The following is a 57,368-nucleotide window of genomic DNA, read 5'->3' as shown; positions in this document are numbered from 1 at the left end:
TTCAGCAATTAATTAATTTGTTTGGTTTGGTTTGAGCATGTGCACTGCTGCCTCACTCCTTGTGGCTAGACACCTAAGCCCCAGTCTGATTTATGAACTGGGGGAAGATAGGAGTGTTAGAGGGCTTTCCCTTTATCTCTTTCCCTGGTTCTTGTCACAGACAGAAAGCATAAGTCCGAAGTACAGGCAATGCAATGTTTATTGAAGTTAGTTCCAAGCAAGCAGATCTATAGCTCTACACGCCGGCAGAGTCTGTTCCCCAGTGTTTGGTTCCGAGCTCTGACACCGCAGAGCATTTACCCCATGTCCCTCTTCTCAGCTCTGATGCCACAGAGCATTGCATGTGTCCCCGTTCCCCATTCCCTATTCCCCATTCCCACCACCTCCTTCTTAGCAGGCCCAAATATACCTGCAATGCACACCTACAGTCCCACTCCTTTTGTACCCCATGAGAAGGGTAACGTGTGAGGTTGTGCTATGGCCAGAGACAGGTATTTTTTGGAAATAGCGAATGGGGAACGGGGCCATAAATGTTGGAGGGCTTTCCCTTCACCCCTCCCCTGGTTCTTGTCACACAGACAGAAAGCAGTGTTTATGTCTATTTTAAAATATGTACATGCATACATATAATTGGGGAGGCGGGGAGAAACAACAAAATGCCTCCAACTGAATAACTCAAACCCACCACTCTCTTCAGCACAAAGCTTCCAATATGTAAAGTGAGGCATTGGAGTCAAACTTAATGGATGTTTGTCACTTATTAAGTCCTCTGCTGAGTCAGTGCTGACTTCATTTCCCCAACATGCTACTAAGGGATGAGTGTGTTCTGATTCAGAGCAAAACCCCCACCAAATGTGAAATTTACCGTAAAACATTTTGTTTTTAAATTAAATTAGTTGTGGGTCAAACAACACACACACACACGCATATATATATAATAAAATAAATTGATATATACACAATAAAATAAAAAATCTAAAATAAAATTCTAAAATAATATAGTATACACTGAAGAAATATAAAGTTAAAATAATATAAAATGTAACATTTATAATTAAACAATAAAAATTAAAATATAAATTATATATATATGAATTTTTTTTAAATAAAAGATGTTTTAAAATGAAATATCTAAAGATTATTCTCCTATAAGGATGGCCTTAAAGAATTTTTTTTCTGTCAATATTATTCCAATACACAAATAAATAAATAAATTAAATTAAATTAGTTGAAATCATTCCCACATAATAATTTCAATGTTTATGAATCAACATTTTCCACAGGAAAAAATTTCTCTCAGAAAATATTTGTACAGCATTGTTTCACTTTTTAAAAAGCACTTAACACTAAGCTATCTGTCATCATAGTTTATTCATCCACTATATTTCATTTGATTTTGATTTTTAAATTCCTTTTATCTTTTTGCTTTTAATTTTCATTTTTTTATTTTATATTACTTCACATTATTGTATACTATAATGTGATATAAAATAAAAATATAAATGGAAATAATATAAAATGGAATTAAAATCATATAAAAAGATAAATGAAATTAGACATATAAAACAATGTAAAAATAATCTAAAATAAAATAATAAAATTAAAATATAAAATTAAAATAATATAAAATGTAAACATAAGCAAAATAGCACAAAACATATTATAACATAAAAATATTTTATAAATGTAACATAAATGGAATTTCAAACAAAAATATGGTTTCCAATGAAAAATTGAAATATTCCTGCCCAATAAAGGCCAGCTATGCTGAAACCCTTTGGTTCATTTTCTTCAGTTGACACTTTTCTGCAGAATGTTTCAATTTTGAAGAATCCTCATTTTTCCAGCAGAAAAACTTTCCATTGGAAAAGTGTTGACCAGTTCTAGTCTACCATAATTAACTTTTCTTCAAGCACCTAATGCTATTGTATGTACACATCTCAGTTTCTTCACCCACCACTGGATGCAAATGACTCCCATTGACTTCCCAAAACCTATGGGGATCTTCCTGGAAGAGATGACGGTGGCAAATTGGGGTGCGGAAAGTGGTGCCCCTGAAACTCCACCAACAGTGCCCTCCCTTTAGACTCACTGTTGACCCCAGCATGGTGCTGCCAGGAGAGGGATGATGATGTCAAGAGGAGGTATCCCATTGGAGTCAGAAATGACCCTAAAGCTGAAAGCACTGCTATTGGGGTGCTGTATTGCAGAGAATGGGGTGGGTAGGTCAGTCCTGTCTTAGTGTTGTCCCCAGCGACCCAGTGTGATGCTGCATGGAGAAGAGTGGGGTCTCAATAGGGGTGCAATTCTCCCCTCTGAGTTAGAGCTGATTTCAGAAGTTCCAGTGATTTCTCTTTCAAGAGTGTACTCCTTTTCTTTTTGCGAATACAGACTAACACGGCTGCTACTCTGAAACCTGTCATAATGGGAGCTAGGAACCTAACCCACTTAGGTACTTTTGAAAATCCTACTTTGCATCTTTGAGTTCCTAAATAACTTTGGAAATCTAGCCTATTGTGTCCATCTAGGTCATGTTGGTTAACACACTCGTTTATCACACATCGGGTTAAGGAATTCTTAAAGGATTTAGAAACATGGGCGTTGCCATAATGGATCAGACCTGCGGTCCATCTAATCCAGTGTGCTGTCTCTCTGAATTTAATACTGCTTATAACATCCTTTAGGGATCCTTATCTAGTCTCTTGCTCTAGATGTCCTCATAGATATTGGAAGGAATAGCAAATACTGACGGTGCTCAGAAATATATGCAATATTGTTGCATCTCTGTTGGTCCCAGGATATTATAGAGAGACAAGGTGGGTGAGATAATATCTTTTATTGGACTGACTTCTGTTGTTGAGAGAGACAAGCTTTGGAGCACAGAGCTCTTCTTCAGGTCTGGGGAATGTACTCAGAGCATCACAGCTAAATACAAGGTCCAATAAAAGATATCACCACTACCCACTTTGTCTCTCTAATATCTTGGGAGGGACACAGCTACAACAACACTGCATAACAATAATGGAAGATGTCAAATTTTGCCATCCAAAATGGAAACTCCAGAACATGCAGAAAAAGAAGCAAAACTTAACAGTGACATCTGCTTCCCGAGCAAATGCAAGAAATAAACCATCATCCCCAGAGATGTCACCCATCTATAATGCTCTGACCACTCACCTTGAATGGGCCCTTGAAATATGTGTTAGCTACTTATGCTAAACTGTCTGTTTCACCTTGTATTTACATACCATGCCCAAAGTAACCTTAACTGCCTTCTTTGAGCAATGACCCAATAATATATATATCCATAACACACATAACACTCACAGATTCTGCTTTTTCTATGTAATGCGCAGGCTCTACCTGCCTGCGGGGGCTGGCCAGAGTGGGGGTCAAGTTGGGCCCATTTGAAGGGTTGTCTGGGGGCGGGATTCAAGGGTCTTCCAGCTGCTTGATTTCCACTAAAACATCAGGCCCATAGGAAGAACTCCACTACCCCAGTCAGATGAAGTCCTCTTTCATCCTAAAACCCTAAATCCCCCCTCCCTAACCCCCAAGATGTCACTGCCCCACCCCGTATCCAGAGGCTATGTAATCAGACTGATTAAATTAATGGAAATTAGAACTGGTCATTTTTTTGCCCCAACAGTACACTTTTCCATCAGAAAATTGCATCCAAATGATCATGTCAATTTCAGGGAAATTTCATTTTGAAATTGAAATTACAAAATAAAGTAAAACAAATGTATAATACAGTAAAATAATATAAAGGAAACTAAAATGAAAATTATACAAAAAAGTATAAAATAAAATGAGTATAAAAAGAAAAATGTTATAAATGAAAAAAATAAAAATGTAAAATAAAAATAACGTGTTCAAAAAAATTAAAAATGAATGTTGAAATTGAAACCACAGATCTGACTTTTGCTCTCTGTCAACACTTCTGGGAATACTCCTAAGATTAGCACAGGATATTTTGTCTTAGAAAAACAAAGAATTTGAATCCATGCTTTACAGGAAAAACGGATCTCAGACTTAATGATCGACCTCAGTCAGGGCCTCCATAGATAGATAGACAGATAGAGGGGGTGGATAGGGAGAAAGAGAGAGGGGTGTATGGGGATAGATAGATAGTAGGGCTGTTGATTAATCACAGTTAACTCACGTGATTAACTAAAAAAAATTAATCGCTATTAAAAAAATAATAGTGATTAACTGCAGTTTTAATCACATTGTTAAACAATAGAAAATCAACTGAAATTTATTAAATATTTTGCATGTTTTTCTACATTTTCATATATATCATGTATTCTGTGTTGTAATTGAAATCAAAGTGTATATTTCAATTGCAAATATTTGCACTGTAAAAATGATAAACAAAAGAAATGGTATTTTTCAATTCACCTCATACTGTAGTGCAATCTCTTTATCATGAAATTGCAACTTACAAAGGTAGATTTTTTTTGTTACATATCTGCACTCAAAAACATAACAACGTAAAACTTCAGAGTCTACAAGTCCACTCAGTCCTAGTTGTTCAGCCAATTGCTAAGACAAACAAGTTTGTTTACATTTATGGGAGATAATGCTGCATGCTTCTTATTTACAGTGTGACCAGAAAGTGAGAACAGGCATTTGCATGGCACTTTTATAGCCAGCATTGCAAGGTATTTACGTGCCAGATATGTTAAACATTCGTATGCCCCTTCATGCTTCAGCCACTATTCCAGTGGACATGTTTCCATGCTCATGACACTCGTTAAAAAAAATGTGCTAATTAAATTTGTGATTGAACCCCTTGGGGGAGAATTGTATGTCCCATGCTCTGTTTTACCCACCTTTGGCCATATATTTCATGTTATAACAGCCTCATATGATGACCCAGCACATGTTGTTCATTTTAAGAACACTTTCACTGCAGATTTGACAAAATGGAAAAAAGGTACCAATGTGAGATTTCTAAAGATAGCTATAGCATTCGACCCAAGGTTTAAGAATCTGAAGAGGGACGAGGTAAGACGCCTTCCAAAATCTGAGAGGGACGAGGTAAGATGCATGCTTTCAGAAGTCTTAAAAGAACTCTGATGCAGAATCTACAGAACCCAAACCACCAAAAAAGAAAATCAACCTTCTGCTAAGGACATCTGACTCATATGATGAAAATGAACATGCGTCCATCAGCATTGCTTTGGATGGTTATCAAGCAGAACCCGTCATTAGCATGGACGCATGTCCCATGGAATGGTGGTTGAAGCATGCCGGGAAATATGAATCTTTAGCGCATCTGGCACGTAAATATCTTGCAACACCAATTACAATAGTGCCACGAGAAGGCCTGTTCTCACTTTCAGGTGACATTGTAAACAAGAAGCAAGCAGCTTTATCTCCTGCAAAGGTAAACAAACTTGTTTGTCTGAGCAATTGGCTGAACAAGAAGTAGGACTGAGTGGAGTTGCAAGCTCTAAAATTTTACATTGTTTTACTTTTGAATGCAGGGTTTTTTTTATACATTATCCTGAAAGTTAAACTTACAAATATAGAATTTATAGAGATTCAAGTCTCTACGGTGCTACAAGTACTCCTTTTCTTTTTGCGAATACAGACTAACACGGCTGCTACTCTGAAATAAAATTAATATAAAGTGAGCACTGTACACTTTTTATTCTGTGTTGTAATTGAAATCAATATATTTGAAAATTTAGAAAACATCCAAAAATATTTAAATAAATGGTATTCTATTATTGTTTAACATTGTGATTAATTATGATTTTTTTTTAATCTCTTGACAGCCCTAATAGATAGATAGATAGATACATAGGGGCAGATGAATGTTAAAACCATTAGACAGGTGGACAGAGAGATGATTAGACAGATGAACAGATGACATGGCAGATTGATAAAAGTGTAGATGGGGAATTGGAAATACAGACAACATTTTAGGGCCAGTTTTCCTGATATCATCTGGTTGTTTTGGGTGGGTCCTGTGTGGTATAAAGAAGCAAGAGCAGAATTCCCAATTAAACTGGGATAACATTGAATGTAAAATCATCTTTCTGTTCCTTGTATGATATCTAGAACAATGGGTTCCCTGTCCATGGGGTCCCTAAGGTGCTATAACAATAATAACTATAATAATTAATAATAATGGATAATAAATACTTCATAATTAATACTTAGTAATTAATAATAATTAATAAAATAGAAGAAGGAGGAGGTTTTTCACTGCCAGAGAAGTACCTAGAGTGTACTCTTTGATCTGTTTCTTCCTTTGCAGGTGACTGACTGATTTAGTTATCTAGGTTACTGTGTATTGGAAATATGGCTCCTTGGGATTCCACAGCCAGATCCCATGATAGACTATGAAGTGGATAAGTACAATATACCACCCACGTCCTCTGAGTCATAGCTGACAGGCACTTTTGAAAATTCTCTAGGTGCTTTCTGTATCTTCAGACACCTAAATACCTTTAAAACAGGCACTAAATTCCAAATCACTTTTTAAGATGGGACTTGGATGCTTTTGAAAATTTACCTTAAAAACTTTAAAAGGACTTCTTTTTAATGTTTATTTGTCTACCCTTTCCCTCTCTCCTTCTAGCAGCCCAGAGAAACCACATTTCATTCATGCATGTAATGCAGTTAATTATATAAATACAATTCTGAGACTGGTTTCTGTAATAGAGAACTAGCCACCGTGATAACTGCTTTAGACAACTGTTTTACTACATAAAGAAAAGGAGGACTTGTGGCACCTTAAAGACAAACAAATTTTTTTGAGCATAAGCTTTTGTGAGCTACAGCTCACTTCATCGAATGCATGCAGTGGAAAATATAGTAGGGAGATTTTATATACACAGAGAACATGAAACAATGGGTGTTACCATACACACTGTAAGGAGAGTGATCAGGTAAGGTGAGCTATTACCAGCAGGAGAGAGAAAAAAACCCCAACCTTTTGTAGTGATAATCAAGGTGGGACATTTCCAGCAGTTGACAAGAACATCTGAGGAACAGTGAAGGGGGGGGAATAAACATGGGGAATTAGTTTTACTTTGTGTAATGACACATCCACTCCCAGTCTTTATTCAAGCCAAAGTTAACTGTATCCAGTTTGCAAATTAATTCCAATTCAGCAATCTCTCGTTGGAGTCTGTTTTTAAAGTTTTTTTTTGAAGAATAGCCACTCTTACGTCTGTAATCGAGTGACCAGAGAGATTGAAGTGTTCTCCTACTGGTTTTTGAATGTTATAGTTCTTGACGTCTGATTTGTGTGCATTTATTCTTTTACGTAGAGACTGTCCAGTTTGACCAATGTACATGGCAGAGGGGCATTACTGGCACATGATGGCATATATCACATTGCTAGATGTGCAGGTGAACGAGCCTCTGATAATGTGGATGATGTGATTAGGCCCTATGATGGTGTCCCCTGAATAGATATGTGGACAGAGTTGGCAATGGACTTTGTTGCAAGGATAGGTTCCTGAGTTAGTGGTTCTGTTGTGTGATGTGTGGTTGCTGGTGAGTATTTGCTTCAGGTTGTGGAGCTGTCTGTAAGCAAGGACTGGTCTGTCTCCCAAGATCTGTGAGAGTAATGGGTTGTCCTTCAGGATAGGTTGTAGATCCTTGACGATGCGTTGGAGAGGTTTTAGTTGGGGACTGAAGGTGATGGCTAGCGGCGTTCTGTTATTTTCTTTGTTGGGCCTGTCCTGTAGTAGGTAACTTCTGGGTACTCCTCTGGCTCTGTCAATCTGTTTCTTCACTTCAGCAGGTGGGTACTGTAGTTGTAAGAATGCTTCATAGAGATCTTGTAGGTGTTTGTCTCTGTCTGAGGGGTTGGAGAAAATGTGGTTGTATTGTAGAGCTTGGCTGTAGACAATGGATCGTGTGGTGTGATCTGGGTGAAAGCTAGAGGCATGCAGGTAGGAATAGCGGTCAGTAGGTTTCTGGTATAGGGTGGTGTTTATGTGACCATGACTTATTAGCACCATAGTGTCCAGGAAGTGGATCTCTTGTGTGGACTGGTCCAGGCTGAGGTTGATGGTGGGATGGAAATTGTTGAAATCATGGTGGAATTCCTCAAGGGCTTCTTTTCCATGGATCCAGATGATGAAGATGTCATCAGTGTAGCGCAAGTAGAGTAGGAGCATTAGGGGACGAGAGCTGAGGAAGCGCTGTTCTAAGTCAGCCATAAAAATGTTGGCATACCGTGGGGCCATGCAGGTACCCATCGCATTGTCGCTGATTTGAAGGTATACATTGTCCCCAAATGTGAAATAGTGATGGGTGAGGACAAAGTCACAAAGTTCAGCCACCAGGTTTGCTGTGACATTATCGAGGATACTGTTCCTGACGGCTTGTAGTCCATCTTTGTGTGGAACGTCGGTGATCTTCCTGAAAACACCATCCTGGCTACTATGGATGTAGAAGCCCTCTACACCAACATTCCACACAAAGATGGACTACAAGTGTGTATGTAAACAGGTGTGTATATATAAATAAAAGGGGGGATAGTCAAAAAGCCTACCCTCTTTGCTAAATTGGTAGTGAAACAATGCCTGTGCCCATGGAAAGAAATAATGCAAAAAAAAAAAAAAAGGATCAGGCCCAGACAAGCATGCAACTGTAGTTTCAGCAAGTTAAAAGAAAGAAAGTGAGAGGTTAACTCTGTAGTTACTGGAGGAAATTAAGCAGTGAAATTTTGTAAAAATGTTAAAAGAAGGTGTTATGAAAAGAAAATTCTTGGTTTCTTTGCAGCCATTCCTTTGGAGAAAGGGCACATTTCTCTGGAGGAATTTCTGTAAATAATCCAGGCAAAAGGTTATTTAAGTGAAATCATTTAGCTATGAACAAGTTAGTTAAATTTGCTAAAAAACACTCCTGGTGTGTACAATCTTTATTTTATAAGTTTAAGATAAATTGGTGTTGTTTTAAAATTTGTAAAACCGAAAAATACTTTTGCCAGACAAAAGAAACTAGCGTTGTTTAATTTTGGTATTTAGCATTTAATCCTTAAGGTGATTTAATGCTTTACAAAATTTAAAATGTTTTTAAATAAAGACCAGAGTTGTGGCTGCAGCAGGGCAGTCAAAGCCAGGAAAATGGGAAAAGATTTTAAATCTGTTTTATTAACAAATAGCAGATAAAAGCTGTAGTCAGTGCCCCACACGAAGTCTTAAGGTGGCTCTGTGTAATCAACGGTCACTTTGCCAAATGGAAGCCAAAATGGGTTGTGTTTTCCTTTTCAAATCAATGTGTGTTTAAAAGCAGAAGTTAAAAGTTAGAAGTTAATTGTGTCCTTTTGAGACAAAGTCTCTTAAGTGGCTGATAACGTTGAATCCAAAAGCAAGCCAAGAATGTCTGTGTTAATGCAAATCACCTAAATAATAAAGATAGAAGCCATTGAAATCTGACTTGCCTATAAAACAAATACAGGAAAATATGGGGAGTAATTCCTCAGTTTTGTCTGCAATCAGCAAGGGTATTTGTAAAGAAAGGAATATTTTAAGCAATACTGAAACTGTGTGTAATCTGCCAGCAACATAGTGTTGGTAAAGCTGTCAAGGTTTGGCAGGCAGCACATCCCCCTTCCTGGGGACCTTTTATAAATATTCAGATTGATTTTATTTAAATGTCTAAATGTTGTAATTATAAGTGTGTTAGTTTTAGTTGATGTATTTTCCAACTGGGTTGAGGCCTTTCCCTGTAAAAAGACAGATGCCAAAACTATTGTAAAACTTTGTTTAAGGATTTTGTACCACAATTTGGCATACCTGTGAGTAGCAACAGTGATAGTGGACCTAATGTTATTGGACAAATTATAAAAAGTTATGTGCAGCTTTACAAATCCAACACAATCTCCACTGCCCCCACCACCCGCAGTCTGCCAGGACAGTAAAACATCAAAATGGGATTTTAAAAAATAAACTGGCTAAGATCTGTGCTAAAATAAATTTAAAGTAGCCAAATGCCCTTCCATTAGCATTAAAGACTGGACTCAGCCCTCATGAAATTCTAACAGGGCACCCGATGCAACTACTGGCTGCACCCCACTGGCCCTGGCTCAGATGGACAGTCATTTAATGGATGACACAATGCTTAATTATTGTCAGGCGCTAACAAAATGTGTTAGGTCTTTTTATATACAGCAGCCCTGCCACTCACTGAAACCAGGAGACTGGATCTACATAGAGGTCCATCAGCAAGGAACCGCCCTGGTCCCATGCTGAAAGACCCTTATCAAGTCCTGTTAATTATTAACACCACTGTGAAGTGCCAAGAATTGACTACTTGCCCATGTTTCTCACTGTAATGGCTCCCCAACTGATGATCGGTCTATCTTTCCTTCTGGGGTGGTTGCCCTTTCTGGGCAGCAGGAGTAAAGAACAAGGTGAAAAGCCGGTAACCTCTCCCTTATCCACTGACAGAACTACTGTGCATTTGGACTTTGCTAGAAGAACCAAACCATTACAGGGTGATGTGCTAGTAACCTCTCCCCTGCATAATGCTAAACCACAGCTGTTCCAAGAAAGAAGAAGGAACACTCGCTCTGCTGAAACAACCAAAGTCCAGGGATTCCTGACTACAAAAGATATTAAGAATTGGTCCTGGTATTGTTAATTAGCAGGGAGGGGATTGTGGGGATTGTGGGGATCGCACTTGGAAATGTGGAGATGAGTGGTGAGGTGTTTTTTTTTTCCAGGGGCTGGGCTCTGTCCTTACTGACAAGTACCATCAAAATGCACTACCCTCCCCAATTGTCTTCCGGAGAATGAATAACAAAAACACCTTGCTGCCACAGATATTGCTCCCACCATTCCCTCCACCTCTGTCACCACCCCTAAAATTTACCCGAATACAAATAATACTGTATATTCTAATGAAACCCAATGGCCCACGCCTTCACATTTTAGTGATTTACTAAAATTTTGTTAAGAAAAAATATTTTTTTAAAGTTCAAAATAGTTCATATGTGTTAGGTTTTTTTTTTACTTTGAACTTTAGGGTACAGATGTGGGGACCCGCATGAAAGACCCCTTACGCTTATTTTTACCAGCTTAGGTTAAAACTTTTTTAAGGCACAAAGTTTTTGCCCTTGGATTAAGTAAAATGCTGCCACCACCAAGTGTTTTAGACAAAGAACAGAGAAAGGACCACTTGGAGGTTTGTTTTTTTTTTAATTTTTTTTAAACCCTACACCCCTTTTTTTGGAGAAGGCTTGATAATAATATTTTTATTAATTGGTACAGGTGAACACAGACCCAAACCCTTGGATTTTAAGAACAATGAAAAATTAATTAGGTTTTTAAAAGAAGAATTTATTAGAAGAACAAAAAAAAAAGATAAGAGAACAACTTTGTAAGATTAGAATGGGAGATAATTTACAGGCAGTTAGATTTAAAACACAGAGAATTTTTTTAGGCAAAACCTTAAGTTACAAAAAGACACAAAAACAGGAATACACATTTTTTTGAGCACAGAGAATTTACAAGCCAAAAAACAAAGAAAACCTCATGCATTTTTTAGCTAGATTACTTACTAACTTTACAGGAGTTGGAGAGCTTGCATCTTTGATCTGTTCCCAGCAAAGGTATCACACAGACAGACAGACAAAAACTTTTTTTTTTTAGATTTGAAAGTATTTTGTTTTTTTATTGGTTATTTTGGGTTAAGTGCCAGTGAGATTACCTTAGCTTTTTAACCCTTTACAGGTGAAAGGATTTTGCCTTTGGCCAGGAGGGATTTTATAGCACTGTATACAGAACGGTGATTACCCTTTTTTTATATTTATGACATGCCCCCCAAATTACAGATAGGGTGAAATACTGGCTGTGATTTTTTTTTTTGGAGCTTTAGGAGCAAACAGAGTTAATAAGACACATTCATTTTTAAAGATACTACTAAATGTATAAAGACTAACAATATTTTTTACATTTTAAGGACAATTTTAACCAGTTGATTTTGGGAAATTTTTACGGGAGAGTTCATTAGCCACTTTGTTAGAAGCTTTTGAAATATGTTGTATGTTGAAATTAAAATTTTGGAGAGCTAAACTTTACCAAAGAAGTTTTTTCTTATTTTTTTTTGGTGGTATGCAGCCACTGTAGCACAGCACGGTTGGTTTGCAGGTGGAAACGCTGTTTCCAAACGTATGGGCGTAGCTTTTTTAGAGCGTAGACAACGGCGTAACATTCTTTTTACTGTTTGACCAGTGGTGGGGGGTTTTTTGGACAGCTTTTTGCTGAGAAATACGACAGGATGGAATTTTTTATTTGTTTTTGGGTTTTTTTGCATTAAGACTGCTTTTACACCACGCTTGGACGCATTTGTGGTTACTAGGAATGGTTTGTTAAAGTTTGGGGCCCTTAGCACAGGATTAGACATGAGTGTTGCTTTAAGCTGGTTAAAGGCCTTTTGACACTTTTTAGTTTAGTGAACTGCATTTGGCTGTTGTTCATTTTTTTTGTTAGGTTTGTTAGTGGGTCGGCGATTTGGCTGTATTGCAATAAAAATCCCCTGTAATATTTGGCCAAGCATAAGAAGGATTGGATCTGTTTTTTTTTTACTTTGGGACAGGCCACTTTTTGATATCATTTACTTTGGCCTGTAGGGGATTGTTAGTTTTTTGACCCACGTGGTGTTTAAGGTAAGTTACTTTGTTTAGGCCTATTTGACACTTTTTAGCCTTAACAGTTAGTTGCTTCTTCTATGCGCTTGAAGATTTTTTTTAGATGTTTTAGGTGTTTTGCCAGGAATTTGAAAATATGGCCACATCATCAAGGTAGGCGACTGCATATTCTCCCAATCCTGCTAGGAGACTGCATATTTTTTAAATTTTGCTAGGAGACCATTTACAAGTTTTTGGAAGGTGGCAGGTGCATTTTGCAGCCCGAAAGGGAGCACATTAAATTTATACAGGAGTTGGAGAGCTTGTATTCTTGATTTGTTTTTGGCAAAGGTTTTACACAAACAGACAGACAAAAAACTTTCCCCCCCTCCAGATTTGAAAGTATCTTGTCCCCTTATTGGTTATTTTGGGTTAGGTGCCAGGGAGATTACCTTAGCTTCTTATCCCTTTACAGGTGAAAGGATTTTGCCTTTGGCCAAGAGGGATTTTATAGCACTCTATACAGAAAGGTGGTTACCTTTCCCTTTATATTTATGACAATATGAGCGAAAAATTAAGTGAAAAACAAATGGGTTGGAAAAAATAGAAATATATAATATTACTACAAATGAGCCCCAGGAATTAAAAATTGAGATTAATGGGTTCTATGATGGGGTAAATATGACAGCCACTCCTGAACTCCGCAGTGTATTGGATAAAGTAGGCCCTTACTGTTATTTGATCACCGAATTGGTAAATAATCAAACAAATACCCAAAAAGTTTGTTCTGCTGCTGAAAAAAATTACCTGTACTGAAAATGTCCCAATAACTAATCATTTAAACTGTACCATATTGCAGTACACCCCATCCTATGATATTGATGCTGAGGCCTCTCAAGAGTATATAAGGATATTCAGCCATCAAATGAGGTATAATACTTCATCAAAGAGAGATGGGTTGGAGTTTCAATGGACTGTAATTAATGCTACACTAGGGACTGTAAAATTTACACTACCCTTATCTAGTTTTCAGATTACCTCCATATATCCTAATTGTTCAAAAGGAGCTGCCATTAGGTTGGCACAGCAACGGACCTGGGTTTCCACTAGAAAAAACGGGACTTGGCTGGACACCTATGGGATGGTGCAAATAGCGTAGCTGCAATCTGGAATATCCATAAAGGTCAGCAACATGAGGAAAAATTGGGACAGTTGGAAAAAGCCACAGGCCTTATTACTGGAGCACAGCTAGCCCAGGCTCAGGCTGGTGTTGATAAATTATACGTTATCTCCGCCCTTAGCTCAATGACCCAAAAGCTGTTAACAGAAATGGTACTGGGTATTACCAACACTGGAAAGGCATTGCAGTGGGATCAGGCTTGTTCAGAGGTTCAGGATTTTCTGAATGACCAGCTCACGGCCATTCGGAGGAATCTTGAACATCAGACATGGCCTTCTGCCCTTACAGTCACCTCGGGAGTACCAGCTGATCTGTGGCCATGGAGACATACTTGGAGATTTTCTAAGTGAAAATGCAGATGCTCTCTTTGCTCCTTCCAAGCATATGGGCTGGTTGGAGAGGTGTGGGCTCCCACCTACCAAATCCTGCCGGGTCCGTGGGGAGGATGCATGTGGGATTGGATAATTCACCGAGACATTTGGGAACTTAAACTATCTGGTATGCCCAATCGAGTTGTAGTCAGTGCTCTTGGAATAACGCCTGGCATTTGGGTAGGGATTGGAAGCCAAAGGACACTTTAGCCGTTAGAACCCCCTCAACTTCAGTGTGTACATAAACTAAAACCAGGAGAGGTTGTTACTATTCGTGACAACATTTGTTGGGAGAGTATGGGACACGGGACTACCCTGACAGGACGCCTACTTTTCTAAGCTAATAATAGCTGTGTGCATGTTGAGACCACCACCTTGAATGACGTTACATTTTAATCTCACCACAGCCGCAGGCAATCATATCATTTATTGGCCTGAGAATAAAACTCTACAATTAGCCCTTAGGTTCCAGATACCCTTTAACTGGACTGCTTTACTACCTGACTGATTCCAAAATTTGCTTTTAATCCTACCAGAGGTTCAGAAAATTTCTAAATTATAGGGACAAATTCACATGCTCCAAAATATATATCAAGCCGAAAAGAATGCCTTTTATACTTCCTATAGAATGTCTACTTTGTGTACTCAGACTAAATTATTGTGTTTTCAAGTAGCAGCCATGTTAGTCTGTATTCGCAAAAAGAAAAGGAGTACTTGTGGCACCTTAGAGACTAACAAATTTATTTGAGCATAAGCTTTTGTGAGCTACAGCTCACTTCATCGGATGCATTCGGATGCATTTCGTGAGCTGTAGCTCACGAAAGCTTATGCTCAAATAAATTTGTTAGTCTCTAAGGTGCCACAAGTACTCCTTTTCTTATTGTGTTTTGTGACTAAAGCTATACAACAATCCCAACAGCATCATATTATCACCATGGGAATGCTGTTGCTTTTACTGCTGTTTAGCATAGGGTTATGTTATTGTTGCTGTAAAAAATGTATTTATCATTTCCTATCCAGCCCTAGATCTGCCAACCTCAGCACAAAGAAGCAGGTGGCACTAATGATTGTAAATGAAATGTGTGACACAGTTTGGGCAGAAAGACAGGAGGATGAAAAGGAGGAAAGTAACAGGCTCATGGCTATAGAAGTTTAGGCCCAATTAGTGGTGCCGAAAAGGCACCAAAAGGGGGGAATGTGAAGGAAAAATCCAATAGGCCTAAACTAATAGGCCTAAAACTTTGGTCAAGCTAACTGTGTATATGAAGCCTAAGAAGAGAGTAAGGAAAATTTCATTGTGGGGCAATTGAAACAGCACAGCTTAAGAAATGTAACTATAACCGCTAGAAGTTAAAAAAAACATTAACCGTAAAGGAAACACCTGTCAATAATAGGAAAAGCTTGTTTTTGCTAAACTCCAAATAAGGCAAAGCTACTGTTGAAGCTTGCACTATATGCCAAATAAGGAAAATGGTATTGAAGGAAGTGGGTTTGGCAAATTGTGGTTTTCAGCAATATAAACTCCTGTATTTCTGCTCCGGCTGACTCTTCCTGTATGTGCATGCTTGAATAAAGGAGCCTTAGGTTTGTTCTGATCCAAACACAGAAAATTTAATTTTCCACCACAGTATAAATAGATATAACACAAATGGAGTCAAGAAGCCTGATCCCTAGCTTTTCTATATCAGTATAACTCCACTGAAAGCAATGGGCCAGATCTACAGCTGGTTTTACTTGGTATAGCTCTACTGAAAGCAATGTGCCAGGTTGACAGCTCACATAAATCCATGTAGCCCAACTGGAGTCAATGGATCTTTCCCAAGTTACACCAGCTGAGGATCTTGCCCTGACAAACAGACATATCACACATTACCAATACACTTGCAGATACTTCTATTTCACTGCTAATAGTCGTCATGTCTTATGACTGATATTTTCAAAAGTGGTTAAGGGATTTGATTTCAATGTGTGTTAAACACCTAAATGCTTTTGAAAATCCCATAGGCCCCACATATCTTTAAAAATCTGACCTTACGGTAGTTTTAAAAATCTCAGCCTCAGACACCAGGTTCACATTAATCTCTTCCTATTTGCAATTTCTGAGCGCTTTCCACATACTACTTTTCACTTCATTATTCTTCAGGCTGTAGATGATGGGGTTGAACATGGGAGTTAAGACACTACTGGATGGACACCACCTTTTCCAGAGTGAGAGAGTAGCTAGAGTCAGTTTTATGTAGTTTATAAGCCCAGTCCCATAGAACAAACCAACCATGATGAGATGGGAGGTGCATGTGGAGAAAGCTTTACATCTTCCCTCCTTGGAGGGTATCCTCAGGATGGTGGAGATGATGAACATGTAAGAGATCAGGCTTATCAGGAGGGAGAGCATCCCTAAAATCATAGTGAAGGCAAACAGTACCATTTCATTGATGAACATGTCAGTGCAAGAAAGTGGTAATAGGACCGTAAGCTCACAGCAGAAACGGCTAATTTCCTTTTGCCCACAGAAGCGTAAGTCAATTACAAGCAGAATGTTGACAAGGGAATTTAGCAAGCCAGCTATCCATGCACCACCTGCCATCCACATACCCACCGGTTCACTCATCTTTTTCAAGTAATGCAGTGGCTCACAAATGGCAGTGTATCTGTCATAATCCATCACAGCCAGGAGGTAGCACTCCATGGTAGCTAGAAAAAAGAAAAAGAACAGCTAAGCAATGAATCTATGGAGATAAATTGTCTTCTTCTCTTAACCCTTTACAGGTGAAAGGGTTTTTCCTCTGGCCAGGAGGGATTTTAAAGGTGTTTACCCTTCCCTTTATATTTATGACACCTTTAAAATCCCTCCAGGGCACAGGAAGAACCTTTTCACCTGTAAAGGGTTAACAAGCTAGGACAACCTCACTAGCACCTGACCAAAATGACCAATGAGGAGACAAGATACTTTCAAAGCTGGAGGAGGGGAGAAACAAAGGCTCTCTCTGTCTGTGTGATGCTTTTGCCGGGAACAGAAAAGGAATGGAGTCTTAGAACTTAGTAAGTAATCTAGCTAGATATGCATTTGTCATAAATATAAAGGGAAGGGAAAACACCTTTAAAATCCCTCCTCCCCTTTCACCTGTAAAGGGTTAAGAAGGTAGGATAACCTCGCTGGCACCTGACCAAAATGACCAATGAGCAGACAAGATACTTTCAAAAGCTGGGGGGAGGGAGAAAACAAAGCCTCTCTCTCTCTGTGATGCTTTTGCCAGGCACAGAACAGGAATGTAGTCTTAGAATTAGTAAGTAATCTAGCTAGAGTTGCATTAGCTTCTGATTTCTTTAAATGGCTGAGAAAATAAGTTGTGCTGAATAGAATGTATATTCCTGTTTTTGTGTCTTTTTGTAACTTAAGGTTTTTCCTAGAGGGATTCTCTGTGTTTTGAATCTGATTACCCTGTAAGGTATTTACCATCCTGATTTTACGAGGAGATTCTTTTTACTTTTTCTTCTATTAAAATTCTTCTTTTAAGAAATTGAATGCTTTTTCATTGTCCTTAAGATCCAAGGGTTTGGGTCTGTGTTCACCTATGCAAATTGATGAGGACTTTTATCAAACCTTCCCCAGGAAAAGAGGTGTAAGATTTGGGAGGATTTTTGGGGGAAAGACGTGTACAAACGGACTCGCTCCCAGTAAGCGGTGTTAGACATTTGGTGGTGGCAGCAAAAGTCCAAGGGCAAAAGGTAAAATAGTTTGTACCTTGGGGAAGTTTTAACCTAAGCTGTTAAAAGTAAGCTTAGGAGGTTTTCATGCAGGTCCCCACATCTGTACCCTAGAATTCAGAGTGGGGAAGGAACCATGACAGCATTAGATTCTGTTTTGTTTAAATGGCTGAGAAAATAAGCTGTGCTGAATGGAATGTAGATTCCTGTTTTTGTGTCTTTTTGTAACTTAAGGTTTTGCCTAGAGGGATTCTCTATGTTTTGAATCTAATTACCCTGTAAGGTATTTACCATCCTGATTTTACGAGGTGATTCTTTTTACTTTTTCTTCTATTAAAATTCTTCTTTTAAGAAATTGAATGCTTTTTCATTGTTCTTAAGATCCAAGGGTTTGGGTCTGTGTTCACTTATGCAAATTGGTGAGGATTTTTATCAAGCCTTCCCCAGGAAAGGGGGTGTAGGGTTTGGGAGAATTTGGGGGGAACGACATTTCCAAGCGGACTCCTTCCCTGTTATATATTTGTTAGACGCTTGGTGGTGGCAGAAATAAAGTCCAAGGGCAAAAGGTAAAATAGTTGTACCTTGGGGAAGTTTTAACCTAAGCTGGTAAAAATAAGCTTAGGGGAGTTTTCATGCAGGTCCCCACATCTGTACCCTAGAGTTCAGAGTGGGGAAGGAACCTTGACACCTCTGAAAACATGGGAATATACTGCTCTGTGCCAACAAGAGAACCTAAAGCTGCAGGAATAATCAAAGGCTTTGCCATTATTTCTAACAATTCTGTGATGCTCTCCCAACCTTCCAAACACCCTTCCAAGGGAAAGTGAGATGTTCAAGATATAATTAACCTCTGTGGGTGACTAACACAAAAAAGCATGACCATCATGAGAGGCTTACAAACCCAAAGCTGCATGGGCTTTAATTAGATTTTAATTTACCATCTAATGTCATTTTGTGTAGCCCCCCCTTGAATTCAACAGAATTTGACCAGACTGTAGGGCTGACGATTTGGAGAATGAAATAAAATACAACAACAATCTCCACCACAGTGTGACATCACAGCCTCTCTTTGACCATGCTTTATCCTCTGCTGCCACCTGGTGTCGATTATGGAGCACAGCAGTTCCTTTATCGTCCCTTAAGTGTCCTAATGCCCATTATCCAGTAAAATATTTCCCACTCCTCACCCTCTGCTGCTCCTAGTGCCCATTATACAGTATAGCTGCCCCTTCCCTAGACCCACCCTCTGCTGATCCTAGTGCCCATTATATATCAATTGACACTAGCTGGAGATTTCTCTTTAAGGATTAAAAAACCCCTCTTGTCTAGTTTTTTGTCTCTGTTTCCAAAGGAACCTATGGACTGCTGCTTTTTCAACGTGTGTCATCAGTAACACCTGGGCTCAGTGATTAAAGGATGAGTGTAAACTGCTGCCAATGGCTGAGTGAGTGTCAGGAAGCATGTTCTAGTGGCTTGGATGCTATATGGAAACTTGAGCCATTCTGTAGTCAATCAATGACTTACTGTGTGACCCTGAGTAAGTTATTTAAGCTCAGATTTCCCAAGGAGCTTACTTATGTCGCCTCATTAATTGTATAGGGATCCAAGATGATTCATTCAGGGTTTGTGGATTCCACTGGGTGAGCAGCTGCCTAAAGGTTAGGTGCTGTAATGTTGACCATTGCAACACCTAAGTCCTTTTGTTAATGTGACCCAAGTTGTGGAAAGTGTTATTTATTGTGTTCAACATCTCTGAAAATTGGGCCAATGGTTTGCTCTGTATTAGGGCTCCTTGAAAATTTTTGGTTGAGAAGTTTTTTCTGTTGGCAAATGGTGTTTGGTCAACACTAAAATGCTTAACAGGGAAATTTCATTTTTCATTAAACTTTTCAATTTTTTTGAAAAAATAAAAATCTGAATGGAAAATTCTGGGAACACAACTCTGAATTTTCCACACTTTCTGATGGTTTCCTGACTTTTACCAGTCAAATTGTTGAATGTGTGACTTCCTGAGAGAAAATTACCCTTTTAAAAAGGAATAGTTTCAAAACTGAACTGGGCATCACACTGTTATGAGTTGGGAAACAGTGACAAAGATTGGGAAAATGGGGGAAAAAAGCACTTTTGCACTTTTTAAAACTTTCCCACAGGAAAACTGAAATTATCAGGTGGAAACATTTCAAAATGGGATGTTTCATGGGAAAAAAATCCTGGTTTTCAGAAAATGTCTATGTGACGCTGACGGACCATGGCGGGCGAGAGTCAGGCCAATTCACTTGTGTGTGAATATCAAAGGAGATAAATGTATTAATATTAATTCAGGCCAATTCACTTGTGTGTTAATAGAGATCAAAGGAGATATTAACTGTATTTTTTTGCATCTCTATATCCTGTTGTTTTCTATTGCATTACATTTACATTATGCATGTCCTGTAATAAAATAACCCTAGATCAAAGGTGAGAGTGTATTCAGGTGTTGGAATTTCATGAATACTAATGGAATATTACTTGTATTGTTTTCACTTATCTGTTCCTATTATAATTACATTATGTATATCCCTATAATAAATACCTCACTGAATGCAAATGAAGAAACATGCTAAATGTAAAGCAATTGGCCATTGTTTGGATACAGACAATTGTCAGAGTGTTGTTTGTTAAAAGAAGCTATAAGTACTGATTCAAAGAGAGATCCTTTATCTCTGGACTGTTTGGATTCTAACAGGGCAAAATAACTTAATAAGAAGAGGGAGATCCCCAGAGTTTCTCTGGGAATCCCTGAAGAGATTTTTGGGAAACTGGCAGACTACTATATCTCTGCTATCATTTGGGTCTTACAAATGTTGACTCACCTGTTTATGTATTTTACCTGTTTTAACCCCTCAATATCTCTCATTTCTTTTTCTTTGGCTAATAAACCTGTAGTTAGTTTACTAGAGAATTGATTGCCAGAGTTGTTTTTGGTGTGGGATCTGGAGTACCAGTTCACCTGGGGTAAGTAACTAGTCCTTTCGGATTGGGAGTAACCTGATGTGGTGTGATTTTTGCTCTGTGTGACCATTATCACTGATTCCAGTTTGTCTGGGTGATGAGATAGGCTGGAGAGCCCAAGGGGGCTGTCTATGACTCCATGGTAAGGCCAATATAGTGATCCAGGAGTTCATGTTTGTTACTGGCTTGGTGAAATTTAATTATAGAATATGCCACCAGTTTGGGGTATCTGCCCTATTTTCTGACAGCCTGCCCTGGGATGGGCAGTCACAGTGGTGAGCCACTCCAGACAGCAGGACTGTCTACTATAACATCTGTCAGCAGGAAGAAGAACAGGAGTACTTGTGGCACCTTAGAAACTAACATATTTATTTGAGCATAAGCTTTCGTGGGCTACAGCCCGCTTCATCGGATGCATAGAATGGAACATATAGTAAGAAGATATAGATAGATATAGATATAGATATATGGAGAACATGAAAAGGTGGAGTAAGAGGCTAATTAATTAATGAGCTATTATCAGCAGGAGAAAAAAAAATTTTGTAGTGATAATCAAGATGGCCCATTTAGATAGTTGACAAGAGGGTGTGAGGATACTTAATACGGGGAAATAGATTTAATATGTGTAATGACCCAGCCACTCCCAGTCTCTGTTCAAACCCAAGTTAATGGTATCTCGTTTGCATATTAATTCAAGCTCAACAGTTTCTCGTTGGAGTCTGTTTTTGAAGTTTTTCTGTTGAAAATTACCACCTTTAAATCTGTTACTGAGTGGCCAGAGAGGTTGAAGTGTTCTCCTACCGGTTTTTGAATGTTATGATTCCTTTGACGAGTCCCATCCTTTCATCTGAGGCTCACTCGAATGCAGAACCCTCTGAACTTCACACCTGTTGCAGCCTTTAGCTGCCCCAACTCATTCTGGAACATGACTGATGAAGAGTGAGATGAATAAATGAAATAAAGCCAACAGCAGATGGTTCCCCAGCTGCACATGAGGAACAACTTAAAATGGTTTCATCCTTTGAAGATCTTACCCTGGGCTGAGGTTCACTACTTGAGTCCAATTCCCACACATATGGTCCAATAAAAGATATTACCTCACCCACCTGATCTCTCTTATATGAACTCCTATCCATTTTCACTGCCCTTCTCTTGACCTCACCTGTTACTGCCATGTCCTATTTTGAGAAGTAGCAATGAAAACTACACATGTTATTCAAGTTGAAGGTGAGCCATCAACTGATAATGGATCCATGGGTGCCTAAATCCCTTAGTCTCCTTTGAAATTTCCGGCCTATACAGTTAAATTAAAGTAGGAAAAGAGAAATCCATTTTCTGCACCAATAAATATACTAAGGTGACCAGCAATTCATAGGCTCCTAGAGGACCGAGTACGGTTGGGATTTTCACATGTGCCAAGAGAATTAGGTACTCCACTCTAATTGGATTTCATTACCTAACTCCCTTGGCTATTTGAAAATCCAGCCAAAGAGTGGGATTTCCAAAGCACTCAGGAGACAAATGGGTATTAGGCACCCAAATCCCATTGGATGTCTTTGGGCATTGGGCACCTAACTGCTGCTTGCCCCTTTGAGAATCTTCCCCTTAGCATTGCTTTAAGTCTCCTCCCCTTGAAATCAATGGGACACCCTTTAACCATGTAGAAATAGCACTGAACACCCTTTAACCATATAAAAATATATTCACCTGGGAAGTGGCAGATCCCTGTGCAAAACACTTCACCTCCTCAAGGGAAGGGGGGACATGAGCTGGGAATGTTCCCACATCTCAAGTGAGGCTCTAACCATTGGGCTAAACGTTCTACCCCTCCAGCCCCAGTCTGCTTCATGTGGCATTAGATAGATACCAAAGCTACTCTTGTAAGAAATGGTTTAGGCATCTAAGCTGCATGACACCAGGAGAGGGGTCCCATTCATGGATCACAAGCAGAGATAAGTACCTCCCTGCAACCTGTGCTTAGGTACCAAACTCTGTGAGAAGTGGGTGGGGCTAAGAACACACTCCTCCCCCTTGGAGTTCCCACTGGCTAGTTTAGGTAGGGAGCCACCTAGTGTTCTGGCTTTTGGGGATCCCATTCCATGCTGCCTCTCTATTATCATTTACTGCACAGCAAGCTTAGGCAACTAACTCAGGCTTTGCGAAGTCCAGAGATTTTCGAGGTGAAAAAAAGTTAGGTGTTGCTGTGCTGACTGTTCTTAATCACTTTGTGGATCTGGGCCTCAGTGTGGAGGATCAGAGTGAAAACTAAACACAGTACCCAAGCTGTTCCCTGTCATAGTGGAACCATGGATCCTCAAGATGGTGGAGATGATATGTATACAAGAGTGTATAGTGAAGGAGAATTAGATGAGCCCTATGACCATAGCAGAAGTGAAAAACACCACTTGACTGGTAAAAGTCTCAGTATGGGAGAGATCTAATATGGAAGGGAGCTCACAGATGAAATGGCTGATTTCATTGAGCCCACAGAATTGCATCTTTGACAGAGGAAGAGTGTTTATCAGCACATATAAGAGACTCATTGTCCATGCCCCACCCACTAGCTGACAGCAGACCTATTTATTCATGGTCACCATGTAATGCAATGGATCACAGATGGCAGCATATTGGTCATAAGCCATGGCGGCAAGAATTAAAACTTCAGTACAGGATGAAATAAAAATAAAGAATATCTGGGCAATGCAGCCATTTATGGAAATTGTTTTTTCCTCTTTCAGGAAATCTACCAGCATCTTAGGGACAGAGATAGAGGAATAACAGATGTCAAGGAATGATAAATTACTCAGGAAAAAGTACATGGGGGTGTGGAGTTGAAGATCAGCCTTTATCACTAGAATGATCAGCATGTTCCCCAACAGAGTGATTAGATAAATAACTAAAAACACCACTGTCAAGGTTCCTTCTCCACTCTGAACTCTAGGGTACAGATGTGGGGACCTGCATGAAAGACCCCCTAAGCTTATTCTTACCAACTGTAGTTAAAAACTTCCTCAAGGTACAAACTTTGCCTCGTCCTTGAACCCTATGCTGCCACCACCAAGCATCTTAAACAAAGAACAGGGAAAGAGCCCACTTGGAGACGTCTTCAAAATATCTTCCCAAGCCCTACACCACCATTTCTGGGGAAGGCTTGATAAAAATACTCACCAATTTGTACAGGTGAACACAGACCCAAACCCTTGGATCTTAAAAACAATGAAAAACAATCAGGTTCTTAAAAGAAGAATTTTAGTGAAAGAAAAAGTAAAAGAATCACCTCTGTAAAATCAGGATGGTAAATACCTTACAGGGTAATCAGATTCAAAACATAGAGAATCCCTCTAGGCAAAACCTTAAGATACAAAAAGACACAAAAACAGGAATATATTTTCCATTCAGCAAAGCTTATTTTACCAGCCATTAAACAACTTTCTAGCTAGATTACTTAGGGTATGTCTACACTATGAAATTAGGTTGAATTTATAGAAGTCGGTGTTGTGGAAAGTGGTTTTATACAGTCGAGTGTGTGTAGTCGGCGGACTCTGTCCACAGTACCGAGGCAAGAGTCAACTTCTGGAGCTTTGCACTGTGCGTAGCTATCCCACAGTTCCCGCAGTCGCCACCACCCATTTGAATTCTGGGTAGAAATCCCAGTGCCTGATGGGGCTAAAACATTGTCGCGGGTGGTTCTGGGTACATATCGTCAGGCCCCTGTTCCCTCCCTCCCTCCGTAAAAGCAAAGGCAGACAATCGTTTTGCACCTTTTTTCTTGAGTTACATGTACAGACGCCATACCACAGCAAGCATGGAGACCACTCAGCTAACCGTCACCGTATGTCTCCTGGGTGCTGGCGGACATGGTACTGCATTGCTACACAGCAGCAGTTTATTACCTTTTGGCAGCAGATTTGTTTTGTATTCATTTTCTCCTCCCTCTCTCTGTGAAATTGACAGCCTGCTTAACCCAGTTTTGAGTTCTATCCTTGAGGTTTTGAGTTCTATCCTTGAGGGGGCCATTCAGTTTCTCGCAAAGCCACCCCCTTTGTTGATTTTAATTCTCTGTAAGCCAACCCTGTAAGCCATGTCGTCAGTCGCCCCTCCCTCCGTCAGGGCAACTGCAGACAATCGTTCCACACCTTTTTTCTGTGCAGACACCATACCACAGCAAGCATGGAGCCCGCTCAGATCACTTTGGCAATTAGGAGCACATTAAACACCACACGCATTATCCAGCAGTATATGCAGCACCAGAACCTGGCAAAGCGAAACCGGGCAAGTAGGCGACATCAGCACGGTGACAAGAGTGATGAGTACATGGACACAGACTTCTCTCAAAGCACGGGCCCTGGCTATGTGGGCATCATGGTGCTAATGGGGCAGGTTCATGAGGTGGAATGCTGATTCTGGCCTTGGGAAACAAGCACAGACTGGTGGGACCGCATAGTGTTGCAGGTCTGGGACGATTCCCAGTGGCTGCAAACCTTTCGCATGCGTAAGGGCACTTTCATGGAAGTTTGTGACTTGCTTTCCCCTGCCCTGAGGTGTAAGAATACCAAGATGAGAGCAGCCCTCACAGTTGAGAAACGAGTGGCAATAGCTCTGTGGAAGCTTGCAATGCCAGACAGCTACTGGTCAGTCAGGAATCAATTTGGAGTGGGCAAATCTACTGTGGGGGCTGCTGTGATGCAAGTAGTCAACACAATCAAAGATCTGCTGATATCAAGGGTAGTGACCCTGGGAAATGTGCAGGTCATAGTAGATGGCTTTGCTGCAATGGGATTCCGTAACTGTGGTGGGGCCATATCCCTATCTTGGCACTGGAGCACCAAGCCAGCGAGTACATAAACCGCAAGGGGTACTTTTCAATAGTGCTGCAAGCACTGGTGGATCACAAGGGACGTTTCACCAACATCAGTGTGGGATGGCCGGGAAAGGTACATGACGCTTGCATCTTCAGGAACTCTGGTCTGTTTCAAAAGCTGCAGGAAGGGACTTTCTTCCCAGACCAGAAAATAACTGTTGGGGATGTTGAAATGCCTATAGTTATCCTTGGGGACCCAGCCTACCCCTTGATGCCATGGCTCATGAAGCCATACATAGGCAGCCTGGACAGTAGTCAGGAGCTGTTCAACTACAGGCTGAGCAAGTGCAGAATGGTGGTAGAATGTGCATTTGGACATTTAAAAGTGTGCTGGCGCAGTTTACTGACTTGGTTAGACCTCAGCGAAACCAATATTCCCACTGTTATTACTGCTTGCTGTGCGCTCCACAATATCTGTGAGAGTAAGGGGGAGACGTTTATGGTGGGGTGGGAGGTTGAGGCAAATCGCCTGGCTGCTGGTAACGCACAGCCAGACACCAGGGCGGTTAGAAGAGCACAGGAGGGTGTGGTGCGCATCAGAGAAGCTTTAAAAACCAGTTTCATGACTGGTCAGGCTACGGTGTGAAAGTTCTGTTTGTTTCTCCTTGATGAAATCCCCTGCCCCTTGGTTCACTCTACTTCCCTGTAAGCTAACCAACCTCCCCACCTCCCTTCGATCACCACTTGCAGAGGCAATAAAGTCATTGTTGCTTCACATTCATGCATTCTTTATTAATTCATCACACAAATAGGGGGATAATTACCAAGGTAGCCCAGGAGGGGTGGTGGAAGAGGGAAGGACAAGGCCACACAGCACTTTAAAAATTTAAAACTTATTGAATGCCAGCCTTCTGTTACTTGGGCAATCTTCTGGGGTGGAGTGGCTGGGTGGCCGGAGGCCCCCCCAACGCGTTCTTGGGCGTCTGGGTGAGGAGACTATGGAACTTGGGGAGGAGGGTGGTTGGTTACACAGTGGCTATAACGGCGGTCTGTGCTCCTTCTGCCTTTCCTGCAGCTCAGCCGTACTCTGGAGCATATGAGTTTAATCCTCCAGCAGCCTCAGCATTGAATCCTGCCTCCTCTCATCATGCTGCTGCCACCTTTCAGCTTCAGCCTTCTCTTCAGCCCACCACTTACTCTCTTCAGCCCGCCACCTCTCCTCCCGGTCATTTTGTGCTTTCCTGCACTCTGACATTGTCTGCCTCCATGCATTTGTCTGTGCTCTGTCAGTGTGGGAGAACAGCATGAGCTCAGAGAACATTTCATCGCAAGTGCATTTTTTTCACCTTCTAATCTTCACTAGCCTCTGGGAAGGAGAAGATCCTGTGATCCTTGAAACACATAGAATCATAGAATATCAGGGTTGGAAGGGACCCCAGAAGGTCATCTAGTCCAACCCCCTGCTCAAAGCAGGACCAAGTCCCAGTTAAATCATCCTAGCCAGGGCTTTGTCAAGCCTGACCTTAAAAACCTCTAAGGAAGGAGATTCTACCACCTCCCTAGGTAACGCATTCCAGTGTTTCACCACCCTCTTAGTGAAAAAGTTTTTCCTAATATCCAATCTAAACCTCCCCCATTGCAACTTGAGACCATTACTCCTCGTTCTGTCATCTGCTACCATTGAGAACAGTCTAGAGCCATCCTCTTTGAAACCCCCTTTCAGGTAGTTGAAAGCAGCTATCAAATCCCCCCTCATTCTTCTCTTCTGCAGACTAAACAATCCCAGCTCCCTCAGCCTCTCCTCATAAGTCATGTGCTCTAGACCCCTAATCATTTTTGTTGCCCTTCGCTGTACTCTTTCCAATTTATCCACATCCTTCTTGTAGTGTGGGGCCCAAAACTGGACACAGTACTCCAGATGAGGCCTCACCAGTGTCGAATAGAGGGGAACGATCACGTCCCTCGATCTGCTCGCTATGCCCCTACTTATACATCCCAAAATGCCATTGGCCTTCTTGGCAACAAGGGCACACTGCTGACTCATATCCAGCTTCTCGTCCACTGTCACCCCTAGGTCCTTTTCCGCAGAACTGCTGCCGAGCCATTCGGTCCCTAGTCTGTAGCGGTGCATTGGATTCTTCCATCCTAAGTGCAGGACCCTGCACTTATCCTTATTGAACCTCATTAGATTTCTTTTGGCCCAATCTTCCAATTTGTCTAGGTCCTTCTGTATCCTATCCCTCCCCTCCAGCGTATCTACCACTCCTCCCAGTTTAGTATCATCCGCAAATTTGCTGAGAGTGCAATCCACACCATCCTCCAGATCATTTATGAAGATATTGAACAAAACGGGCCCCAGGACCGACCCCTGGGGCACTCCACTTGACACCGGCTGCCAACTAGACATGGAGCCATTGATCACTACCCGTTGAGCCCGACAATCTAGCCAGCTTTCTACCCACCTTATAGTGCATTCATCCAGCCCATACTTCCTTAACTTGCTGACAAGAATGCTGTGGGAGACCGTGTCAAAAGCTTTGCTAAAGTCAAGAAACAATACATCCACTGCTTTCCCTTCATCCACAGAACCAGTAATCTCATCATAAAAGGCGATTAGATTAGTCAGGCATGACCTTCCCTTGGTGAATCCATGCTGACTGTTCCTGATCACTTTCCTCTCCTCTAAGTGCTTCAGGATTGATTCTTTGAGGACCTGCTCCATGATTTTTCCAGGGACTGAGGTGAGGCTGACCGGCCTGTAGTTCCCAGGATCCTCCTTCTTCCCTTTTTTAAAGATGGGCACTACATTAGCCTTTTTCCAGTCATCCGGGACTTCCCCCGTTCGCCACGAGTTTTCAAAGATAATGGCCAAGGGCTCTGCAATCACAGCCGCCAATTCCCTCAGCACTCTCGGATGCAATTCGTCCGGCCCCATGGACTTGTGCACGTCCAGCTTTTCTAAATAGTCCCTAACCACCTCTATCTCTACAGAGGGCTGGCCATCTCTTCCCCATTTTGTGATGCCCAGCACAGCAGTCTGGGAGCTGACCTTGTTAGTGAAAACAGAGGCAAAAAAAGCATTGAGTACATTAGCTTTTTCCACATCCTCTGTCACTAGCTTGTGACATGCTTGTGACTAGCATGTGACCACATGCAGCTGGTGGAGAGAAAAAAAGGGACAGTGGTATTTGAAAAGACACATTTTATAGAACAATGGGTACACTCTTTCACGGTAAACCTTGCTGTTAACATTTTGCCTCCCCCCCACCCCCGCATGGCTAACAGCGGGGAACATTTCTGTTCAGCCATAGGCAAATAGCCCAGCAGGAACAGGGACCTCTGAATGTTCCCTTAAGAAAAGCACCCTATTTCAACAAGGTGACCATGAATGATATCACTCTCCTGAGGATAACACAGAGAGATAAAGAATGGATGTTGTTTGAACACCAGCAAACATACACCGCAATGCTTTGTTCTACAATGATTCCCGAGTACGTACTACTGGCCTGGAGTGGTAAAGTGTCCTACCATGGTGGATGGAATAAGGCTGCCCTCCCTAGAAACCTTTTGCAAAGGCTTTGGGAGTATATCCAGGAGAGCCAGAAATGTCAGGGCAAATTAATCATTAAACATGCTGGCTTTTAAACCTTTTATAGTATTTTAAAAGGTACACTCACCAGAGGTCCCTTCTCCATCTGGTGGGTCTGAGAGGCAGCCTTGGGTGGGTTTGGGGGGTACTGGCTCCAGGTCCAGGGTGAGAAACAGTTCCTGGCTGTCAGGAAAACAGGTTTCTCCGCTTGTTTGCTGTGAGCTATCTACAGCCTCCTCCTCATCGTCTTCCTCGTCCCCAAAACCTGCTTCCGTGTTGCCTCCATCTCCATTGAAGGAGTCAAACAACATGGCTGGGGTAGTGGTGGCTGAACCCCCAAAATGGCATGCAGCTCATCGTAGAAGCAGCATGTTTGGGGCTCTGACCTGGAGCAGCCGTTTGCCTCTCTGGTTTTCTGGTGGGCTTGCCTCAGCTCCTTAAGTTTCACGCGGCACTGCTTCAGGTCCCCGTTATGGCCTCTGTCCTTCATGCCCTGGGAGATTTTCACAAATGTTTTGGCATTTTGAAAACTGGAATGTAGTTCTGATAGCACAGATTCCTCTCCCCATATAGCGATCAGATCCCGTACCTCCCATTCGGTCCATGCTGGAGCTCTTTTATGATTCTGGGATTCCATCACAGTCACCTCTGCTGATGAGCTCTGCATGGTCACCTCTGCTGATGAGCTCTGCATGCTCACCTGCAGCTTGCCACACTGGCCAAACAGGAAATTGAAATTCAAAAGTTTGCGGGCCTTTTCCGGTCTACCTGGTCAGTGCATCTGAGTTGAGAGTGCTGTCCAGAGCGGTCACAATGGAGCACTCTGGGATAGCTCACGGAGGCCAATACCATCTAATTGCATCCACAGTACCCCAAATTTGACCCAGCAAAACCGATTTCAGCGCTAATCCCCTTGTCAGGGGTGGAGTAAGGAAATCAATTTTAAGAGCCCTTTATGTCAAAAAAAAGGTCTTCATCATGTGGACAGGTGCAGGGTTACATCTATTTAATGCTGCTAAATTTGACCTCAACGCCTAGTGTAGACCAGGGCTTACTAACTTTTTACAGGATTTCTGAGCTGCATTCCTGATTTGTTCCCAGCAAAAGCATCACACAAACAGACAGACCCTTTGTTCCCCCCACCCCCTCCAGCTTTGAAAGTATCTTGTCTCCTTATTGGTCATTTTGGTCAGGTGCCAGGGAGGTTATTTTAGCTTCTTAACCATTTACAGGTGAAAGGGTTTTTCCTCTGGCCAGGAGGGATTTAAAGGTGGTTACCCTTCCCTTTATATTTATGACAACCACAAAGATGAAAATCTGGATTTTTGGATTACTGGAAAGTCTGAAGAGAATAAAATGGATCACAGTGGTTTGATTCTCCACTGACTTCTTTTTTACAGCAAAATTGGGCCCTGCAAGTAGAGAAAAATGCATAAAACCAACAAAAAGTAATTGTATCTTCACCATGACATTATTATTATCTAAGTACTAAGTATTATCTAAGATTTAGTTGGTGCTGGTCCTGCTTTGAGCAGGGGATTGGACTAGATGACCTCCTGAGGTCTCTTCCAACCCTAATATTCTATGATTCTATACATACTTAGATAAATAATCTGGGTGATACAAGTAATGTAAAATATGTGCTACTGCATCAAATTGTACCTTATAAATGTGGTTTAAAGTGTTGGCATTCTGCTTTATCTGCTGAAGCTCACAGGTTTTGGTAAAGTAGTGGTCCTTAAACTCTTTGCATTTTCAGAACCACTTCTTGAGATTCACATCTTCTGGATACTTTCCCTGTTACGATGCTGAATTCTGCTCCCAACATTTTCCTTTAACATCTGAAGATTTCAGTTCCAGGAAGGAAAAGTTATTTTGCAAGGTAAATAATGCAACCATATAATAAACACATGGCTCTGAAAAATAACTGATACTCAAAGAAATGGTGATAGGTGATTTAATGAAAAACCTAGACAAAGAGAGAGTCCTTTTTGCCAGTTGTGTCCTGAGTTTTATTGATGTTCTTGGACAAATCAGAATCTCCATGTGCATTCTGGATAGGAAAAGGTGTGAAGGTGCTGGAGCGGCCAGACCCAGCCCTTCCCCCCCCCATCTCAGGACCCCAGGGATTGTCTTTTCCATGCTAGTCCAATCAAAAATTCACCCTCCCACCAACACTGAGAAGGGGGAAGGGACACAAAAGAATAAAATACAGACATAGGGATGGATTTGAAAGTGGAATACCATTGACTTTGAAATATAATGGGGGGGGGTAAACCCAGCTCTGCCACTGACATGTCTGACCTTGCAAAGTCACTTCCCCTTCCTGTGTCTGTTTCCCCATCTGTGTGACATGGCAGCAATGATGCTTTGGAAGCAATGGGTGTATAAAAGCGAGGTATTATTATTACTTGGCTCCTGTTTGGGATTAAATGACCACAACACCAAATATCCAATATTCAGGGTTGGCAACTATCAGCCTGAACATAGGGTTCCACCCACCTGTGAATCCTCCAGGCCAGATTGTGATACCTTACTCCCTTTCAGTCTCATTGACTTGGGGAGTAAGGGGCTGCTCAGCGTAAGTAAACAGCTGCAAGTGGGATGCTATTGAGATAGTCTGCTGAGAGTTGCAATTCCAGGTCCCCAGACTAATCTCAGGATCATTAATGGGGAGAAGAAATGGAGCTTCAGAGAAGTGGGAACTGAAGCAGCAAAATAGAACTTCCAAGCACAAGATAAATTTAGTGCAGCACAGGGGTAAATACAGGCATAGGAGGGGTCAGCTCCAAAAAAGAAAAAAAGGAATTCACAGAAAGACAATTAAACGCTGTGTCATTGAATGAAAGGTTCAGGGAACTAATCACTGGGCCAGCAAAAGCCTGCAAATGACTCCATAGGTTGGTGGTTAGGGCACGCACCTGGAATGTTGGTGACATGGATGTGGTCTCCTTCCTCTGACAAGTCTTTAATCAGTTATCCAAAGTGGAGCAGGTCCAACAGGAGAGACTGCGGAAGCCATACATCAGACTATCCCATAGTTCTGTGCATAGGGCACTTTTCTGAGATGGGGAGATCATTGTTCAAACCCTTTCTCTGTATCAGGAGGAGGAGGGAATTACACAGGTATCATGTGAGTGCACTAACCACTGGGCTAATAGTTATAAGGTGGACTCCTCCTTCTCCAGACAGATTTTGAGTAGGGCCTAATCCAGTGTTTAGTGTTTGCTTACTGGATAGGATTAGATAGGCAGAGGAAGGTCTATCTTCCCCTGGGTTGTGGATCACTCCAGGGCTGAGATGTCTGGATGTCTAACCATATCAGTGCACCTGATCAGAGGCAGAAATGTAGGTGCCTTGGGAACTTTCACAGCAAAAATTGTAGGTGTCAAATGAGTTTAGGCACCACCTGAGTTAGTCAGCAGATGAGCAAAGGTTTTGAATTTAGGCATCTAACATGGAAGTCAGGCCCGGAAAGTCCAGTTGTGAATCTGGTCCTGTGTGGATGGTTGAGGGACATAAAAAAACTGAATGAGGGGAGGAAAAGGCAACATATTGAAATAATTGATAGAATTATAAAAAAAACACCTGGCCTGAAGGACTAAAACATTCCTTTGTTACGTACCAATTTAAAGACATTGACTTCTTCATTCTAAATGTTAACATACAGAAGTGACTAGATCCCCCGAGGTGATGGGTATCAGAAATTGCCAGTACTTCATCATATCTCAGGCTCATATCTGCTGCTGGTATTTCTACGAGCAAGCTAAGAAATTCAGCAGAAATAAAATGTAATCAAACTTATACAATAGTTCCAAGGAAATCACAGGAAGTGTATGACATCTGAGGCTTCTCCATCATTCCTAGTGGTACAGATTAAAGAGTGAGAGACTATCTCAACAGCTGCACATAGCAAAGCAGAGCATTCTTCACCTTGAATAGGGAAATCCAGCTAGGTCGGAGACGAGCTCAAGTCAGAATTGATTTCATTTACACAGATATGTGTCTATTTATACTCAGTGAAGAACAAAGAGCAAGGCATTAACCCATAGGTTTCCAATTAATTCTGAATTTTTGCCTGCCACCCCTGAGATATCCTCCCGGATGTCTGTCTGAACAGCCAATTGCTTTACCACAAAAGCCACACAGATGCATGTTTATTTTTTATTTAAAATACTAATTATATATATTGGCTATTTCTTTCATTCAGCAGGTGGTCATGTTGCTGGATTGGGTCTCAGGGACATCAGGTCAGATTGCTGGGTGGGGCTCTGAGTCAGAAGATCAGATGGCTGGGCATGGGGAGAGGGGTCATATGTCTGAGTATTTTAAAGACATCAGGTGAGAATTTTGACATGCCAGCAGTAAATATCTAGTGTACCATTCAAATTATGGGTTGCTCAGAGTTAGTTATCATGGTAACTCTGACCTGAGTTAAACTGTTGAGCAACTGAACAAAATTCAATGGAATTTCTCCTTGTTTGCTTTAGTTTAAATGAGAACACAATTCACCATGAGGATAAGAAACGTTCTATTTTCCATTCTCAATCACCAAACCACTCAGTCCCTCAAATGGTTTAAATCAGTGGTTTTCAAACTTTAGCAATCCGAGGATCCCCATTTTGATTTAAAGTCCTTTGGGGACCCCCAAGTCCCCCACATTGCTCAGCCTCAGGCCCTGCTCCCAGTCCAACCCTTCCCCCAAGGCCCCATCCCTCCTCTTCCTGCCCCCCCTCACTCCATCCCTGCTCCCTCAGTCACTTGCTCTCCCCCACCCTCACTCACTTTCACCAGGCTGGAGAAGGGGGGCAGGGTGCAGGAGGGGGTGTGAGCAGGGGGTGTGAGCTCTGGGAGGGAGTTTGGGTGCAAAATGTGAGCTCTGATAAGGGGCATGGGGTTGGGGTGCAGGAGGGGGCAAGGGGTTTAACACAGTTGCAAATAAGGCTCTGTTACCTTTAAATCAACCATTATTTAAATATAATTTAGCAGTCAACCAATTATTTGGGGGGGGAGGGATAGCTCAGTGGTTTGAGCTTTGGACTACTAAACCCAGGGTTGTGAGATCAATCCCTGAGGGGACCATTTAGAGATATGGGGCAAAAATTGGGGATTGGTCCTGCTTTGAGCAGGGGGTTGGACTAGATGACCTCCTGAGGTCTCTTCAAACCCTGATATTCTATAATTCTACCCTGGAGTACTCTCACTGACTCCCAGGGGTCTGTGGCCCCAGTTTGAGAAACACTGGTTTAAATGAATGTTTCCCTACCCCCAAACATACAGTACAATTCTGCTTGTTGAGTATTTTGTGTAATGTCAGGACAACCTTCTGAATTCTCTGAAGGTTTTAACAATGTACCTGGCATGAGCTAAAGGTGCTTTTTCTGCAGCTTTTAGACAAAGTTTGCCACACTTTGGTCCCATTGAAGTCAAAAGCAAAGAAGCCACTTAGTTCAGATGGGCTGGGATTGCTTAATTTATGTCTTCAAAATGCCTGCAAGAAAAGTTTATTGATCCAAAGGGACATTTCCCATGACTCTTCAAAATAATAATTTTCTTCCCTTATTAGTTCTTGAAAAGTTACTGTTGATAATTATAGCCTGAACCTAAACATCTAAACTGCAATGTATAGCCTGCAACCCAAACCCGAGTAAGCTGACCTGGGTCTGCCACAGCCATGCCAGAGATCTTTTTTCTCAGTGTAGACATAACCTCTATTTTGTATTTGGAAAGAAGCATGTTCACATTTCCTGCCAATGATGAAACACTTTCAGGTTCAATTTCTCCCCCAGCCTGTTGCGAAGAAGGGATTTAGACATGGGTTCCCGACCGATCAGGTGAGTGCCTTAGCTAGTGAACAGAGTAATATTCTCATGTCGGCCTCTCTCCTTTTTAACTTGTTCCACTTTAATTAAATAACTGAATAATTAATTGGGCCAGAAAAAGTATGCAAATGACTCTGTGATCCAGTGGTTAGGGCACTCACCTTAGAGGGGGAGATACCTATGCAAATCCCTTCTTTTCATCAGGCAACAAGGGGACTTGACATAGAGTTTCCCACCTCACATCTCAGTGTTCTAACCACCGGCTTAAAAATTATAAGGGAGGCGACAATTTTATGTGGTGCTAAGCTGGCCCTAATTCATTCTTCCAAGGAATTACACTCCTAAAATGTCTGACACCAGGAAAGGGAGGCCCTGGCTGTGCATTGGAGTCACAGATAAGTACCTCCCTGAAGCACAGACTTCGGCAACAAACTCTGAGAGGGGGTGGGGCTTAAGACACAGGTGACCAGTGGCTAGTTTACATGGCTCCTTGGCTAGCTTGTTGGCTTATGTGGATCGTGTTCTCAGGCTCCTATCTCTTTCCATGAATTGCATAGGCAGCCTAGGTGCTTAAATCAGGTTTTCTGGATTCCATTCTTGTTCCAGTTATTTTCTAGGTGCCTAAAAGTTAGGTGCTGCAATACCTAATTCTCTTTGTGGCTCTGAGTCTATGAATCTATGAACCATTTTGAGCAGTTACTAGCAACCCCTCTCAGACACTGAACACTGAATGTTCCCAGTGGAATGTTGGCCAAGAATTATTTTCAAAAAATATTCACAACTATTTTTCCATTGTGAAAAATATTTTCTTTTAAAACTTAGTGACAATTGAAAAAAAACCTGGACATTTTAATTGAAATATGGATTAAATATTAACTCAACATTTGCTGTCCTTTCATATATCCCCTTCACCACAATCCCTCTGAAACAAGATAGATTTGGCTTGTTTAAAAATAGCCAGAGCCTCGCGAACCAGCTGAGCAGCGGGGACAGCAGAGCAGCTCACAGCAGGAGTTTGCCTGGGAGTTCGCCTGGAGTGAGCCCAGTGAGGCTTACATCTTGCCAACGTCTCTGAGGAAGCTCATAGTAGGTAGGTGATATGGAAGGGGGGGGTTCAGCTGTTGTGACCTGCACTGGATGTGCCATGTTTGTCTTTCTTCCACAGGACAGAAGCGACTTTGTCTGTACAAAGTGCAAGCTGGTCTCCATATTGGAAGAGAAGATTGAAGGTCTGGAGCAACAGGTAACGACCCTGCGTTGTATACGAGAGACTGAGGATTTTCTGGACCAAACTCAGGATAGCCTTCTAGGGGCACAAAGCTCTAAAGATATAGAGCAGGTTGCACAGAGGAGCCAAGAGGCCAGTGAAGAAGCTTGGCAACATGTGACCTCCAGAAGAGGTAAGCGGAATGTCCGGGTTCCAGTAACACAGACACAGGTAACTAACCGCTTTCATGTTCTCTCCACAGGTACCAATGCGGAGAGTGGACCAGATGATATGTCTGGGGGGAGAAAGCAGAAGGAGACTCCGCTGGTTGGGAGGCATGAGATGCGATGTCCTGAGGTTGGGGGTTCCACGACCACCACTCCCAAGAGGAGAAGGCAGGTGGTGGTGGTCGGGGACTCTCTCCTCCGGGGGACTGAGTCATCTATCTGCCGCCCTGACCGGGAAAACCGAGAAGTCTGCTGCTTGCCAGGGGCTAAGATTCGTGATGTGACGGAGAGACTGCCGAGACTCATCAAGCCCTCGGATCGCTACCCCTTCCTGCTTCTCCACGTGGGCACCAGTGATACTGCCAAGAATGACCTTGAGCGGATCACTGCGGACTACGTGGCTCTGGGAAGAAGGATAAAGGAGTTGGAGGCGCAAGTGGTGTTCTCGTCCATCCTCCCCGTGGAAGGAAAAGGCCTGGGTAGGGACCGTCGAATCGTGGAGGTCAACGAATGGCTACGCAGGTGGTGTCGGAGAGAAGGCTTTGGATTCTTTGACCATGGGATGGTGTTCCATGAAGGAGGAGTGCTGGGCAGAGACGGGCTCCATCTTACGAAGAGAGGGAAGAACATCTTTGCCAGCAGGCTGGCTAACCTAGTGAGGAGGGCTTTAAACTAGGTTCACCGGGGGAAGGAGACCAAAGCCCTGAGGTAAGTGGGAAAGCGGGATACCGGGAGGAAGCACAGGCAGGAATGTCTGTGAGGGGAGGGCTCCTGCCTCATACTGGGAATGAGGGGCGATCAACAGGTTATCTCAAGTGCTTATATACAAATGCACAAAGCCTTGGAAACAAGCAGGGAGAACTGGAGGTCCTGGTGATGTCAAGGAATTATGACGTGATTGGAATAACAGAGACTTGGTGGGATAACTCACATGACTGGAGTACAGTCATGGATGGTTATAAACTGTTCAGGAAGGACAGGCAGGGCAGAAAAGGTGGGGGAGTAGCACTGTATGTAAGGGAGCAGTATGACTGCTCAGAGCTCCGGTACGAAACTGTGGAAAAACCTGAGTGTCTCTGGATTAAGTTTAGAAGTGTGTGCAACAAGAGTGATGTCATGGTGGGAGTCTGCTATAGACCACCGGACCAGGGGGATGAGGTGGATGAGGCTTTCTTCCGGCAACTCACGGAAGCTACTAGATCGCATGCCCTGATTCTCATGGGTGACTTTAATTTTCCTGATATCTGCTGGGAGAGCAATACAGCGGTGCATAGACAATCCAGGAAGTTTTTGGAAAGCGTAGGGGACAATTTCCTGGTGCAAGTGCTAGGGGAGCCAACTAGGGGGAGCGCTTTTCTTGACCTGCTGCTCACAAACCGGGTAGAATTAGTGGGGGAAGCAAAAGTGGATGGGAATCTGGGAGGCAGTGACCATGAGTTGGTTGAGTTCAGGATCCTGACGCAGGGAAGAAAGGTAAGCAGCAGGATACGGACCCTGGACTTCAGGAAAGCAGACTTTGACTCCCTCAGGGAACAGATGGCCAGGATCCCCTGGGGGACTAACATGAAAGGGAAGGGAGTCCAGGAGAGCTGGCTGTATTTCAAGGAATCCCTGTTGAGGTTACAGGGACAAACCATCCCGATGAGTCGAAAGAATAGTAAATATGGCAGGCGACCAGCTTGGCTAAATGGTGAAATCCTAGCGGATCTTAAACATAAAAAAGAAGCTTACAAGAAGTGGAAGGTTGGACATATGACCAGGGAAGAGTATAAAAATATTGCTCGGGCATGTAGGAAAGATATCAGGAGGGCCAAATCGCACCTGGAGCTGCAGCTAGCAAGAGATGTCAAGAGTAACAAGAAGGGTTTCTTCAGGTATGTTGGCAACAAGAAGAAAGCCAAGGAAAGTGTGGGCCCCTTACTGAATGAGGGAGGCAAGCTAGTGACAGAGGATGTGGAAAAAGCTAATGTACTCAATGCTTTTTTTGCCTCTGTTTTCACTAACAAGGTCAGCTCCCAGACTGCTGTGCTGGGCATCACAAAATGGGGAAGAGATGGCCAGCCCTCTGTAGAGATAGAGGTGGTTAGGGACTATTTAGAAAAGCTGGACGTGCACAAGTCCATGGGGCCGGACGAATTGCATCCGAGAGTGCTGAAGGAATTGGCGGCTGTGATTGCAGAGCCCTTGGCCATTATCTTTGAAAACTCGTGGCGAACGGGGGAAGTCCCGGATGACTGGAAAAAGGCTAATGTAGTGCCCATCTTTAAAAAAGGGAAGAAGGAGGATCCTGGGAACTACAGGCCAGTCAGCCTGACCTCAGTCCCTGGAAAAATCATGGAGCAGGTCCTCAAAGAATCAATCCTGAAGCACTTAGAGGAGAGGAAAGTGATCAGGAACAGTCAGCATGGATTCACCAAGGGAAGGTCATGCCTGACTAATCTAATCGCCTTTTATGATGAGATTACTGGTTCTGTGGATGAAGGGAAAGCAGTGGATGTATTGTTTCTTGACTTTAGCAAAGCTTTTGACACGGTCTCCCACAGCATTCTTGTCAGCAAGTTAAGGAAGTATGGGCCGGATGAATGCACTATAAGGTGGGTAGAAAGCTGGCTAGATTGTCGGGCTCAACGAGTAGTGATCAATGGCTCCATGTCTAGTTGGCAGCCGGTGTCAAGTGGAGTGCCCCAGGGGTCGGTCCTGGGGCCCGTTTTGTTCAATATCTTCATAAATGATCTGGAGGATGGTGTGGATTGCACTCTCAGCAAATTTGCGGATGATACTAAACTGGGAGGAGTGGTAGATACGCTGGAGGGGAGGGATAGGATACAGAAGGACCTAGACAAATTGGAAGATTGGGCCAAAAGAAATCTAATGAGGTTCAATAAGGATAAGTGCAGGGTCCTGCACTTAGGATGGAAGAATCCAATGCACCGCTACAGACTAGGGACCGAATGGCTCGGCAGCAGTTCTGCGGAAAAGGACCTAGGGGTGACAGTGGACGAGAAGCTGGATATGAGTCAGCAGTGTGCCCTTGTTGCCAAGAAGGCCAATGGCATTTTGGGATGTATAAGTAGGGGCATAGCGAGCAGATCGAGGGACGTGATCGTTCCCCTCTATTCGACACTGGTGAGGCCTCATCTGGAGTACTGTGTCCAGTTTTGGGCCCCACACTACAAGAAGGATGTGGATAAATTGGAAAGAGTACAGCGAAGGGCAACAAAAATGATTAGGGGTCTAGAGCACATGACTTATGAGGAGAGGCTGAGGGAGCTGGGATTGTTTAGTCTGCAGAAGAGAAGAATGAGGGGGGATTTGATAGCTGCTTTCAACTACCTGAAAGGGGGTTTCAAAGAGGATGGCTCTAGACTGTTCTCAATGGTAGCAGATGACAGAACGAGGAGTAATGGTCTCAAGTTGCAATGGGGGAGGTTTAGATTGGATATTAGGAAAAACTTTTTCACTAAGAGGGTGGTGAAACACTGGAATGCGCTACCTAGGGAGGTGGTAGAATCTCCTTCCTTAGAGGTTTTTAAGGTCAGGCTTGACAAAGCCCTGGCTAGGATGATTTAACTGGGACTTGGTCCTGCTTTGAGCAGGGGGTTGGACTAGATGACCTTCTGGGGTCCCTTCCAACCCTGATATTCTATGATTTTATGATTCTATGATTCTATGATAGTTCCAAAAGTCTATTATGACTCCAAGTTGCAGTGGTTGAAGCAGAACATAATTATGTATGGACTGAATTCAATGTGCCAATAAATTGCATGAGCTCAGAACATTTTATCACTCAGCTCCTATGTCTCTGCTTCAAAACTAAAAGTGGTAATATTTACATTCATTGCATTTCCCCAATATTTTCTCAATAGCTGTTTTCACCTCTTTGGTTTTCAGGCTGTAGATGATGGGGTTTAACACAGGCATTAACAACTTGTACTGGATGGAGAACATTCTATCCATAACCCCCTTCTGAACTGGATCTCAGACAACTGAAGAATCTAGTGCTGTAGAATAAGGAAACCAGAGTAGGGAAGGAGCTGTAGGTGGAGAAGGTTTTGTGCCTACCAACTGAGGAGCATATCCTCAGGATAGCCAAGATCATGTCCATGTAGGTGACTAGGGTGAGGAAGAATGTAACTGCACTCTTGTTTGTTCATAATCTTAATGCATTAGCTGACATATGGCAGTGTATTGGTCGTAAGCTATCATGGAAAGAACATGAATTTCACCACAACCAGCCAGGATCTGGACAATGCAGCCCTTCACAGTTTTCACCTGGACTAGGAAATTCTCCAGCATTTTAGGGAGTGTGACAAATATCAAAGAAAAATAAATGGAAGAGGAAAATGTACATAAGGGCATGAAACTGAGGATCAGCCTCTGTCACCTGGATGATATTACATTCACCATGAGGGTTATCAGATAAATAAATGAAATAATCATGAAAAATAAAGTTTGAATCAGTGGATCTTTAGGAGCTCCTAAGTGAATAAAATAGGTGGCAGTGGTTTGGTTTTCTTTTGACATTTATTTAGCAAATCTATGACTTATAAGGAGAGAAGAGAGAACAAAATGAACATATTTAATAAATATGAATGGAAATGCTATGACACTTTGATCGGAGCAGATAAATGCAAAGTACTCTCTATTCCATAGCCATAAAGACAGCATTGTCTAAGGACTCATCTGATTAGAAAAAGTTAGTTTGGACTGGTTGTGGAGCTAACAAAATTACAAAAAGTGGAACAACTTAGACTTCACATTTTTATATACCATAGACTACTTCCAAAGAGAAAGATGTTGTCTATGGTGGTACATCTAAACACGACACAGATACTTTAAGTCTGGTGCATAGATGATTTCATTGAGGATGCTTCCCTGGCTCAGGGGTGGCTACACTACAGTCGGGCACGCTGCAATGATTGATCCACCAGGGGTCGATATAGTGGGTCTAGTGAAGACCCATTAAATCAACCTCTGATTGCTCGGACATAGACTCTGGTACTCCACCAGATCAAGAAGAGGAAGGGGATGCTCTCCCATCGACACAGCATAGTGTGGACACCACGGTAAGTAGATCTAAGCTACATCAATTTGAGTTACACTATTCACTTAACTCAAATTGCGTAGCTTAGATCAACTTTCCCCTTTAGTGTAGACAAGGCCTCAGAGAAGTTCCGCCATATGCTAGAAGACTCCTCATTCTCAAAAGTCAGAACACCAGAGTGAATCAGAGAAGAATCAGGTCCATTGACTGCAAAAGAGGTACTCCTGATTTACCCATGGCTAAGCAGAGAATCCAATTTGCTGGCTTTAGAAAAAAAATATTCCTGGTTTACACCAGTGTAAGCGATAGGCGAATCAGACCTTTTAATTCCCATAGAGTTACTCCTGATTTAGCCTGATATAAGTGAATAGAGTACCAGAACTGGACTTAAAAAAATTACCATTTGATCCAAGTGTTTCATGTTATTTCATGAATGGCATGGTGATGGGCAGCCCTGGATTGATGTATCCTGTAGATTGAGCTATTTTATTAACTCCATAATGCAACAATGTGATATCACTAGGAATCCTGATTCCCTCCCCCCCTCTTCCAGCCAAGCTCCTCTCCCAAAGCAGGGAATAGGATCCAGGAGTCCTGAGCCCCATCCTGCTCTGAACTAACCCACTAGACTCCCTGCCCCTCCTAGGGCTTGGAATATGGCCCAAGAGTCCGGACTTCCAGTCTCCTGGGCAACAATTTCCTTACAAAGAGGAGAAAAGAACCACCCTTGGTGAGGATCTGTCATAAATATAAAGGGAAGGGTAAACACCTTTAAAATCCCTCTGCCACAGGAAAAACCCTTTCACCTGTAAAGGGTTAAGAAGCTAGATGTAATATCATAGTTAATAACCTCGCTGGCACCTGACCAAAATGACCAATGAGGAGACAAGATACTTTTCAAAGCTAGAAGAGGGGAGAAACAAAGGAACCTTGACATAAACACAGAACCAAACCCTTGGATCTTAAGAACAATGAAAAAACATTCAGTTTCTTAAAAGAAGAATTTTAATAGAAGAAAAAGTAAAAAGAATCACCTCTGTAAAATCAGGATGGTAAATACCTTACAGGGTAATTAGATTCAAAACATAGAGAATCCCTCTAGGCAAAACCTTAAGTTACAAAAAGACAAAAAGACAGGAATATCCATTCCATTCAGCACAGATTATTTCCTCAGCCATTTAAAGAAATCATAATCTCATGCTTATCTAGCTAGATTACTTACTAAATTCTAAGACTCCATTCCTGTTCTATCCCCGGCAAAAGCATCACACAGACAGACCCAGACTCTTTGTTTCTCCCCCCTCCAGCTTTGAAAGTATCTTGTCTCCTCATTGGTCATTGTGGTCAGGTGCCAGCGAGATTATCCTAGCTTCTTAACCCTTTACAGGTGAAAGGGTTTTTCCTCTGGCCAGGAGGGATTTTAAAGGTGTTTACCCTTCCCTTTATATTTATGACAGTTCACTTATGCAAATTGGTGAGGATTTTTATCAAGCCTTACCCAGGAAAGGGGGTGTAGGGTTTGGGGAGGATTTTGGGAGGAAAGACATTTCCGAGCAGGCTCTTTCCCTGTTGTATATTTGTTAGACGCTTGGTGGTGGCAGCAATAAAGTCCAAGGGCAAAAGGTAAAATAGTTTGTACCTTGGGGAAGTTTTAACCTAAGCTGGTAAAAATAAGCTTAGGGGGTATTCATGCAGGTCCCCACATCTTACCCTAGAGTTCAGAGTGGGGAAAGAACCTTGACAGGATCATTTCACAGCTGATAAGATTCAGAGACCTTTGTTATACAGTAGAACCACAGAGTTGCAAACACCTTAGGAATGGAGTTTGTTCATAACTCTGAAATGTTCATAAGTCTGAACAAAACACTATAGTTCTTTCAAAACTTTACCACTGGACATTGGCTTAATACAGTTTTGAAACTTTACTGTGCAGATGAAAAATGCTACTTTAAACCATCTTAATTTAAATGAAACAAGCATGGGAGCAGTTTCTTTACCTTGTCAAAGTTTCCCTTTTTTTTTAAAATTTCCCTTTATTTTTTTAGTAGTTTACCTTTAATACAGTACTGTACTGTACAATATTTCCTTTTTGTTTTTGTCTCTGCTGCTGCCTGATTGTCCTTCCAGTTCTAAATGAGGAGTGTGGTTGACTGATCAGTTTGTAAGTCTAGTTTTTATTACTCTGAGGTTCTACTGTACCTACTGGCTCATATTTCCTTTATGTAAAAATCCAACAAACATCTGGTTTAATTAAAATATATTAACATACTAAAGATGAGACTTCCAAAACTTTCTAATGGGTTTAAACACCCATTTTTTTCCAATGGAAATTGGGCCCCAAACTCCATAAGACACTTTTGAAAATCCTCACCCGACAGTTGTTGAAAATCAAGCAAAGGATATCCATACAAGAGCAAACATTCTCAATTCATTATAAACATTGAGATTAGTTGAATGGGCAGTTGAATGAAACATTTAATTGAATGGATTTACATTACATGAGAAATATGAGATTTCCCTCCCAATATTCTCCTCAGAGCTGTTTTCACCTCCTTATTTTTCAGGCTGTAGATGATGGGGTTGAACATGGGGGTTAAGATGTTGTACTGGATGGATAATAAGCTGTCTAGAACAACTGAGGAGGCTGAGTTTGGTCTCAAGGATCTAACCAAAGCAGTCCAATAGTATAAGGTCACAACAATGAGGTGGGAGTTGCAGGTGGAGAAGGCTTTATGCCTGCTCGCCATGGAGTGTATCTTCAAGATGGTGGAGATCATGTGGATGTAGGAGATTACAATAGTGGGGAATGCAATCAATCTTAAAATTGCCACAAAAGTGATAAACACCATTTCATTGAGGAGGGTCTTCATGCAGGAGAAGTCTAACAGAGAAGGGAGCTCACAACTGAAAAAACTGACTTGGTTCAGCCCACAGAAGTGTAAATGTGACACAGGAACGGTGTTTGCCAGTGTATAGAATGAGATAATTGACCAGGCACCACCCACAAATTGACTGCAAACTTGTATATTAATAGTTGTTGCATAATGCAGGGGGTGACATACGGCAGCATATCGATCATAAGCCATCGCTGACAGCATCAAAATTTCAGTTCAACCTGTTAGAAGAATGAAGCACATCTGGGCAATGCAGCCATTGAAAGAAATTGTGTTCTTATCTGTTATGAAGATCTTCAGCATGTTATATATATATATGACACACATGACAGAAGATTCCAGGCAAGGCAGAACCAATGATTCAGATCCTCAGTTCAAGAGAACTGCATTGATTTACACCAACTGAGGAACCAACCCAGTTTATTTACCAAATTATTTTTGTTTTGAAAATGTCTACTCACCAAACGAGTCAATCCTCTTTTTGTGATGCCTCTTGACTTTTGTTAGACTGGGTATCACACTCAGTACTGCAAAACATGGAGGGAATAGTCGGCACAAAGGCAAGGGTGTGATAAAACCAACCAGTCTTTTGTGTTTTGACTATCTTTCTCAGCCATGGTGAATCAGATAGACAGGCAGCCAAGCCACCTCACTTGGACATGATCCAAATGTTGCTGAAGTCAGCGGAAATGCAACATAATTTGTTCTTTTTTTCCTGTGCTACCCATCTGTAATAATCTTTCCATTGCTATGTGAGTGCAAAAGATACCTTGTTCTGTTTTAGGCTTTCTAGTCTTTGAGCTTCAATTTTCCTGAAAATTAGGGCTTGGGTTATACAAATCTATCTATCTATCTATCTATCTATCTATCTATCTATCTATCTATCTATCTATCTCCATACATACCCATCATACACTGTTTCTCTCTCTTGCTCATTCACTCTCGGTACATTCTGTATTCCTTTCTTTCTCACAAATAAAGTAAGTAAAACCATTAGGTACACCTTATCTTGAAAAGTCTGTTCCCGTGTGGGAGTGGACCTAATTTATATAGAGTCAAAGTATATAGTTCCCGTCACTGCCTTCCCTCTTGGAAACAAAGATCTTTTATTTTCCTGACTATAAGACCAAGAGTTAATTGTTTCTGGGGAGTCTAAATATATTCTGGTTACTTCTGGGAAAAGTTCCTCCTGTTTAATAAGCTAACACTGTGCTGGATCAGTAATGAATGAGCACTTTACAATGCATAATATGGCATACTTAAACAGATCTATATGCTCTGCCTTATTTGTTTATTGGTTCATCTGTAGATCCTCAGATAATGTAAATCACTGTGGATCCAGTGAAGTCAATGACACCACACTGGTTATACCAGGTGAATAACTGACCCTTTATTTCTGCTGAAAATTATACATTATGACAGTGAATCTGTTCTGGGGAATGGACAGTGATTGTTAGATTTGGCTTCTTTCTGTCTATTATAGACAGTTATATGCCCCCTCCATCTTACCATAGAATCAGAGCACCTCACTATTGTTAATATAGTTCTCCTCAGCACACCCCTGTGAGGTAGGGAAGTGCCATCATTCCAATTTACAGATGGGGAACCGAGGCACACAGAGAATAAATGACTTGCCCGAGGTCACATAGGAAGCCTGCAGCAGAGCAGGGATTTGAACTCAAGTCTCCTAAATCCAGTTTACAGACTATTTAGAAAAGCTGGACATGCACAAATCCATGTTCCAGACCTAATGCATCCTAGGGTGCTGAGGGAGTTGGCTGATGTGATTGCTGAGCCATTGGCCATTATCTTTGAAAACTCATGGCGATCAGGGGAGGTCCCAGATAATTGGAAAAAGGCAAATATAGTGCTCATCTTTAAAAAAGGGAAGAAGGAGAACCCAGAGAACTACAGACTGGTAAACCCCACCTCAGTCCCTGGAAAAATCATGGATCAGATCTTCAAGGAAACTATTTTGAAACACTTGGAGGAGAGGAAGGTGATCAGGAACAGTCAACATGGATTCACCAAGGGAAAGTCACGCCTGACCAACCTGATTGCCTTCTATGATGAAATAACTGGCTCTGTGGATATGGGGAAAGCAATGGACATGATATATCTGGACTTTAGCAAAGCTTTTGATACGGTCTCCCACAGTACTCTTGCCAGCAAGTTAAAAAAGTATGGATTGGATGAATGGACTATAAGGTGGATAGAAAACTGACTAGATTGTCGGGCTCAACAGATGGTGATCAACAGCTCGATGTCTAGTTGGCAGCCAGTATCAAGCAGAGTATCAACTGGTTTTGTTCAACATCTTTATTAATTATCTGGATGATGAGATGGATTGCACCCTCAGCAAGTTCACAGATGACACTAAGATGGGGGGAGAGGTAGATAAGCTGGAGGGTAGGGATAGGGTCCAGAGTGACCTAGACAAATTGGAGGATTGGTCCAAAAGAAATCTGATGAGGTTCAACAAGGACAAGTTCAGAGTTCTGCACTTAGGAAGGAAGAATCCCATGCACTGCTCCAGTCTGGGGACCGACTGACTAAGCAGCAGTTCTGCAGAAAAGGACCTGGGGATTACAGTGGATGAGAAGCTAGATATGAGTCAGCAGTGTGCCCTTGTTGCCAAGAAGGCCAATGGCATATTGGGATGCATTAATAGAAGCATTGCCAGCAGATCGAGGGAAGTGATTACTCCCCTCTATTCGGCACTGGTGAGGCCACACATGGACTATTGCATCCAGTTTTGGTTCCCCCACTACAGAAGGGCTCTGGAAAAATTGGAGAGAGTCCAGCGGAGGGCAACAAAAATTATCAGGGGGCACATGACTGAGAAGAATGAGGGGGGATTTGACAGCAGCCTTCAATTTCCTGGAGGAGGGTTCCAAAGAGGATGGATCTAGACTGCTCTCAGTGGTACCAGATGATAGAACAAGGAGCAATGGTCTCAAGTTTCAGTGCGGGAGGTTTAGGTTGGATATTAGGAAAAACTTTTTCACTAGAAGGGTGGTGAAGCACTAGAATGGGTTACCTAGGGAGGTGGTAGAATTTCCTTCCTTAGAGGTTTTTAAGGCCAGGAAATCCCTGGTTAGGATGATTTAGTTGGGGATTCGGTCCTGCTTTGAGCAGAGGGTTGGACTAGATGACCTCCTGAGGTCCCTTCCATCCCTGATATTCTGTGATTCTATACAAATCCAGACTGAAAATAAGGTGTAAATTTTAAACTGTTAGGATAATTAACCTTGAAACAATTTACGAAGGGTGGTGGTAGATTCTCCATCATTCACAATTTTGAATCAAGATTGGATGTTCTTCTAAAAGACCTGCTCTAGGAATAAGTTTGGGCCAGTTCTCTGGCCTGTGTTATGCAGGAGGTCAGACTAGATGATCACAATGGTCCCTTCTAGCCTTAGAATCTATGAATCAGGACTAACTCCACTGATGTTAACACAATCACCACTCTTGAGCAAAGACACATTGGTAGCAGCCAAAATCAGATAGGGGTTGCAGTAATTTTTCTGTTGAATATTATGATTCTCAACTGCAATCCCCTGAGCCATAGTCTGCAATGTCACCTGTTGTCCATGAGCTCAACCTGCCATCTATCCTTCTGACCCTAATTCACCTATATGCATATGGTTATTTTTCAAGCTGCTTTTTAAATTATGTGTGTTAAAAATGTGCATGTGAAAATACATTTAAAAAAAGTAGAATCAATAAAGCTAACCTTGGAATTTATTTTAGTTCTTTCAAATATATCGGGCCAGATCATCAGCTGGTGTAAAATATTGTATATCCATAGACTTTACTGATTTACTTCAGGTTGATGTAATTGCCAGCTGAGTGTAAACTGCCGATGCCTTAGAGACCCATAATGAGCAGAATGTTGAGGCATTATGGTGATGATTCAATAGCCACTGATATCATTGTGAGTCTTTCATTAACATTAATGGGTGTTGGAACTAGCCCTGTGTCTTATATGGGACTTAGAGTTACATCAGTCATTCTCCTGGTATAAAATATTCATCTACAACTGATACAATCCCGAAGACAGGAACGAGAACCCATAGGTGTCTGAGTGCTGCAGGCCATGGTGAACACCTCACATTGTCTGGACTTGGTAAATTCCATGTGAGTTTCCTTTCATTTCAAATCTATTTAATCTGATATTTGGATCTGGTCTGATTTTCCACTGTTGAATGTCTTGAGGTTATTTATATATGGGCAAAGGGAGTACATGAGAATCCATGGGAAATGCTCTCGATCTGATCTAATAGCATTCTACACCCATTCCGCACTCTTTTTGCACAGTTGAGAATGATGGACCACATGAAGCACATTACTGGAAAACCAGTCTCAAGATTTATTTATTTATTTAAGATTTTGTAATAATAGAGATTATTTTTTCTCATCTAGAGAAAATTATTTTTTCTTTTGCCAAAAACCACTGTGAAATCCATAAGGAATATTTTCCAACCATTCTTTTGTGGCTACGAGTCTATGAACCCCTTGTTCTGTGAGACAGTGTTTAATTCTACTCCACTGATTTCTCTCCTTCCTAGTTGTCTCTCCTCCTTCTCCCATACCTGAACCCCTTAATTGTGACTCTGTGTGTTTGATTTATCCTAATGGCTAAAAGGTGTCTTTCCCTGCTCCAATACCCACTTCTCTGGACTTTTCTCATTTCCAAGCAGGGAGCAATTAATGCCACATTCTGCAATTCTGCTATCGCTGATTTCTGCACCCCACAGATTCATAGGTTCATGCTAGTGGGTATGACCGCAGTGTCAGAGCTTTATCTAACATCAGATTTGCTTGGGGTTTTGAAGCCCTAGATGACAGCCCAACTGTGAGAAGCTCCAAATGATTTAGGAGCAAATCACTGAGCCATCTACAGAAAGCTGAGAGATTATCTAGGATGGAACAGAGGAAAAAATTCACAGTCCCCATAGTGTTTGGGAGGTATGAGGAAGTATCATAAGATTTCTTTTTTTAAATGTAGCATTTAGGTTGCTTTTTTCAGACTCCAACTTCTGGTGTCTCCTGCAAACTATCGTCCAAATCCGATTCCCCCTTAGGCCCATTGTATATGTGAAAAAGGATGTGTTTTCAAATTGACTTAGCTCAACCAGATGAATTTATCTCAGTATGAATCAACCCTTAGTTGACATGTGGACACAGGGCAAATTCTTTAAGATCATTTGAGCTGGCTATGTTGTCGCCAATCAGCTCAAAACATCTTGAAAGTGTTACACCAGTGTAGATGGGCATTACAGATTGTTTTCAATCGAGTTTGACTGGCTCAACTGGGCTTACTCAATTAAAAAAACCCACACATCTTTGGCCTGGGAATAATGGCTTAACTGGAGCTAAAATCGCTCTGAGATATTGAACACAACCTTCCTGATTCATGGACTGAACTGGGAAAGGAGGAGAGAATAGAAAACTATGCAATTCAGAGAGCATTAATTGGCAAAGTGTATTTTGATGAAACCACACTGAACGGTTATGGTCCAAAAATGCAGAAGTATCCACAAATGTCTAGTGCTTTAGATTTCTGGTGCATCTCTTTAGTCAAATCAGGGATTTATTTTTAGAAGTACACCCATGGCACCTCTTAAAGGGAACAGGAGTGGTTGCTTCTTATAATTGAAGCTTGAAGATCATTGTATCTACAGAGATGGCAAATTTTACTGCGCACTCAGGGTCAGATTCTGCCATTACAGCACTCCCATGGTACCTTGTTTGAATTTCTTTGGGACTGAATGTAGAGTAAGGCGTTATACATAATTCAATGTGGCATAGAATACCTGCGTTCCCAAATCTGATCTTGTCCTCAATTTCCTGTGAGATGTAATGCAGGGTGCCCATATTAATCTCCACATCTGGAGGTGATAACAAAACTAAATAGTATATTAAAAAAATTCACCACCCATAGCAGTGAATTTCAAGCCATGATTATGTAATGCGAATATAAAATGTGTACTTTTTAATTCAGCTATGCAGATTGTAGTTAATTTTAAATAATGCACATGTAAAAACACAATGATTGAAAAATAACACTCAAAAATAAATCATTCAGCTTTGATCTTTAATAAAACTTGTGTCATCGATGTAACTTTTCATGTTACAATACACACTGCCAGGATGTATAAATAGCTTATATACTGAAAATTACATTTGAATTTTTATCAGTGAATACAATAGTCTCAGACATAGTTCATAAACAGCTAAGAAAAGTTAAGTCATCTATTTTTAAAAAACGATTTTCAGAAGTGAAATCATTATCAAATATCCCTGATGAGGTCATGGCACGCCTGGTGGCTGAGCTTTGTGACTTTGTCCTCACCCACAACCATTTCAGATTTGGGGACAATGTATACCTTCAAGTCAGCAGCATTGCTATGAGTACCCACATGGTCCCACAGTATGCAAACATTTTTATGGCTGACTTAGAACAACACTTCCTCAGCTCTCGTTCCCTAACGCCCCTACTCTATTTGCACTACACTGATGACATCTTCATCATATGGACCCACGGGAAGGAGGCCCTTGAAGAATTCCACCTGGATTTCAACAATTTCCACCCCACCATCAACCTCAGCCTGAATCAGAGATCCAGATCCTGGACACTACAGAGAAAATAAGTGATGGTAACATAAACACCACCCTATACCAGAAACCTACTGACCACTATACTTACCCACATGCCTCCAGCGTCCATCCAAGACATATCACATAATCCATTGTCTAAAGCCAAGCCCTAAGATACAACTGCATTTGCTCCAATCCCTCAGACAGAGACAAACAGCTACAAGATCTCTATCAAGAATTCTTAAAACTACGACACCCACTTGGGGAAGTGAGAAAACAGATTGACAGAGCGAGATGGGTACCCAGAAGTCACCTACTACAGGACAGGCCCAACAAGGAAAATAGCAGAACACCACTGGGCATCACGTACAGCCACTAGTTAAAACCTCTCCAGCGCATCATCAACAATCTACAACCTATCCTGGAAAAACGATCCCCCAGTCTCACAAGTCTTGAGAGGCAGACCAATCCTTGCTTACAGACAGCCCCCCAAACTGAAGCAAATACTCACCAGCAACTATACACCACACCTCAGAAACACTAACCCAGGAATTAATGCCTGTAACAAACCCCGTTGCCTTCTCTGTCCCAATATCTACTCTAGTGACACCATCATAGGACCCAACCACATCAGCCACACCATCAGGGGCTCATTCACCTGCACATCTACTAATGTGATATAAGCCATCATGTGCCAGCAATGCCTCTCTGCCATGTACATTGGCCAAACCAGACAGTCTCTACGTAAAAGGATAAATGGACACAAATCAGACATCAGGAATGGTAACAGACAAAAGCCAGTAGGAAAACACTTCAATCTCCCTGGACATTCAATAACAGATTTAAAAGTAGCCATTCTTCAACCAAAAACACTTCAGAAACAGACTTCAAAGTGAAATTGCAGAGTTACAATTCACTTGCAAACTTAGCACCATCAATTGGGGTTTGAATAGGGACTCGGAGTGGCTGGCTCACTACAAAAGCAATTTTCCCTCTCTTGTTATTGCCACCTCCTCATCAATTATTGGGAGTGGACCACATCCACCCTGAATGAATTGGCCTTCAACATTGGTTCTCCACTTGTAAGGTAACTCCCTTCTTTCATTTGCCAATACATATTTATGCCTGTATCTGTAATTTTCACTCCATGCATCTGAAGAAGTGGGGCTTTTTACCCACAAAAGCTTATGCCCAAATAAATTAGTTAGCCTTTAAGGTGCCACTGGACTCCTCATTGTTTTTGTGGATACAGACTAACGCAGCTACCCCTCTGATACTTGGCATCGCATGTAGCTAGCTATCTAGATAGGACAGTTAAAAAGAACAAATATATTGTTGATTGCTATCCCTTCAGGGGAGAGTTAAAGTTGTCTTTCTTGTGCATTTGTTTATGAGTATGGTAAATCAAGCATTTATGTTTAATCTGTTCCCCTAAATATTCTGATTTATACAAAAATGATGTGGATTGATTTTATGTGATAAAACAAAAGCTGTCATTTCAAATATAATGTAGTTGGGTTTTCAAGCAACTCTTTGAAAAATTTCCTAATAAGACTTTGCTAAAGGAACTAAATTGCACTGGAGTGTGAGGCAAAAAATATCATAGATCAAAAACTGGCTAAGAGACAGAAAACAAACAATTGGGAGACAAGGTCTTTTTTCCCTAATGATTTCAGTGGGGAGCCACAACTTTATGTATTAGGACTAATGCTGTTTCACACTTTTGGTGGTGATGTGGAGAAAGGTGTGAGTGGTGATATGGCAAAACTTGGAGATGTCACAAAATTATTGAGGTTAGTCAAGACCAGAAATGATTATGAGCAAAAGACGTATCCAAACTAGAATGAGTGGCATGACAGTAGATTCACAGTGGATGCTCCTTGGAAGGGATATATGCATTGCAGTGTTTTAAATTATGTGTAACTATTCACAAACAATTTCTATTGATTAATGCCGAAGCACACCAAACCTACAAGGTGTCAGTAGCTTGCAGACTGCACCACAATACAAATGCAAGCACTGTATGTGCTTCAGCTTGTAGGCAAAAAGAAAAGGAGTACTTGTGGCACCTTAGAGACTAACACATTTATTTGAGCATAAGCTTTTTTTTTATGCTCAAATAAATTTGTTAGTCTCTAAGGTGCCACAAGTACTCCTTTTCTTTTTGCAAATACAGACTAACACGGCTGCTACTCTGAAGTTTGTAGGCACTACTCCTGGTGGGTCAGACACATGGCTAAGGGAAACATGTTTTACTAGGACTGTTAGGAAAGGGGAAAGTTGCAAATAAGTAAGGTACAGAGCTTAAACACTTACATTTCAAAGTGAGCAATAACAGCTCCTAGCATTATCCATTTGAGAATCCAGTCTCTTCAGGCATACTGCCTGCCCTCTCTAGGCCAGTCTTTATTCAAGCAAACAGGAGCTTCCAGTTTCCCCAAAAGGAACACTTAGTGGTGTCTCTCATTGGGATCCCTCTGCACTGGCTCTCTGCCCAGCCACTGCTGCTCCCCTGCAAATTGCACACAGAACAGCATCCAGGTGTAATATCTGGTAGTCACAGCCTGTTCCACATGCGGTTCCTAGGGATTGCTCTCTGCATCCAACTTCTCTCCAGCTCCTGGCTCAACATGCAGCCACTGCTTCCAACAAAACCCAGCCAGAGGCAGGAGATGAGCCGTAGGGAAAGAGGCTGTTGGGACTTGTAGTCCATGCTTAACAGAGCCGTCATGCTATACATCCTAGTGGCCGGGTCCATGAAAACCTTTGATTCATGTTCTGAAGTGGTCAAAAAAGTAAACACAATCTCGGGATGCATCGGAACTGGAGTAGGAAATTATAGTGACATTTTAATACTTTTACTATCTCTGAATAGGGAAGTGGCAAGAAAAAAAAATATGATGACGATAATGCCTTTATCCGAATCAATGGTTCATTCTCACCTGCAATACTGTGTTCATCCCTGAGTGTACTGTCTCAGAGGAGAAGAAGCAGAAACTGAAGAGACTCAGTGGTGAGCAACAAAAAAGTGACTAAAAGCCTGGGAAAATGAAATTCAGATTCAAAAAGTGCAAAGCAATGGACAATGGATAAAATACTATTTTTTAATTATTCCATTTTTTATTAATTAAAAATAGTAGCCTTCACTTATAAACCACTTGGTAACTGTATAGGAGGATATTGTGATTTATTACTATTGTTATAATTATTAATTTATTAAATATAATATAGATAATAGATCAACAACAATTACTACTTATTACTATTACTGTTTATTATTGTTGTTATTGCTATTGAGTTTGAAACACCTATCATGATACAGATGATCTAGCTATAAATATATTTTCCAAAAGGGAATTAGGGCCATTGATTCCAGAGAATTTACTCTTCTTTAAAACACTCCTCTTTTTTGTGGCCCTTCTCTGCATCCTCTCTAGTTTTTCAACATCTTTTTTTTACCATGTCATCTGGATCACGTCGTATGACTGCTGTCATATGTCTGCTTTGAAATGGGAGTAGATTAAAGCATACTAGGAAACTAGCTCCGTAGGAACAGTTGGTGTATGGCACACTTGTGCCCTATAGATTTACACCACAGTTTGCTGTGCACTTGCTGTTCACCTGGACAAACTCTTAGAGTGAGAGGCTTAAAGAGTTCTATCTGTTTAGCTTAGCAAAGAGAAGACTGAGAGTTAACGTGTGTAAGCACCTTCATGGGAGAAAATACCTGGGGTACTAAAGCGGGATTTAACCTAGCAGAGAAATGAACAAGAACTGAAGCTGAAGCCAGACAAATTCAAATGAGAAATTATACAATTTTTTTTAACAGTGAGGGCGATTAGCCACTGGAACAAGGAACCAAGGGAAGTCATTGATTTTCTATCTCTTGATGTCTTCAGTTGAAGACTGGAAGCCTTTCTAGAAGATATGCTTTAGCTAAACTTAAGTTGTATTATGGTGAAACACAAATTATTGGCCTCAATCAGGAGTTCTCTGGGTGAAACTTAATGGCTATCACATACAAGAGATCATACTAAAGGATGACATGCTCCTTTTATGCCTTAAACTCTATAAATGGACGTCACTATGAATTGTACTAACTTCCCTCTGTACTTCCAGGTTATGGATTTGCTGTGTGCATGGAAAACCAAACCACAGTGAATGAGTTTATTCTTCTGGGACTTTCCACAGATCCATTGCTACAGACTTTGATGTTTATGGTGTTTTTAGTTATTTACCTAATAACCTTAGTGGGGAACTTGGTGATCATGTGGGTAATTAAGGCAGATCCTAAACTCCATACTCCTATGTACTTTTTCCTCTTCCATTTATCCTTTGTTGATATCTGCTATTCCTCAACCGTTGTCCCTAAGGTGCTGGTGAACTTCTCAGTAGCAACAAAAACCATTTCTGTCAATGTCTGCATTACCCAGATGTTTTTTATCCTTCTGGCTGGTTGTAGTGAAGTTTTCATTCTCTCAGCAATGGCTTATGATCGATACACTGCCATATGTGATCCACTGCATTACATAGAGACCATGAGCAAACAAGTCTGCAGTCAGCTGGTGGGTGGTGCATGGACTGTTGGGTGTCTCTATTCATTGTTAAACACCCTTTCTGTATTAAACTTACACTTCTGTGGACCCAATGAAATCAACCATTTCAGCTGTGAGATTCCTCCACTACTGGTCTTGTCCTGCTCTGAGACCTTCTTCAATCAAGTGGTGCTTCTTACTTCTACGATGATATTAGGGTCAAATTCCTTCCTTTTCATCCTGGTCTCTTATATTTACATCATCTCCACCATCCTGAGGATGCACTCCAAAGAGGGCAGGCGTAAAGCCTTCTCCACCTGCAGCTCCCACCTGATTGTGATTGGCTTATACTACCTAGCTGCTTTTTGTCATTATGCAAAACCTATTTCAAGCACATCTTTGCTAGGTCTAGACAAACTAGTCTCCATCCAGTATAGTATTTTAACCCCCATGTTAAACCCTATCATCTACACCCTGAAAAACAAAGAAGTGAAAACGGCCCTAGGGAAAATGTTACGGGAAATCATATTTTTCAGTCGTGGGTAGTAAGAGCTATCAAAGCTGACTAGGGTTTACTTGACTAACTTAAACTTAAAATCAAAACCTAATAAACAAACTAAGAATAAAATTAGGAAAAAATAGTAGCCTTCACTTATAAACCACTTGGTAACTGTATAGGAGGATATTGTGATTTATTACTATTGTTATAATTATTAATTTATTAAATATAATATAGATAATAGATCAACAACAATTACTACTTATTACTATTACTGTTTATTATTGTTGTTATTGCTATTGAGTTTGAAACACCTATCATGATACAGATGATCTAGCTATAAATATATTTTCCAAAAGGGAATTAGGGCCAATTAGGAAAACCAAGCTTAGCCTTGTTCCCTTGAAACTTAAAATTTAAGAAGAACAAGTTTAGCCTACTAATAGTGTTCAGAGTAGCAGCCGTGTTAGTCTGTATTCGCAAAAAGAAAAGGAGTACTTGTGGCACCTTAGAGACTAACAAATTTATTTGAGCATAAGCTTTCGTGAGCTACAGCTCGCTTCATTGTAGTAGCCATTGTAGATAGATAGAATAGAGTGAGTGAGTGCGAGTAAGATAGAGTAAGTGAAAATGATAGAGCGGAGTGGAGTGCTCTAGCAAGGTGGTCACCTCTTTTATAGGGCACAAGTGCTGGAAATCCTTCCTCCTATGCCCAAATTTCATTCCTCACTCACAAAATGTTAGGGTACCCTTACCCCATAGGCTAGTATGTCTGCGCGTATTGATGATGCATATATACACACATAAGTTTCCTTGTGGTGTACCTGTTAAGTTTGTGGGTACAACATTGAAAACCCCCTATGCCATTCTCCATTGTCTATTGGTCTAGATAAAAGGTCATAGACATATGCATGGATACTTATCTATTTAGGTAACAAGATATAGGTCAACTTTACTTTTCTGGATAAAAGGTCTTAATATGGATGTGTTAACTTGCCTTAGCTTAACATACAGGATAATGCCTGTAGGTCTCTTGCATTACAGCCAAACTTACTTTAATATAAATTTATAAACCTATTACAATAAACCAAATACTTAAAATATAAGAAAATATATATATGCAAGCAAGCAGGTTAGTCCTATAGGCTAAAGTTTCCATGGTTGGGTAACAAACTTTAACAGCCACTATTCCAGCCTGACAGCATCCTTACATTGTGCCCAGATTTTATCACAGGGAAAATTCAAAGGATTCTGAAACAGATTTTTAAACGTATTCAGGCACTTAGTAGGATT

The 57,368-nt window shown here is 41.4% G+C and overlaps 2 protein-coding genes and 1 pseudogene across 2 annotated transcripts; 1 reads left to right on the top strand and 2 right to left on the bottom strand.

The window, feature by feature from the left end:
* Positions 1 to 15,377: 15,377 nt before the first annotated feature.
* On the bottom strand, positions 15,378 to 40,448 carry LOC119841608 (annotated as a pseudogene).
* Positions 40,449 to 44,033: 3,585 nt separating this feature from the next.
* On the bottom strand, positions 44,034 to 44,705 carry LOC119841607 (olfactory receptor 1-like). Its single transcript, XM_038369165.1, has one exon. The coding sequence runs from the start codon at positions 44,640 to 44,642 to the stop codon at positions 44,034 to 44,036; it is 609 nt and encodes a 202-aa protein (XP_038225093.1). The 5' UTR covers positions 44,643 to 44,705.
* A 10,475-nt stretch (positions 44,706 to 55,180) lies between these two features.
* LOC119841606 (olfactory receptor 5A1-like) lies at positions 55,181 to 56,122 on the top strand. Its single transcript, XM_038369164.1, has one exon. It carries the CDS (start codon positions 55,181 to 55,183, stop codon positions 56,120 to 56,122), a length of 942 nt encoding a protein of 313 aa, XP_038225092.1.
* The last annotated feature ends 1,246 nt before the right edge of the window (positions 56,123 to 57,368 follow it).

The sequence above is a fragment of the Dermochelys coriacea genome, chromosome 13 (genome assembly GCF_009764565.3).
Source record: "Dermochelys coriacea isolate rDerCor1 chromosome 13, rDerCor1.pri.v4, whole genome shotgun sequence".
In the NCBI taxonomy this organism is placed as follows: Eukaryota; Metazoa; Chordata; order Testudines; family Dermochelyidae; genus Dermochelys; species Dermochelys coriacea.
Note: the sequence above shows the minus strand (reverse complement) of the source record. Positions and strands in the feature narration are given on the sequence as shown.

Bases quoted from the DNA above. Each gene is read 5' to 3' on its own strand.
- LOC119841607 (XM_038369165.1), bottom strand. From the start codon at position 44,642: ATGCTGTCAGCGATGGCTTATGATCGATATGCTGCCGTATGTCACCCC.
- LOC119841606 (XM_038369164.1), top strand. From the start codon at position 55,181: ATGGAAAACCAAACCACAGTGAATGAGTTTATTCTTCTGGGACTTTCC.